Source organism: Lupinus angustifolius, chromosome LG09 (genome assembly GCF_001865875.1).
Source record: "Lupinus angustifolius cultivar Tanjil chromosome LG09, LupAngTanjil_v1.0, whole genome shotgun sequence".
In the NCBI taxonomy this organism is placed as follows: Eukaryota; Viridiplantae; Streptophyta; class Magnoliopsida; order Fabales; family Fabaceae; genus Lupinus; species Lupinus angustifolius.
In genome coordinates, this window is record NC_032017.1 from 3,209,687 (window position 1) to 3,281,775 (window position 72,089).

A 72,089-nucleotide genomic window follows, 5' to 3' on the forward strand; every position below is an offset into this window, starting at 1 on the left:
TTTAATGCTTCCTTTGGTTGGGAGAAGAAAATAAGAAGAAAGAAATGTGTGAGAAATAAAGTAAAAAGAGAAAAAGACATGAGAAAAATATGAGAAATATAGTGAACTTTAGTATTGTTTAGTTGTATTGAAAAAGAAGAGAAATAAGTGATTTTTCTCCCACAGTCTTCACATGATAAAGATTTGTTGTCTCAAATTATGTTTCAAGTCATGCCGATAATCAATGAAAATATTTTATGTCAATTATAAAAATTAAATGTTCATTATTTTTTATTTTTTGTTTCAATATTATTGGTTCAGAACATGGTTTAAGACATTGTTTGAGACAATAAATCTAAATTTTTTTCCCCACCCATTTTCTCCTCACTTGGGAGGAGAAAGAGATTATGTGGGACTCTCTCCTTTTTTCTCTCCCCCCTCAAACTCTCTTCTAAACCAAATGAGAGAAATATGACATTTCTCCTTAACTCATCTCCCCCCACTCTCTTTCTATCTTTCCAAATGAAAGCTAAGTGTGAGGTGAATAAGATATTTCCTTACGCCATGAGATAATTTATCTTCTTAAATCTATCGAATATTTGACATGTGTCTTATCTACATTTTCTCTACAAGTTTTCAGTTTATAATATAATAAAAAAAGACTTGTCAAACACATAATGAATTTAAGGAGATAAATTATTTTTTAGTATAAGAAAATATTTTATTCTCTTTAGTATAGAGGAGTGATCCACTTACTCAAAGAGTAAGTTTTTAAAATTTACTCCTCATCCTTGCCATAAATTCTAAGGAAATCTAATAGTTTCAGTTAGTGAATAGATCTAAAACATTAGACATCCCTAGAATTTATAGACATGATGATAAATAAATGAATCCCCACTCTTTTAGTAAAAGTTAAATAACATTCTTATGAAGTCCAAGTTGAAACTTATTTATGAGTAATTTATATTTAATTTATTTTTAATATGAACAACATAAAAGACAACAATTCCTTTAAAATTATAAATCTCTAAATCTACCTGCATTAATTTTAAATAATTTGAATTACATGAGAATTTACTTTAACAGAATTTATACAATGCACGGATAAGGATTCATTAACGTGTAAAATAATTAAGTAATTAACAATTTAAATATGATAATTGCATACTCCATATTTTAGTTAAAGCAAACCTTTTTTCTAATGGAAAATTTTGATATGCAAACTATTCAATAAAATCTATCATTCTCTTTTTTATGAAAAAATTATGAAATCACAATTTTTAATAGGATTTAATATGTATGTATTGACATTGTTAATATTTTTTATTATCAGTAATCATCCATAATTTATATGTTAATTATTATTTAATCTGAAATAAAAGTAATACAAATTAATAATAAATAATATGCTGAGAATGTTTTAAACTCTTTTTAATATAGTACTTATACAAAAACATTATTTTAAATTATCATTAAATGTCTCTATGTTTAATATGTATGCATTATCAATGTAATTTTTTTACATTATTTATATTTTATCTAATATTAATTTGTATTATTTTTGTTTAATAATCCATTATAATTAATATATGAATATGAATTATATGTGATAATGTAAAAAATATTTATAACGTGAGTATATAAGATTTAAATCCTAAAAAATATATTCCCAAATAACCAGGTTAAAAATGGAATATGAAAGTAATAAAAAATGACTCGAGCTATGTGGCGTTTTAAATTCCCAATGCCGCGTCTGGTTCGGACAGTTTTCTATTCATTGTCCTTTTTCGTCATTCACATTTTCTCTCTCCTCCTCTGTTTTCTTTTTCACTGTTCTGTTTCTCCCATCATCTGATTCATTCACATTTCACTCTCTTGAAAAGTTTCTCTCTATATATTTTTCTCTGTTCTCAAACTCTGCTAAACCCACTTGTTTCTTCTTCAATCCTTATGAAACGATAGAAGCTGAGAAACAAAGGAACTAAAGCATCACGGAACAGAAAAGCTGAGTTTTTTGGTGCCATTGTAGAGCTTAAAAACACAGCTATTTGGTTTATATAAAGGTTACCACTTCAAACTTCAATACCCATTTTTTGCCTTGTTTTGTTTGTGTCTATCATTCTTCTTCACCAATGAAGTAATGGGTGTTTGATTGTTCTAAATGAGAAAAAAAGTTGTAATTTTTATTATCTTCTAAGGAAAATGTTTTCATTTTTAAACATGTTTGTATCTCTAGTGTTTGTTGAAGAGTAGAGACATGTTATGATGATATTCTTTTGCATTTTTTTCAATGTTTGTTCCTATGCGGTGTTTGGGGTTGTTGGTATTTGGTAGTGATGCTCATGGTTTTGCTTTTTCAGGTGTTATGTTGTTTTCTGTGTTTGGAGAGAAGTCATTTGTTTTCTTCATTTTTATTTAATTTATTATGTGTTTGTAGTTTAAGAGGGCGTTGGTGTAATAGTTCAAGAAGGGCATTGGTGTAGTTTATGAGTTTCAACACTTATTTCGAGAGACAATCATACATCACATACAGTCGTGAAAGTGACTAGTTCATTATGGGTATATATTTAATAAAAAAGTAATTTTCTGATCAATCGGAAAAAATGATACAGTAAGTGACACACATTTTGGGCATAAGATGTGTTCCCGTTCACTATACATCGAGTGAGATATACATTGGTAGCACCATATAAAAGTTTAAGATTTGATACATCTAAAGTCTTGAGTTTGAGCCCTTCTTTTTTAATTTCATACTTTGATGTATTTCCTGACTATGGTTCTTCCTTCCTTCTTTGCTATGGTGTTTTGTTGCAGTGGTGATTGAATTCCACACTTGGAAGATAGCTACAACAACTTACACATTTAATCTCTCACTGTTTTCTTCAGATATACATTTCAGAATGAGAAATTGACAGCTTCTTTCACCATCAATTTTTAGCCATATTTCTTAAGGTCAGATAAAATTAAATATGTGGCATATCATTAGTGGGGTGTGATTTTATTTAATTTACACAATTTAGTTAGTGATTTTTTTTTTGAAGTTTTATTTCAATTTTAAATGTTTTTTAAGCATAATGTTATATGCTTATGAGTTATGAGAGTGTTTTATGGTTAACAAAACTGAAGTCATCACTACTATTGTTATTATTTTAGTCATTGAATGCATAACATTATTTTATATTATACGTGACACACGTTCTTTGTTTTCGTATTTTTCTTCTTTAACTAATACTTTCAAGACATTATGATCCATAAGATTGTCTTATATTATTAAGAAAAGATACTTCTAACATAATTTAGTAATAAACACTATTTCTTTTGCCTCCTAATAAATTAAAGTAGGCCTTTTTATTTTACTTTTATTACACACATTGAGTCATATCTTAGTTTCACCTTAGTTTCTATAACCTTATAGTCTAATTCTCTAACTTATATTAAGAAATGTGATTTTTACCTTTCCCATCAGTTTTCCATAATGCAATGCACTAGGATGCTTCATTTTTGCACTAGTTTCGTTATTCATTTATTGTTTAGCATGTTACCATGATTTTTTACAACAATTTTAACTTTAAATGATGTAGTTAGTATTTGGAAGGGGTTTGGTCTTTGGAAAAGAGTATAATATTTATGCACCGATAATGTAAAAGATTTATACACAATACATTATGCATCACTTATTTGTATTACTGATATCTAAAAGTCAATGATAATAAAATATGAATGGTTTATGGTACATCGATAATATAAAGAATTCTTATACTATCAGTGCATACATCTTTTTATCTTTGCAAAATTGCAATTTCTGTTATATGGGTACATTATTTGACCTTTTAAAGGTAACATGTCGATTTTAAAAGCAATAAAGCAAGAATCTCATCTTATATGTTTTGACTTTTTGATAATAGCCATGTGAATGTTTGTCATAGTGGATGTTGAAATGACATTAGTCTTGGAAATATTTTACCTCACATGAGAATTACTTCATATTAATTTGGGGGTAAAACTGTCCATGAGGGTGAAAAGATGATGGTTTTTACCATTCTGATTGGGAAACATATTTCACACTGAAGTTTTTAATGGATAAATTGTCTCTGTCAAGTACAATCATCACAATGTTTTTTTGCCTATACTATTGTCTATATTTGTAATACAGAACATGCATGATGTTTATTTATGAGCCACAACTTTTTGGATATTGTTTGAACATAATCTAATCTAAGCAAAATTTTCATGTCATTGTAGTAAAGTGAGTATTTCAGTGTCAGGTATCCCACTATGGTATGGGGTCTTATTTAAAACACTATTAGTACCTTTACTATAATGTCAATTCTTTTAGATATCCAATGTGCATAACTAAGGGAATCCTAAGGTTATGAATCAGACCAATGATTTTTTTTTAATTGAAAAAAAAACTAATTTTAGCTTTTTTAGTGGTTATAATGGTTTTCCCACTAAAAGCAATTTTGGTTCAGATTATAAGAAAACAAATTGTGTGATAAAATGAGAATTTTATAGTAATATTCCGGAGTCATAATGTGGTCATATGGTTAGGGTGAAATGTTTAAGGAATAGAGTGATAAGGAGATTGATTGTTCGGAGTTTCATCCATTATAAATACTAATATATTAACATTTGCTTATAAAATTCTTATAATTAGTTTGATTCCTGGAAGGGGTATCTATGCACATGGAAAGGATTAGTTCTTTTCTCAAATGATTGTCATACAAAAGTTGTAGTTTACCTGAATTTATAGTTGGATTTTACCATTCCTAATCATTATTACTTGAATAATTAAGGCTGAAGAAAATATGATTATTTGATTGATGGGCCAGTTTTTCTCCGCTCCTAAAGTAAACTAACAAGGTCTGATACTTGTCAAATCACATAATAAAGCATGCAGAAATGATGACGTTGGTTTTTTCTTCTTCTAGGAAGTGGTTCAGGTCTTAAATTTTATAATAACATGAAAACAACCTCTCAATTTACCTTGATAAGGTTGTGCATATCTACTTTCCTCAGACCTACTAAGTTGAACCTCGTACATTGGGCCACCCTTTTGGAGAAAGCCTGTCTATGTGCTTGATGCTATACATATTTGGTCCTAAGCCCATATTAAAGTTGAAAGTTGTGTTAGGTAGTCGACAAGATGACAACCAACGTAAAACTTTGTCGAATCTATATGATATGACTTAAATTTTGCCTTTTCATATATTATATAAAACAATATCTTTCTTTAAGAATGTTATGTAGACATTGTTAAGGAGGTTTCATCAAGATTCTTGGTCCAAATTGCTAATTGAGACAGGATAATGCCTAGTATTATATGGATAAACTACAACTTTGAACTTTTTAAGGATTCTTTAAATCTTGCCCTTAAGTTTCTATTCTTTTGTTTCCTATATGCTTTGTAACAACATATCTTTGACACTTTTTAAAGCAAGCAAATTTTATAGAGAAGAACAAAAAGAAAAAATCCCTCCTCTATCGAAGGCTTTGATACATGTGTTACAGCATTTTGCTAGTGTTTCTTTAATGGGTTTTTACATGATCTTTATAACATTATTATCTTTGTGCATCCTTTGAAATATTACCATTTGAGTGCATTTCACAATTCTCATCTTCATTTTTGTAAATATTGATAGATGGAATCAGTGAAGCCATCAGCAGTGACCCCGAGAAAGAAGTTGGCTCGTGGATTCACCAAGGTTCTTCATCTTAGAGCATTGATTGGAATAGCACAAGTTGATGGTTTAAACAATGCTGATGAAAATCTCAAGGATGAAGGAAACATGGACAAGACTACAATAAATTGGACTCTCGACACGAATGATGAAGAGCTTCAGGAAAAAATAGCCACAGAAGCTCTCATTGCTAAGCTCTTCGCAAGTACTTCAACTCTAAAAGCTGCGTATGCTCAGCTACAGTTTGCTCAGGCCCCGTACGATCCTGTTGGAGTCCAAGCTGCCGATCAGGTCATGGTTTCGGAGTTGAAGCACTTGTCTGAGCTAAAGCAATGTTACTTGAAGAAACAATTTGATCCTTCACTGGAGATAGCAATTTTTGCAGCTGAATCAAAGGAGCTGCGAAGTGTTGTGAAGACCTATGAGATTACAGGGAAGAAACTAGAATCGCAGGCACGGCTCAAGGAATCGGAGGCTATGTTTCTTAGGGAAAAGTTGGAGGAAGCTATCAGGCAGAACAAGTCAATTGAGAAGAAATTGAAGCAAAGTGGGCAATTATCTGTGCTTGATAATCTTCATATATCAGGATTAAGTCATAGCCATTTTAGTACTGTTCTTCGGCATGCGATTAGGTCAATCCGAAGCTTTGTGAGGTTGATTGTGCATGAGATGATGTCTGCTAGTTGGGATATTGAGGCTGCAGTTGATGCTATAGAACATGATGTTGTATATTGGATAGAAGATCACAAGTGTTATGCAATTGAGTCCTTTGTTTGCAAGGAAATGTTCGATTCATTCCATTTCCCGAATTTCTCTCTTCCGAACGAGTCTCTTCCGGATAAAAGCAAGCAACAACAGTGGTTCTTTGGGAGGTTCAATGAACTGAGATCCATGAAAGCGATCGAGTTTCTTGCCGAGAAACCAAGATCATCATTCGCAAAATTCTGCAGGGTTAAGTACTTGAAACTTGTTCATTCCAAGATGGAGTCATCATTCTTTGATAACCTTAGCCAAAGAAACATTTTGAGTGCTGGAGGGTTTCCGGGCACCACATTTTTCGCATCATTCGCCGAGATGGCTAAGAGGGTGTGGCTACTACATTGCTTAGCCTTTTCTTTTGAGGCTCATGCTTCAATCTTTCAAGTGGAAAAGGGGTGTAGATTCTCTGATGTGTATATGGAAAGTGTGAATGATGAAATGTTCCTTCACTCAGATCAGACAGTAGAATCAGAACCATATGTTGCTTTCACGGTGGTTCCGGGTTTTAGGATTGGTAAAACTGTTATACAGTGCCAAGTTTACCTCTCACAGCACCAAACCAAGGTTAAAAAGTTTACGTGCTCAAAGTTAAGGTAGTGCTGATTTGGATTAACAGAAAACGCGGCTTTGATGACTTCAGCAAATTTGATTCATTAGATGAAGATCCGACAAGTTAGATTTCAAACTATATTCATCCAAGCTGACATATATTTATCAAATGGCTCGGGTTTGATGAAAAAACATGGTTTTGATTACTTCAGCAAATTCGATCATTAGATGAATATCCCACAGCTTAGATTTCAAACTATATTCATGTAAGCTGACGGGTATTTTATCAAATGGTCGATTTGCTGAAGTCACCAAAATCACCATTTTCGGTCACCTAATCAAATCCGGTTGTAACAGCTGTAGCTGATTAGGCACTGACCCCACAACAAAAGGGATTGAACTAGAATCCATTTTTTTTTCAACTTTTGGTTGAAGGGAAAGGACATAACCGTTGGTATGCATGGCTAAGTGTGTTGTGGTGGGGACTACTAATCTATGGATTGGTTCGATGGTTCACTTTTGTTCATTTGTAATTTTGGCCATTTTGAATAGAAAAGTACGTGGATAGTTGCATTGGGACAAATCCTTTTCTTTAGAATATTTATTTATTAGTCATTTATGTAAGACATATATTAGGCCAGTGACAGAGATTGTCTAGCTGTTATGCATCTTTACCATACATTGCATGATATAATATCTATATAATGATATATGGGTGGGAATTATAATATGTACATAATGATATATGGGTGGGAATTACATATTTGTTTTATATTTGGATAAGAGTTTAATGTCTATATACCGCGTAAATTTTATATGGTTCTAAATGATTGGCAAGGATTTGTTGTCTCAAACAATATCTCATATCATGTCTTAGGTTAATGATATTGAATAAAAATTGAAAAATAAAAATATTTAATTTTTTAATTAACATGTCATTCTTTTTGTTAGTGTGAGACATAGTTTGAGATATCATTTGAGATAGTACATCATTGTCCACTAAGCTTCGAATATAGATCATTGTCCTAAAGTATGTCCCCATTCTCTCTTGGCCTAGAATTTTGATTAAATAATATAAAAATATAGCGTTTTATTTTTAAAATTTTCTTTTTATTTATGTAATAATTTTTAATTGATTTGAACATAGAATGAAAAAAGGCTTTGGAACATGTGACCCATGAGTTTAAACTCATTTTAGAATTTCTGTTCTGCCCCTACTCCACTTTTTGACAACCTACAATAATTTTATTTTAATTTTACTTGTAGCCTTGGATGTCTCTAAATCTTATATGTAATTGTCAGATTATTCTTCATTCCTCATGTGGAATGCTAATAAATACATATATTGCTATTTTGCCCTTATAGATATGAAGATAATTTAATGGACTTGCCTAATTTATAGGGCTAGTCTTCAAATACAATGCATATTAGATGTTGGTGATGGGGCTAGTCATGTCTTTAAAATCATAGAAAGATGCCATCTTTTTTCTGAAAATAATTGTGGGTCAATTCTTTCAAGAGGGTAATATTGATTACATTATCTACTATTAATTTATATTAGGGATGATGAACGACAATTATTGGAAAGGGTAATCACATACCTTAAAAATGATTAGTTTCTTACTTATAGGATAGAGAGATATCATTCGAGCTGGATGAGTTAAAAGGTTACAAGTAACTATTATTTTAAAGTTTTGAGTCTAACTTTTAATAACGAGAATTCCCAGATAATGGGAGACCCATGTAGTGAATGGTTCCAACAATTGCAACATATTTGGACAGTGTCTATCAATTTTACCTTTTACAAATGTTATGTAAAACATATAAAAATGTGACTTATTGTAAAAAGCTGAACCTAGTTGGGTTTGGAGGATTTTAATGTGTTGAATATATATTTTTATAAAATATAAATTAATTCTAAAAATAATGAAAAACGTTTCTTACATGGCATAATCATTACCAAATTTATTTTGGCATATCATTTGCCTGAATTAAATGGAGAATGTTTCTATATTCACTTTATGCACGTTTTCAGATCTTATAATATAAATTAATGAGTACTGATTCCATTTTAATGGTCATTTTTTATTGGTTCAAAGCTTGAACACAAGGTGCCTAATTATTATTTTTGGGTTGGTTATCAAAGCCATTTATTTGGCATTTTATGAAGCTAAAATATAGATATTTTCCATCGGAACTTCTATAAATACGAACAATGTGTACTTTGGCAAGTAGTGAAGGAGGGGTTTATGGGATATAATACTAAATGATTTAATATGTATACATTGATTAGGGGTGTAAAAATTCGGTTCGGTTCGGTTTTTGGTGCATTCTAGTGACCGAACCGATTACAAACATATGGTTCGGTTCTACTCAATTAACCGCAAATTTAACTATAAGAATCGAACCGAACCGAACCGCTCTTGAATGGTTCGGTTCGGTTCGGTTCCACGATTTTTCCATTTACTTTTTTATAAAAAAATCTTGCATCAATTGAAAATTCAAAATGTATTACAAGAGATATTGTTTATCCATAAAAAGATAAACATTACTACTATTATTATAAAAAATTATGAATCATATATAACAATACACTTCATGATTAGTAACATATATATCAATTAGTAAAATATATGATAGTTACATTTATAACCTTATATTTCATAATTAGTAACACATGTAACAATACATGTATAACAATATATGATATATGTTAGTTTCAAACTCAATATCACATAAGTTGGAAAATATGTTCCAAATCATAAGACACTAGGAAACAATTTAGTAACTAATAACATATATAATATTAACTTAATAACAATTTAGTAATATATATAACACTACAGATTTAAGCTAGAAAATTGGTTGAAGAATTTAAACAATAATAAAACATTATTCCCTAATCCCTAGTATATATTTCTTTAATATGCGGCTCGGTTCGGTTCCAACGGTTCCTAAATTTCTAAAACCATAAACCGAACCGAACATAAACGGTTCCTTAAAAAAATAACCGAACCGAACCGCGAAACCGAACCGAACCACATTTTGCGGTTTGGTTCGGTTCGGTTCCATCGGTTTCGCGGTTTAAACCGGAACCGCTTACACCCCTAACATTGATAGTGTAAGTATTTTATATATTGTCAGCAAATCATCCACTATTAATTTATTAACTACCACTGACTCTCAAACAAAACTAGTACAAATAAACTTTACACCGTCAGTGTACAAATTTTAAAAAACTCAATCCTAAAATGGTAGTCACTTAAGGTTCCATATGAGTGTGTTTATGAGTTGAGTTTTGATGGGGAATAAAAAGAAATATAAGACTTTAGAATCATCTGTCTCTCAAACCTTCCATTTTTCTTTCATTCTCCTCCAAAACTCAACTCACAAATATATTTTATCCGAAATTAGATTTGGTATACTCAATACTCTTCAGTTTGAGTGCACAAGTTGGAGAGCGAGTATATCACAATGCAAGCGCAATTAATCATTCATCATCATTCTTAAAGATTAAACTTGTCATAGATTAAGGGACAACAAATTTATTGTTATGTTGAGGTTCACTCTTAAAGAGTACACTAGAAATGTTAATTCAATGAACTTTTACATCATTAAAAAACAATTAGACCAGATAAAATAAATAAAAAATGGCTATGAGTAAAACTAGTGCTATGAATATTCGATGTAAGGACCATTTCAATAAGTATACCAGGGAACAAATCCATGCTAATATGACATGTCGATTAAAATAAGTCAAAAACGTTGTGTATTTACTAGTTTTCTTAAAACGAAATTGTGGCTTTACCTTCAAGTTTTTCAAACAAAAACCTTATCATTATGTAAAACTTTAACTCATTAAAAAACAATTAGACCAAAGAAAATAAATAAAAAATGGCAATGAGTGAAAATAGTGTTATCAATATTGTATGTACCTACCATTTGAATAAGTATACTAGCTAACCAGATCCAAGTTGATATGACATGTGTGCATATCATACCACTCATGCATCATAATTGATTAAAATAAGTAAAAAACTTGTGTAGTTATTGGTTTTTTTAAAACTAAATCTGGTTAATCTTTTACCAAAATGTTGGTATAATATATGTATTTAACTTCAATTATATATAGTTTAATTATTGATCACTTATTTGACCGTTGCACTAATATATTAATATTATGACCAATTTTATATTTAATATCATATTAATAACATCGATTAACAGATAAAACATACCCAAAAAAAAGAGTTATCAATTAGTCCTAATTACATAAATACACTTTTATACCGTGTATCATTTCCTTTTGGACAATATTTCAGATAATTGATAACAAAAAAATTATTTCAGATAATAAATTCACAAATACTTGTACTTTACTCTCTCAAAATATTGGAAAGCTTGATATTCATCAAAATTCACATAAAAGTTGTTTCAATTATGCCCAAACATATTACAAGAGAAGTATCTAGTATATGAATAATAAGTGACTTAGAATTTCATATAGATGTTGGGTTAATTACATATCAAATTAGATATTTGTCATCGTTTTTAATGTGGAATTGATATAATATATCAATATTATACATTTTTTCACTTCCTTGCTCCAAATTCCTTGGATTTCCTTATAAACTATACTCTTCTTCATCAAAAAGCAAATGTACATTTAATTTGACCTAATGATAAAGTGTGTACTATTTTCGTAAGTTCATATCTAACATCATATTATACCTCTACTTTACATTCCATGGTGGCCTAAAAATCTAAGAGCCATCAATGACACTAATTTGGATGGTTCCATCAAATATTTTAGTGTAATGACTAATGAGTTCACATATTTATCCATTTAATTAACTACCTTATTTAAATAAAAATGGAATTCCGTTGCCGGGACTTGAACCCGGGTCTTTCGGGTGAGAGCCGAATATCCTGACCAACTAGACTACAACGGATCTTTGGTGTGTATTACAACCTAAATATTATATATAAAATAGGACCTTTGATCATAGTCATCTAATTGTTTGTAAGACCTATATCTATTGTTCTCACAATTTTTATATAAGAACAATAGGCTATTGTGAGAAATGAGAACACTTAGTATGAATCGCTAGATCTTGATTGAAGATTAAGATTATAAGATACATACACATGATTATCATGTGATCAACAACTAACTTTTAATCATAATCGTTTATATATATACCCAAGAAATGTACCTATATATATAGTGAGCTACTCAAGTGAGAACAATTCTCATATAAAAATTGTGAGAACAATAGATCTGGTTTTACAAACAATCATGGATGATTATGATTAAAAGATAGTTATTGGTCACATGATAGTCAAGTGCATGTATCTTTTAATCTTAAGCATTCAATCAAGATCTAGTGTTTCATACTAAGTGTTTACCATTTCTGACAATAGCACATTGTTCTCATATAAAAATTGTGAGAATAATATAGTTGGGCATTACAAACAATCATGGATGATTATAATTAAAAGTTAGTTATTGGTCACGTGATAGCCATGTGCATGTATCTTTTAATCTTATCCATTCGATCAAGATCTAGTAGTCCATACTAAGTGTTCTCATTTCTCACAATAGCATATTGTTTTCACGTGAGTAGCTCCCTTAAGGAGAGATACTCAAGTGAGAAGAGTTCTCATATAAAAATTGTGAGAACAATAGATGTAGGTCTTACAAACAATCATGGATGCTTATGATTAAAAGTTAGTCACTAGTTACATAATAATCATGTGCATGTATCTTTTAATCTTAATTATTCAATTAATACCTAATAATTTATACTAAGTGTTCTCATTTCTTACAATAGTGAGTGCCTCATTTGGAAACAACAGTTATACATTTAGAAATGAGGATAGTTTTATATAAAGTTGATTTGTATGTCATGATAAAAAGAAACATTTTTTTATTTTGTTTCCATTTATAAATATATATCAAAATATTTATAAAAAAAATCTTTGGCATGTACAACTGATTGAATATAATATATTAAAAATGCAAAAATAAAACATAAGATACTGTGTTTTTCTTAAATTGACAAGTTAAAAATGACAACTTTTTCAAAAGATCCAACAGATATTCGGTATAAAAGAGCATACTACAAAATATATAATTATATCTAAAACAAAATATTTTCGTTTCTACATGATCTCAAAATTACATTAATAAAAATACTTTATGAAAGCTTTAATTATATATTTTAACTCACATCATATAAATCTTATACATTTGATTATATCAGGAGAGTTTATACATTTGATTATATAAGGAGAGATTAATCTCTCAGTTGTTAAGTGAGAGAATACTTTGATAAGACAAAAAATGTGTTGACCTATTAATTTTTGATGATTTCACAATTCATATTATATTAATAAGTCACTTTATTACAAAACTATACTCTAATTCCTTTTATAGGTGTTTAGAAATTTGGTTTTGGAATTTTTTGTGAGAAAAAAATATATGCATTAACAATATACAAATTTTATACACTCTTACTGTATCATTTATCATTCATGTTTTATCATCATTGACTATTTAAAAAAGTAATACAAATAAATGATGGATAATATATTGACTATATATAAATCTTTATACTAACAGTGCAAAGATATTACATTCATTTCTTTACATGATATTTTCAAAATTTTGAGTGAATAATTATTATCATATTTATAAAAATACCTTATTCTTGTCACATGGTTTATATAGCACCAGAAACATCTCTATAAAGTATAAACTCTGAAAGGCTTTTGTATTATTATCAAATATCCAAACTGAAAAGCTTAGTACAATGAACATATCATCCTCAACTCTGTAATTAACATTTACAGTTTATAAAACAAAAAGCATATTGAAAATATAACTTGTATAAAAGTAGTTAACTAAATCAACTAAAATTTGAACAGTAGCTTTAATACTCATCAATTGCACAGCAAACAATCTGAGAGCAATTTTTATCCACAAGTTGAACTCAAATATCGGAACTAGTCTCTTCGCTTGAAGGAGCAAGACTGTTACATCTACCATCCACAAACCTCAATAAATGGGAGCTTCGTGCACTGGACTTGCCGTTTTTTTTTTGAAGTTGAACTTAGTCCTCTTTTCCCCTGTGAATGTCAAGTATATATCTATTTAAGTGCTGACCAAATGTCTTAGTGGAAAATGACTCAACAACATGCCTCCTAGCTTCTTTGCCCATTCTTTCAGAAAATTGTGGATCTTCTAAGAATCTCGTCATTGCTAAAGAAACGTCTTGTGCTGTAGGATTGCAAAGGAAACCTGTTACACCATTCTTGATTGATTCCACAGGGCCACCACTATTGCATGCAATAACAGGTTTATAAGCAGCCATTGCCTCCAAAGGAACAATGCCAAAGTGTTCATCCTGCATCAAACTCTTTCCTTTATTCAAGTTTTACTTTTACCAATTTTCGCGGATCATAGTTTGTAAAGTTTCGCGTACCTTCGGGGTGTAAAGGACGCATAGGGATTCTGAGAGAAGAGCATTCCTTTCAGCTGTAGAGCAAGATACCACGAATCTTATTTTATCAGAGACTCCTTCTTTCTCAGCTAAATCTTTAAGCTCTTCTAAGTATTCCACATTCTCCTTCAATCGTTTATCAAAGCCACCTGGCACAATTTAAGACAATAATTTCATACTACGAACTTAAGATTAGAAACATATTGAAACATAATTTAAGGTTATCTTCGGATAGTGATGTTGCTATGAACCAGCACAAACTTGGACAAGAACAAAGTACTTAGTTCCTTGCAATTAATGACTAGTTCTTATCAGAAAATACTAGTAGATCACATCTAGATGGGATTGGATTCAGTGACTTTGAAATTGGCGACTTCAACAAATTTGAGCAATTGGATGAAGATCAGAATACTTAAATGAAAATTAGATCCAAAACCCAATTCAGAATCTATGCCGTCCGATCATCTTCCAGCCTTGAATTAGTTTAAGTCACCAAAGTCAGTATTTTGAAGCCGCTGAATCCAAATCCCATCTAGACACCTTAGTGAGTGACAAGCATGTTAGTCGTATGTTGACAAGTCCTAAATTCCTTGAACAAGATTTGGCCATTGTTTATTGCTCAAACTTATATACAAAAGGTGAAAAATAATTAATTTGTTCACTGTAATATTGCAAATTATTCCTATTTTAGAGAAGTATTAATAACTTATGGCAGGTGGTGAGCTTGTTGCAACGGTCAGGTTGTTACTTAGTTACCATGAAATCATAGGTTCAAATCCTAGAAATAGCCTATCTGCCTGCGAGGGTAAGGCTGCGTACATCTATCCTCCCCAAACCCTACTAAGTGGGAGCCTCGTGCACTAGGCCATCATTTTTTTAATTAATAACTTATAGTCTAAAACAATATGGAGAATCTAATTCTTTAACTAGATATATTGATCTGCTTCTTCACAATAAGATTTGTAACCTAGTTATAATGATGCACCCACATCTCACACAATGAACTTCCAAGTTTAATTAGCAAATGCAATTTCCATGTCAATTATAGAAATGATCAATGGGAAAACATTTGACAAGTCCCAGTTAAGGCCTCTGATTGAGAAGTTTGCACCACAATGTCACGCTAGACGATTTGCCTCTAAACTGCACCACTGTGCAGAACAACAAAGTCCCTTGACTAGCTGCAACAAACTCAACACATAAAGCTAACTAGCATCTTGGGATGCAAATGATAGAGAAAGAATAAAAAAGTTTTGAAACTCAACAAATAATTAGACAATAAAAGGACGGCACAATACATGAGGCTCCCATCTAGTAGGGTATGTGGAGAGTAGATGTACACAGCCTTATCCTCGCAAGCGAATAGGCTGTTTCTGGGATTTGAACACATGACCTCTAGGTCACAAGGCAAGCAGTCTTACTTTGCACCAAGGCTCATCCTCTAACAAATAAGTAGACACCAACCATAATTTTCTTTTTAGATGACAGTTTATTAGGAAACACAAACACGACATGAGACATAGATATGACACAACACCGAGATATGGAAAAAGAATATAAAATATTATAGAATATGGTTAGGACTTAGGAGTGTCCAAAACTGTCTAATACAGATACGTGTTTTACACGGACACAATGACTATTGTGTAGTGTTTGTGCTTTCTTATTGAAGATAACATTGTACTAAACTCTTGACTCAGACATATATATCAGAACAGATACTTCCATGGCAATTAATTGTGAATGTAACATCACCATAATATCTATCAATTTATCATCAACGATAGAAAAGTCATAAGCAAATAGGTGCTCACCTGCAACAGTCAAAGAAGCATTAGTGATATCTTGATGGTTGAGAACCCCTTCAGGTGAGTGAAGCAAAGCAAAAGCTGAAATTGCTAATTCTATGTTCTTTTTCCTTTCAAAGCGATTAATGGAAAGGAAATTCATACTACAAAAGAAGTAACAATTCAAAAGTATAAGTCACAAGACATTAGATAAATATTGTAAAACAATGTTGCTAATAATAGGGTACTACATGCATAATCTTGTAAAGCATGCTAAAAAAGTAGGAAGCAATAATATATCTTCAAACACGTCACTTACTTAAAAGAACTAGGTTCATTGAACTGATCAACGTTCACAGCGGGGTATAGAGTGGCAGGTCGAATCCCTTTAGCATTCAGATGCTTAAAAGTATTTGCAAAAGTAGATGCAGTGAAGTTGCTGTTAACAAGTATCAAATCAGCCATTCCTGCAAGTCAGAAAAGCTTATAAGATGCATGATTCAATATGTATGCAGGGAAAGAAATCGAGTGAAGCAAAACAAATCAGGGATACAAAGTTCAACCAGTTGTTATTTCTTCCACATAATCTATTGGTTTCCTATACATCCTCCGGAGGAACGTTGAATGTTGAGCTAGTAACAAGTCTGGAAAATGACAATAGAATACAACCTATGGAGAAAACGAAATAAATGAAACAACTACGGAGAATTTAAGATGTCAAAACTTCAATTTACATATGAATTTTATTTACATACCTTTGTTGACTTTTTAAGTTTCAAGATCGGGATAACTACAGAGACCTGATCTGCTAGTACGACATCAAATGTGGGCCACATGAAAAGCACACAGAGAGAAACAAACAAGCACCGAAGGTATGCACACAACGCATGGAGGCGATAGAATATGTGCCGAGGAAGAAAGGAACCATATACAGTAACTGGAAAGTTACCTGAAATAATTACAAGTCAAATTATATCTTAATGGCACTGCAATTTCTTCATAAAGAGAGAAAAACTTGAATAACCTATGTGGATTGAAGTTGGCTGCACTAGGCCAATCACATTATATTAATAAAAAATCAACAATCATGGTTAAATACTAATATGATAATCCTAATGCATTCAACTTAAGTTTATGAAACCAAGAAGGTGTTGATCTAGTCAGTGGTGTAAGGCCTTACTGGATCCGCAAATAGACCAAAAAGTCAAGTGTTCGATTCATGAGAACTACTTGTTAGGATGGACAGTCACACATCTCGAAAGTAATTAGACAGATTAGTTTCATACCCTTAGGATGGAGATACCCTTGGTTATACAAAAAAAACATAAGTTTATGAAAAAATTCACTCAGAATTTAAGATTTACCAGAAACAGTTTCTTCAAAACATCTATTCTTATCATGATGTGCAGTAAAAATATGAACTTTATGACCATGTGATGCAAGCTCAACAGCTGCATCCACAATTAATCTTTCAGCTCCACCTGCAAAACAATGACACGGATATTTACCATAAATCAAGGAGAAAAATGATGCAATACTTTTACACTCTCACTGCATCATTCATGTTTAATTGTCATTAAATATAATTATATAAGTCATATAAATGAATTGTGTACAAATATTTATATCCACAATGCATAGATATTACACTCTAAATAAATCAAGTATTTCACAAAAATGTTATTTTTTTATCTGAATGAAACAGAAATTAGTGGGGATAATGGTTATTACCTATGCCAAGATCAGGGTGAATTATAGCGATGTTTAACTTTGAGCTTGTTCCCTTTGACATTGTGGTTAGTAAAGATTGAAACTTTAAGATGAAAATAACGAAACCCTAGAAACCGTTCGCCGGTGATGATGGCGGAGGATGGAAGCGGCGATAACAGAATCTATGGGTTTTTGATTAAGTGAAACGTTGTCGTTAGGATCTAATTAAATCAAAGTAGAATACAGCAAAACTACGTTAGACTGCCCAAAATGACGTGTTAAATTTGGAGAAACTACTAAGACAAGTTCAATTGAATGTTAAATTAAAGAGAAAACAATCATTAAAATTAGGACATTTATAATATTTTTTGTTTTTATAAATACTTAAAATTAAATAAGATATATGTAATAATTTTAGTGGCTCCAAAATATAACTTATATCCCTAATATGATGTTTTTATCTTTTTATGAGTTGAGTTTTAGAGAATAAATGGGAGGGAATAAAAGACTTTACACTATGTTTGGTTCTATGAAAAAAAGAGGAGGAAGGAAAAGTGGTGGAAAATAATATAGACTTTACACTATATTATTTTCCACCATTTGGTTCAACACTAAAAATGAGGGAATGAAAAATAAGCATGGTCCCACACAAAAAATTTTCCTCCCTATTTTGTGAAGAAAATTAAGAAAGGAGAGAAAAACATCAAAAATTTCAAATTTGTCATTCACCATGAATGAATTTAAAGAACCACAATCTATGTGAAAACATATACAATTTAGTAAAATTCTTTGTTTATATTCATTTTGATGTGAAAAAAATAAATAATAATTGTATATTGTCCGGAATGAAAAGAAAAAAATAAACATAATTACTAACAAATAGACAAATAATAAATAAATTAGAAAAACAAAATGCAAAATATATAGAAGTGAGATTGTTAAAAATATAAAAGTGATTGTAAAAAATTAGTTATACTTTACTTAGATACATTGGTGAGAAGAAGATATAAGATGTTAATAATTTTTATTGAATTTTATAAACATAAATTATTATATTAAACTTAGTAACTTAAAAATATTAATCAATATTATTAAAAATAAATTATTTAGTTATGTAATTTGCAATATTAAAAAATAGTATTTAAAAATTAGATATGTATTGTCATTTTAAATAAATATTTAGTTATATAATGAGAGCACTTATGTCATTTTAAAATACTATATTTAAATATGCATTTTCTTTCCTCTCACTTTTCTTCCATTTTCAATCATACCAAACAATAAAATTATCATCTCATTTTCTACTACTTTTCTTTCCTTTAACTTTCTTTCCTTCCATTTTCTTTCATTCTTTAACCAAACATAGCCTTAGAGTTATCTTACAAATAAATTTCATAGTTATGAAACTTTCATTTTCTCTTTGTTCTCCTCCAAAATCCAACTCATAAACATACTGTACTAGAACTATTGCCCATAATTTGTTGAACATTTTAATATTTTTTTTTTTGAAATCAAATCCTATATTATTATTTTTAAATATTCTGAATTAAGGAGATTCTCTCACAATATGGTTGACATGTAGCATGCAATATTGTTTCACTAAAATTTTAAAGTATTCAATATTTATTAAATTAAAAAAAAACTACTACTCATGTAAGTAAAGCTAAAAATAATTTCAGAGACTTTTAAATACCAAACCTTTTAAATTATTTTTTGATTTACAATAGCTAGTGAGCATCATTGTATTTACAGAAAAGCTAAAGAATCTCCAAAAGAAAAATATATATTTCCTTTGTTGATTATTGCTATAGTTTTTGTTCTTTTTTCGTATTTTTATGTGACTAATTCTACTTCATTTTCATTGGTATGTTGATATTTTAAATAAATTTCGGTTTTCCTTTAGTAGACTATTCATGATAGTAAACAAATAAGATGACAATAGCTTTGCAAAAAAGTGCAATGTTTTGTTACATGTGCACGTGCACAATTTGCTTTTTCCACACATTTCATTGTATTAGAGATTTATATATGTAACAATTACATGGATATTTTGTGTAGAGTTAGTTGAGCACAATACTACACACATATATAGTGTTGTATTCAAGATTGTAGTATTTAGAGTTATTTAAACATTTAAACTCAAAGTATTTGTTGCATTTAGTCTTGGCGTTAATTTAAATGATTAGATAATACATTAATAATATAAATGACAACAAATATAAAATGATAATAGTAAATATTATATAAGATAAGAGACGAAGATATTAACAAAGTGTTGATCTATTAGGGTTCACTTGATCCTCAAAAGAATCAAAATGTTAATGATTTAATTTATAAGAGCGACGTTTATTGGGATGGACAACTATTTACCTAAAAAAGATTAATTTTTTACCTAAAAGAGTGTCATTGATAATAAGAAGAAAAAATAAGAGAGGGAGATAAAATATTACAATAAATATTTCAATGCACATGTTTTATATTGAAATTTTGGTATTTTATTATTTAATATTATGATAACTTTAAGAACTCTAATTCAGATTCACTCGATAAAGGTATTGCTAATTTATTTTCACTTGTGATAAAGTTATTCAAATAAAATCTGAACATCAACAATTTGTTAATTTAGTAATGTAAGATTTAGATCTTTAGATTATGATGACTAAAAAGTTAAAAGTTCAATTCTTAGAATTATCACTTATTAAGAGAGACAATCATAAACCCTAAAAAAGATCTTCTTATAAAAAAAAGATGAAGGAATAGCATTAATATACGCAAAAAAAGAATCCGAATACTTATATATCCACTATTCAGAATATTTAAATTATTATGCATTCATATATAAATAATATTATAATGTAGATTACTAAAATAATATCTTATCGTTTACATTTTGAAAAGAAGATCATGTGAAACAACTTGAACATTAAACCTTTTGTAGTTTAAAATCTAAGGTTTAGTCTATCTCTTTACCAATTATTGATATTGCTTATTATTTATTAATCACGACAATATTTAAATTCTAAAAATAATATTTTATTAAGATAATATCATTTCTATTTTGAGTACACTGCTATATGACTATGTGATATTGGATATTTTGTCTTTCAATTAAAATATTATCATTTTTATTTCATAAACAATATCATTTAATGAATTTTTCAAAAACAATATCTTTTAATGAATTTTTCAAAAACAATATCTCTCTTTCAAGTTTTCACAATTGTACAGACTCTCTTTTAATTAATTATTCAAATTTTGGTAATTCAAAGTCAAATATTTTTTGTTAATTTATTTATCACTAAAGAAGATTGCTCAAAATCCTCTAGCACTTAAAATCCTAACCTCCGATAAACGAATCCTACAAACCGATACAAGTGATCATTTCTGGGGGCAGTCTTGATCGAAGAAGTAAAGGAGATAATATACTATTATGGGCATGCTAGTGGCCAATTCAAGAATGCAGAAAAACATTATCATACTACCTATAAAGAGGTTCTTGCTCTCAAGTACGAGATCCATAAATTTGATTTTTATCTCACAAGTCATACATTTGAAGTACAAATGGACAACTCCTCTTTCCCCAAGATTTTAGAATTCAAAAACAAGATGCCACCTGATCCTCAGATACTCAGGTTGAAAAGTTGGTTTTCTAGATATGATTTTACTATTAAACACATTAAAGGAAACCAAAATTTAGTCCCAGATTTCCTCTCTAGACCAAACAAACTCATCAGCCTCATCACCACTATCAATATTTTTCCACTAATCCTAATGGTCAATCCTTTACCAGAATATGCCTCCACAATCAAAGACCTCCCTCTAGGAGTAGATTTGTCCTTTTCACCTGGAAAACTTAAAGAGTATGCAAAGAATCGCCTTCATTATTTTTTGCATAAAGCTCTTACAGGTTGCAAGGATAGTTTTCAAGAAAATATTTTCCATCCAGAGGTTCCTTTCAATAATTTCATCTCAATCAATCCTCACCGTAGATATATCCTTTCAGAGGATCTACTATGGTACACATGGTGTGCCACTGTTTTGTATGTCACACCCATTTCTTTGCAAACTCAGTCCACATATAGGTTCCTTTGGATTCTGTTAGAATGGTTCTCACCTTTAAGCTGGTGGCGAGCAAGATTGAATGATACTCTAGAAAACGCTAGAGCAAGGAAATATCCTACAAGAGATTTTCAAAAGCTCAGGACCATTTTTATTGTCCATATGCCCTACTCACAACACCTTGCTACTAATCTTCCGTGTTCCAGGAATCAAGCTTATGTCTGGGATACCTTTGACACATACCCGTTGGTGGAAAATTATAGAAAAAACTTGAGAAGCATTTGAGTCAAGTAAATTTTTATGAATATGTGCCAGATAGTTCTATGAACACTTGCATTAGTCATTGTGATAATCTTATTAACCTCCAGACCTCCTGAGGAGCAAAGGGGTAATACAAGTAAATAACTCGTTCTACCAAAGAGTGGGTGAAGCAAGTTCCTCCAGACAAAATGAATTAGGGATCAACCAATCTACAAATACAGACTCAATAATGGAACCGGTGGATCAAGACATGGACCAAGATGCTCAAGACACAAATGCTGAGATAATGGATATACTGCTGGCAGATAAAGTCAATTATGAAGAGACAAAACCCCATGGTGGCACACTATAAAACTCTGAAGAATGACATTACTATAATCTCTCTCCAAGTCAGAATTCAAGATAAGAAGGAATCTTCCCGAAATCATCCAAAGTAAGCATAAAATGTGATATCATATATGACATAGTGTGATGAGTTGTAAAATAAAATAAAATGTAATGTCAGATATATTATCATGTAAGATAATGTGTGATGAGTTGTAAGCTGAGGAATGGTGTGGTGTGATATTGTAAGATAAGGTTTGGTGAGCTGTAAGATTCTTGTGATAGAGATAGAGATCTGCTTCCTTTTATAAATAGGAATGCTTAGACCACATTGTACTCAGAACAAGAACAAAATAAAACTTGTGTTTTATCATATCTATATCTTCCTTCTAAGCTTTCTATCTTTATGAAAGCCAAAACTATAATGTTTATACCATAACCCTCTACAGATATGTTAGTATGCTCTACACTTGCCTCTATGAGGATCCTGTGCATCAGAAAAACATCTGACTTTAGATCCATGCTACGGTCCTGCCTATTATGGTAACATGCTATATAAGAGTAGCCGGACCTTGAGACATATAGAAGCCAACAATTGGCTCACCAAAGTCTCGGTTGGTGAACCTTATAGGTGCGTTATCACTTAATAATTTATTTATCACTTGAGAGTGACATTGTTTAGAGTGACAATCATGAATCTCGAAAGAGATTATTTCCTTACCAAAAAAGGTGAGGAAATACTCTTGGTAATACCAACAAAAATTATCTTATTAATTATATTCTTTTTAATTTTCCAACCCATAAATTATTCTTTAGTATACAAATAAACAAGAAGGCAATGTAGTGTTATTTTAATAATTAAGGATAATAGTTACAATGTAAAATATTGAAACACTCTAAATATAAAAGAGTAACAAGAAATACTCTATAACCAAACATATTTACATCAAGAAAAAAAAGTTGAAATGGTGGTGAGTAACAATTATGCATAGTTGAGAGTAATGTGCTGATTATATATATATATATATATATATATATATATATATTAGAGGATAATATGTATGGTATAAAGATTTATATATGATGAATATATTATTCTATTATTCATTTGTATATTTTTTGAAGAGTCACGCTCGTTGGGAGAGTTAGCCTCACGTACCTGTAGATACATCTTGGCTCGAACATGATTGCCTCAAGTGCGAGGATACCTGTGGGAAACCAAAATTATTTTATCATTAAACATAAATTATGGTTAATTATATAATGACAATATATAAAACTCATAACTAACGTATATATATTTTCCCCTAAATATCTTATTCAATCATAAGCTATCTCCCATATTGAATCGTGAATGTTGTTGGTCATTATGAGTCACTGACCAATCAATTAGAATTCATTTACGAGTTGAGTTTTGGAGGGAAATAAAAAAAAAATACAAAATTTTAAAGCTCTAAAATACATTTGCAAAATTTCTCCTCCATTTTTCTCTTCAAAACTCAAAGACAGAAACTAACCATTTTTACTCTTCTCCATTACATTTGGATTTGTGAATAGTATACCCCTTACAAGAAAACTTACCCAAAATCACATTAGGATATCAGAAGAAAAAAATGATGACAACATCATTTTTAATTAGTATTAACTCTTACAAAAAAATAATACAACTAAATAATAAATAATGTAATAATTATATATAATTTTTTACAAAAATAACACAAGTAAATAATAAATAATGAAATGGTTTGTATAAATTTTTACTGTGCTTATATAATAAATATTGAAGTGTTGACCAATGTCTTGAATAATTTGTACATAAATGTAAGAGTTGAAATATATATACAACCAGCGGAAAAAAAACTTTTCAACTTTCTCTCTCTAAATTTCTCTCTCCTGTAAGATTTCCCATAGAAAAAAACAAGAACCTTTAAACCATAGCCACCCCATGTTTTTAACGAAGGTTTTTCGCTCTCGCAAATTATCCAGATCCTTAAATTCAACCACCCCTTTTGACCCATCACCCGCCGGAGACAGAAACTCCGGCGAGGAACCGCCGCAATGTAACGACTGGTCCACTTTGCTGCCGGAGCTTCTCCGGGAGATTATAAGGCGCGTGGATATCATCGAGGAGCATTGGCCACACCGCCAAAACGTCGTCGCTTGTGCCGGTGTTTGCAAGCGGTGGAGAAACATCACGCGCGAGATTGTGCGTTCCCCTTCTCATAAAGGCACAATTACATTCCCCTCTTGCCTTAAACAGGTACCCATTTCGTAAAAATCGATTTTTTGTTGTTTTTGATTCAAGGGTCTGGCTTGAATTATTGAATATCAACATACATAAGATAAAAGTTCGATTTCTGGAAGGGACAGTTGCGCGACAAACACAAAATAAATTACTACCAAAAAGAATTATTGAATATAAGATAAACCCTTGAAAAACTTGAGTATTTTTTTATTTTTTAAAAACATAATTCGGTCTTTTTTTTAATGTTTTGTTAATCTCTTGAATTTAAATTTGTTTTTAGATGACCACGGATTAGGATTTTGGTTATTTATTGTTTGATTGAATGGGGTTCAATTGGATTATTAGGTATTTAATGTTTTTATTGCTGAATTACATTTTATTCTTGAGGATTTGCAGTGATTTGGGATCTATGTATAAGGCTTAGTGATAGTGGGGTATGTAGTACCTTGAATTAAGATTGCAGTTGTAAATATGGTGATTAAGGTTTCTGGGTGTTATTAATTTGCAGCTTATAACAGTTTATTGATCTACGTGGAGTGGAAAAAGTGTAAGAGTTCGAAATAGTCAACCGTTTTGATTGATTTATGACGGATTTTTCAGATTCGCAAACAGATGGGTAGAGTTTCATCTGATAGAGATATCTCTTGTTTGCATAATGTATATCTAGCTCTATTATCATTGCCTAACTTTTGCTCAAGTGTTAGGTTTTCTCTGCAATGCTTTATGCAAATTACGGAATAAAGGATAGTAATTTGTTGTGACGAGTGCTGTCTTTACTTGTAGTGATTTCATTATAATGTTGATGAGCATTTTGTTCTTATCGTATTTAATAAGATCTTGAATTTAGGAGGCTTCGGGTTGACAATAATGTTATTTTTTGAATGACTTGCAGGCAGGACCACATGACCTTCCCCAGCAATGCTTTATAAAGCGGAACAAGAAAACCTCAACGTTTTACCTCTATCTTTCCCTTACATCATGTAAGTAAATCTTGTATTTGGTAAAAGGCTTGTTTGGCCCGTTACAGAGTTCGATACAAATAAATTATGGCTGGAATTTCCTCTACTTTTCCTGTGGGGTAGTGTGTTGACAATTTCAAAGTCCCATCATTTATATGTATAGCCTAGAAGTGTATGTATGACTTTAGTGGCCTCCTTTTGTGCATCCGAACCAAGACAGCTTGAAGGGCTATGTAGTTTGTCAACATGTAAACAAAAAATATGCCAACTAACTCTCTACCTACCCGGTTGGCCAGACTCGGTCTAAGGTGACTTGCTTTAGTCAACTTATAGTATCTTCCTTGTTCAAATTACTCATATTGAGTAGTTTTATTGCCCAAAATAAGAGAAAGAAAAAAGAGTTTATGTCTTCCAATAATATGTTTTTTTCATGAAAAAAATTAGTGTTTGTCAGTGATAGAAGTGGAAGGTTATATGACTTGTGGTGTACGTTTGGAAGTGTAATCCGGGAAATATGCTTTTATTTATTTCCAATATTTTAAAAAAAGTCCGTCAAGTGCACGAGGATCCCACCTAGCAGGATCTGGGGAGGGTAGATGTATACAGTCTTACCCTCACAAGTGAAGAGGTTGTTTCCACTTTCCAGGATTTACTGTTAACAAATGTTTAGTGGAGCTGAACTTTTGAATAGGGCTGACACTTTAAACTTTCAAAACATCATTAAAATCAGAATATCGTGGGGGTTGTAATAAATCATTGTAATTTGTTGAATGTTTGATGGTAGCGATGGTTAATTTTCAAATGATGATTGTCCAGTGCTTAATTTTCATGAAGTTTCATTACGTGTCATCTTGATGATAGTGTACAATTTGTGATTTTGATTTTGCATTTTCTTTGATGTGGTGTAAATTTATGCCTCGCTTTTCTCCATCTTTCTTCCTCACCCCTCTCCTCTCTTTGCCAGCATTGACAGATAAAGGGAAGTTTCTGTTAGCGGGTAGAAGATATAGGCGTGGTACACACACTGAGTATATAATATCACTTGATGCTGATGACTTATCCCAAGGAAGCAATGCCTATGTTGGAAAGTTAAGGTAAAGCTATCTTTCCTCTATTAGAAAAGCTTCTTCCGCGTTTCTTCGTATTCTTCTTTATTTTTTCCCTTTCATTTGTTGAGTGGTGAGGTCTTGTAAACAACCAATTAAGCTCACAGCTTATTTTGTTATTAAACCAACCTTTAATATCTCTTCTGTGGTTGCTTTGTTAGGAATTATATCTTTGTCAAAGCTCAAGTTTGTAAATGATATTAACTTGTGGTTTGTTTGTCTTACATGAAATGAAGTCAGTTTTGTGTCCTCTAAATGCATCCGAAGCTAAAAAACAATTGAAATTGTAATCTCTCTTGGTCTCATGTAGATGAAAAAGCGCATGATGACAATGTTGGTCAATTTGTGCTGCTCATGTTAGCATTTGTGCTGAAATCTTTTCATATCTTTGAGTTTATCATTCATCTAATTGAACTTTGCTTGTTGTGTCGACCACTTATTGCTGAAATCTCTTCACAGATCGGATTTTCTCGCCGCCTGTGCTGAAATCTTTTCAAATCTTTGAGTTTACCTTTCATCTAATTGAATTTTGCTTGTTGTGTTGACCACTTAATGCTGAATTCTCTTCACAGATCAGATTTTCTCGGCACCAACTTCACAATTTATGACAGCCAGCCTCCCCACAGTGGAGCAAAGCCATCAAGTGGAAGGTCCAGCCGTCGTTTTGACAGCAAGCAGATAAGCCCCGAAGTTCCTGCAGGCAACTTCGAGGTGGGGCAGCTCTCCTACAAATTCAACCTCTTGAAATCAAGAGGGCCAAGGAGGATGGTCTGCACACTGAAGTGTCCCATCTCATCACCATCATCATCGTCCGGAGAAAGTTCAGATATCATATCTCCAGATGGCCATAAGATCCACAGTAGTAGAGAACACGGCCACTCAATCTTGAAGAACAAAGCTCCAAGGTGGCATGAGCATTTGCAGTGCTGGTGCTTGAATTTCCACGGTCGTGTGACCGTGGCATCGGTGAAGAACTTTCAGCTTGTAGCTACTGTGGACCAAAGCAAACCTGGAGGGAAAGGAGATGAGGAAACAGTTCTGCTTCAGTTTGGAAAAGTAGGGGATGATACTTTTACCATGGATTATAGAAAGCCCTTATCTGCTTTTCAGGCATTTGCAATTTGCTTGAGTAGCTTTGGCACTAAACTAGCATGTGAATAATGTAAATTTTGTGGTGTTATGCTGATTTATTCTGTGGATGTTCAAGTGAATATCTATTTTTTAAAATCCTTTTACTTGGCTGGTTATTTTCATGACAAAATTCCGAGCAACAACAATCAAGCTTCAATCCCATTAGATGGGCCACTCATATAAATCGAAACAATGTTATAATGTTTTATCACAAATCAATGACATAATAAAATATTGTTCTTTAAATCTCTACTATCTTTTTGTATATTTTTTCTTGGTCCTTTATTTCTAGATTTTTCATTGAATCTATTTTTCTTGTTCTTCAAACCAACTAGGAGAGGTATAATCTTTTCTTATTCTTATTCACAAATGTCCAAAGTAATTAGGAGTGAATATTTCTCATCTTTCTCCACAATGTATATATTATCAGTCTTATAGTTTTATGCTTGTGGTAATGTTTTCCGTTAAACTTAAGTTTCACCTTTTTATTATATATGGCATTGAAGTACTTTATCATTTCATCAACACCACTGGAGTTATATGGTTTGTTTCTCTCAATTTCTCCATTATGTTGTATGATTAAGTAAAAGTATTTAAATTTGGTGACTTTATGATATCACATGATCTCCAATTTTATTCATGCATTAGAGATTTGTCTGTTTCTTATTAAACTGCATTTCATAACTTCATATTGTTTTATCTTATAAGAAAGTCATGCACTTTTAAAGCTTGTCTTCACATTTCCGGTTCCTATATAATTTCTCTCTTAAGCCTTCAACTAGGACAATATCATTTACTAAAAACAATCATTATCACCAATTTTTGGATATACACACTGAACACATCCAAGACTCAATGTAAACAAGTATGGGGCCCGATGTTGGCCCTTGGTTTAGTCGTATAGCAATGGGTAAATCTTCTAAGATCTTATCTCGTGTTCTCACATCATTCTTGATATAATCATATATATCATTGATTGGTAGAATTTATGAGATCCGAACATCTTTTATTCTCAATATCTCTCTAGGCATCTAATCATACACTTACTTCATATCGATGAAAATAATGTGTAAGTCCCTATAGGTCCTTCAGTATATTTCCATCAATCGATGTAGCAAGTAATACATGTCTCTTATCTCAACTTGTGCTCTATTGTAAAATCTCATATCTTCATAGTATGACTCATAGGCTTAATTTTATATAGTTCACACAATTTTGTATATCTCATTCATTCTTACAAATAGGGATATTAATGTTTCTTCACTTATTTGATATTTTTTTAACCTCACAATTTCATTAAACAACTTTGTGAGTCAACTAATGTCCTACTCTTATAGAACCTTTTATGACTGAATAGATAAATTATTTCATCCAATCATTATTGTCAAACATCCTTTTCAAAACTTCTTACATATTCAACTTCTGAATTCTACGACAAAATGTAAAATTTTGGTCATCCTTTTTATTATTTAATATATCTGAATGTAAAGAACTATGTCGGTAAATGAAATGCTTTATAATAGTTCTTCCATCTTTCCTTTATATCATTGTCAATTACCAAATTTTTTCTATATACATCTTTAAAGCATTTCACTTGGTCCAAATATTTTATGCCCAATTACCTTTTCAACCAAAGAGAGTCCAAAAATAAATTAAAGATGGTTTCTTGGGGGAGTATATGAAAAAAAATGAGTTAATTATCAATTTCTTCCTCCAAATATCACATTGCTATCAATTTAGTCATAGAAAGAAATTTGTCATCATATATTAATTCATCAAATATTATATTTGCCACCAACTTAGTCTTTTAAAGAATTTTGTTACCATACTAATTTCCCAAAGATTAAATTTATTATTAGTTCTTTAAAGTAGTGTTGTTAAAACCATACTGGTTATCAAATCAGTCAGGGTACTAGTATAGTGGTGTAGTGGTTCAATAATTAAACCGCATGCCGGTTAAACCAGACATACCTACTTATATATATATAAACCTATAACACCAAAAATTTCAAATAGGTAGATACTCAAATTTATAATTCATATTCATAATCTACTCAAAACTCACATAAACAAACAACTTTAAGTCTTTAACAAATTCAAAGTCTAAATTAAAAAACATATATCAATCCAAAAATATTACTTAACAATGTAAAATATAAATAAATGACACAAGTTCACAACTCACTCTACAAAACAAATAAATTTGGAGTTTTAACATTTAACACCAAGGAATCAAAGTTTTCTCATATCAAAATTATATTTTTGTACCAAATTCTATACTCTAAGATTACACAAATGTCAGTGACATTACACACGAATGTTAGGAACCAAAAAGTGTAATTTAAATATGCATTGGAAGCATGTGCCTTGAAGTGTTGAAGAAGAGTTGGAAAGATGATCACCTTGTAATGAGTTTTTAGGTTTTAAAGTTTTTTTTAAAAAGAAAATGTATAAACCTACCGGTTTAGTCAAATACTAGTCGGTTCACCAGTTTTGACCGGTTTTAAAAGATTTTAATATTTGGCCGGTTCAACATCTGTACCGTACCAATTAGGGGTCCGATTCACCAGTTTTCCAGTCAAACCGGCTGATACGGTATAGTTTTTACATTATTCCTTTAAAGATTAGATTACAAATAGAGCAACTTGATGACAAATTTAATCTTTAGATGACTAATTTGGTGACATTTTTTTTACAAGATTGTTGGAGTCACTATAATCTTTGAAGGGATAAATTGGCAGACATAGAACATGGTGACAAACTATGTACAAATCTTTGTTGTTGTCTCTAGACATTAAGTCATAGAATCACTATTTTTTAAATTGTTAATTAACGTGTATAAAACAATTTCACATAACCTATACTATAAGATAAAATATAGTACTTTTTTATATCTCAATTGAACCATCATTCCTGCATCAAACATAACATCTATTTTTTAGTTTAAATGAAAATAACACTTCTAAGAAATTGTCAATCCTTTCCCTAAATGAATAGGTGTTTGATTTTAATGTTCAAATATTTACATTAATTATTAAAACAACTGTTAGCTAATTGGTGATACCCACTAAGTTAGTCATCCAATAATCGTGGTGTCACTGATATAGTTTTTCAAAGAAATTGTGGTCAAATTTATATTCAAATTAAATTTATGATCAAGTTAACTAATTCATTAATATTTTAATACATGAATTAACTTAATGACAAATTTAATCTTTGAGACTAATATAGAATCATTTTTCATTAGAAAGTTAAGTTGATATAAATTTATTTGAAGGACTGAATCGATGACAAATGTAATTCTTAAAAGATTAAATTGATGACAAATGTAATTTTTAAAAGATTAAATTGATGACAAATGTAATTTTAAAGGACTAATATGATGAGAAATTATTTTTGAAGGAAAGGTTAACCCGACTGTGATATTTGGATCACTAAATTAACTATTAACTCAAAAACAACAATATTTTCTCTTATTATTGTTTACCCTTTCTATTTTTTTTAAAAAGACAGAACATTTCAGCAATTCTTTTTAATTATTTAACTCTTTCTAATCCAAAGCATAACAAGTTAACTTTTGGTGTACTAAAAATAAAATATATATCGATAGTATAAGAGTTTTTACACTATTATTATTGTATTATTCATTATTTAAATTTAATTATTATTGACTTTTAAATATAAATAAATGAGAAGGTCCACTTACTTCAAGTTTTTTAAACTTACCACGCATCCTCCAGCTATCAAGTTTAGGAAAATCTAATAATTTGAATTAGTGAGAAATTTAAACCATTAAATTTCCCTAAAATTGATGGTTAGGATGAAGAGTAAGTTGAAGTGGATCCTCACTCTATAAATAATACAAATAAACATTTAGACTCAAAATCTTTGACTTTAAAGTGATTATTGTCATCAAAATGAAGAGTGACATATATAAACATTTAGACTCAGTGCAACATAAAGATTGTATCTGATACCATATCTTTATCTCTGATTCATGGTCCCTGTTTAATGTACATAGAACATTTTCCAATATAAACTATGGCACAAATGCAATACACGTAGTATCTGATACTGATCATCAAATTTACAAACACATGTTCTTACTTTAAAAAATATTATTTGATGCTTATGAATGTGAAGATAAAATTGCATGAGATGCTTATGAATGATAATGGATAAGATATAGATCCATAGAGGGCAAAAGACTGCATTGTAAAAAATCCATTTTCAGATTGTTTTTTATAACAGAATTGGATCACACAAGTTTGATAAGACAAAAAGTTTGATTCAGTATTCATAAGACTAAACCAAATTGACTATGTTATGTTTGGATTTATTATAAAAGACAGATTATTTTAAAAATAGATTATGAATTCATTTGTCTAGAATTTAAAAGATTGAAGAAAATAATTGTTTTCATATGTTTAATTTATTGGAGAGAATAGATAATCTCCTCCACGAGGAGTCTTCTCACGTCAATAAAATTATGACATATGTACTATTTTTTTAGTTTTTAGAAATATATTTATAAAAAATGATTAAGTAAGACATATATCATGATTTTAGTGGTTAAATGAGATAACTTATTTTCTCGTACTAGAGGATACTTTATTCTCTTTTATTACTAAGTCGGCCTTTTGAGATATATTTTATTTTCCAATCCAATCAATTTCTTTTGTTTTGGGGGAAAACTAAGAGATAAGAATATAATATTTTAGCATTGTCTGGATAAAGACGAATACATGAACAATATATCATCTACAATTCATTTGTATTATTTATATTTAAAAATTAATGACGATTGACATCTTTAAACTCCTACCATAAGGAGCTTCTAGGAACCATCCTAAACTTTCATCTAACACCAAAGGCAAAGATAATGTCTAATCATGTACTTGAGGCAAAGATAATATCTGAAAAACATTGAAAATATCACTTACATTCCTAGGTTATCAATGTCATCATCTCAATCTCCATGACCTTTCATGCTTATCTGAAAACAGTTCCCTATAATTATATAATACGTTATGACAATCAACAAATCACAAGGACAATCAATAGAGAGCGTGGGGTTGTATTTGCCTAATCCAGTATTCAATCATGATCAATTGTATATAATTATTTCAAGAGTACAAAGCAAACATGGATTGAAGATATTGATACATGACAAGGATAGTAAACAACTGAAGACAACAACAAATGTCATTTATAAAGAAGTTTTCCACATTCTGTAATAGGTATTCTACAACTTATTTTACATTATGTTTCAAATATTCATTTCTAACTAATACATTTTTTTAAATAACAGATTCAATATCATTGTATTATTTGCAACTAAATTCATTCAAATTTCATAACATTTTCATTTTTTTTAACATTACAGATTCAGTAAAATTTCATAGTCTTAACATCTTTACATTAGCAACAGAATATTACAAAGAATGTTTTAGTAGGTAATAGTTAAAGCAAAAAGAATCACCAAAAGGTTAGAGAACAACAATTAGGTACATTATTTTCATTTAACTTATATCACATAATCACTCCACTTTCTTTCTGGCAGAGAGTAACCTCAATTGCAAATCACATTTCATTCACACAAGGTCAAATTTTCAACTTAATGCTTAAAAAATCCCATCTATCATGAGTAATGTACTTTCCTACTAAAATTTGTTGTCTCAAATCTTGTCTCACATAATAATAATAAAATAAAAACAACAATAATAATAAATGATAAATTTCAATTGATATGATATATTTTCATTAGCACAAAACAATATTTGAGATAACAGATCCCTTTTACTTAAAAAGCATGCCTAAAAAACTTCCTAGTACGAAAGTGACACATATCACTTAAAAGGAGTGAATATCATTCACTTAATATAGTCATTCTCTTTCTTGCACCTTAGTTTTAGACCTAATTATTGATTAAAAAACTTTTGTGGTGATAACCAATGATTATAAAATCTGTAAACAATTGAGAAAAATATCATTACTAAAAAAACATAAGTCATAAGTAAAACCACACTTCATATTTGGTATACATAGAAATGATAGAAGTTACACTTCCATCAAACACAACCTTTATAATTTCAAACCATAGTTGAGTAAACAACATAGCAAAGATGATTACAATAGACACAATTCACTGGATTATAATAGATGCTGATTACAACCTTACATGTACTTATGACAATAGTAGATAAGTTCATCTGCAAATCCAATTGCAAGACAGAAACAAACATTATCATTCAAAGTCACATTCTTTACATCCATTTTTCACTTCTTTCCACGCAGTTTCTCACCGAGAGCTCTCTCGAGTTTTCCAATTATTTGTTGATTTGGAATGGCTTTTCCGGATTCATACTCTTGTATGATCTGAGGCTTTTCATTAATCATCTGCACATAAGAAAAAAGTGATGAATATCTTATTGTGTAGAACAATAGAAAAAGAAAAATTGAACCGAAATGATTTCTACGGAGAGACCTGAGCCAGCTGAGCCTGAGTGAGTTTTTTCTCCAGCCTAGCCTGCATGATGGCTTTCTTCAACTCAGTTGGTACCCTTTCATCTGTGAGTGCAGTTAGAAATCATACAATAAGAAATCAAGATGATTGGATTATAAATAAAACGATACCACCATACGAAAAAATCCGCTGAAAAAGACAAGGAATCGGGAGTGGTAGATATTGAATCAGGAAAAAAATTATATCTACAATTCATCCAGCACATGGTACCTGACATGCTCTAAAGATTCTTCGGTTAAAGTATGTGCATGATTTCAAAAAATGAGGTCTTTCTGTAAATATACAGCAAGTAGGAACCCAAATCACACGTGAAGGTTGATTTGGGTTATCATCTATACTTAGCTAACAATAACAAGTAAATGTTTGACTCCTTACTCAGGTTTAGTACAGAAATTTTCACCGAATGTCAGCGATGTGCAATCGAGTCTTAGAAGTTAAATCATTCGAGAAGGACACAAAGTAGAGGGAACAATCAATATGTTTTTCAAGTGGCTAGTTTGATAATGGGATAACAGATACTTAAATCATATGTGAACTGCTTAAGAAAAACATGATAGAGAAGCATGTAACTAAACTTCGCCCATATCTATAGATATAGACGACCATTCCGAGCAAATAAAAAGCCAGCAGTTTCATATAATTACAAGATGCGTAAACAAAAATTATTTGATATAGCAGGTGATAGAGAGATTACAATTTATATAGCAGAAGATTATACTATATATATGAAAGAAAGTATCGATAGAAAGTGTTTTGGTTGGATAGAAATGAGATTAAAAAATACCAGCATCTATAATAGACTTTTTGCTCTAAACAACATCTCTTGACAAAGCTGGAAAATACAGAGAAACGAAACAACCGAGAAGCTTCTTTTTAAAAATTTATCGGCATCGGTACTACAATAAAGAAGGAGCAAGAGAGGGAAAAGATACATAAGGGAAAGAAAACGTTGCACTTACGGTGAAGATTCTCAGTTTCTTCATCCAGCTTCCTTGTGTTCAGAGTAGTGCTACTAGAGGCGGCTCTGTTTGTTCCAGCAGTTGCTGTGGAGAATACGAAATATTAAGGTTAGACTTCCATTTTTACAAACTCATTTTATGAGAAGTATCCATAAATAAACTTGATGATATTTATATATTTTACTCAATGAAATGAAGATATCTAAATGTTCTGGTATATGTATTAGGTATAGTTTGAAGCATCTATAAGATTCATTCATTCCATAAAACTAATGAATTGGTACTCTATATACACTTCAGAATAACTAATTCGACAACAAAGATAACAAATTAGTCTAATAGAAACACAACTAACACAGCAGTTCATTCCGAAACATAAACAACAGAAAATGTTACACCATCATCTATTTTTTCTCCTTCTCTTCCTCTCTCTTTTATACAGTACCAATGGTCAAATTGGCCAATGAGAGTTATCAACAGCGAAAATCACTCATACTATATGTGCAAACCAGAAAATATCCACCAACATCAGAGACCGAAAAAGCAAAACATAACAAGAAACAATGATCCATTTAACACAATTCATCAACCTAGGATGCACATGTACAAATAAGGGACACATATATGGCATGATACAGATATATTGATACAGAAAATATTCATAAAATAACTGAAATATTTATAGCCCAAAAGTATCAAAGTTATATTCACCATCAGCATGGCAAACATTTTGAATCATCAGTGCTGTATAGCCATTAACAAATCCCCACCCACTATGAACATAACAAATAAACACAAATAACTAGAAAAACAAGCCTAAATATTCCACAATCATTAGTCTTAAAAATTTTATATGATTACCCTATCATTCTTTTGCACAAAAAAATATCACTTTTTCTATCCAGTGTCCTAATTTTATCCAATCCTTAACATAAAACGTAAACTTTATCACTTTTTTTTAAGAATCAAAAAACAAATTTTTTTACATTTTTTGACGGTTTCAATCTCAGCGCCAGAACGACGAGCAGCGTTCACAGCCTTCTCATCCTTCTTCGCCGCAGCGGTTGGTGCCTTCTTCCTTATCACCACCGGTTCCCAATCCTGTGATATGGGTCCCACTCCTGCCATTTTCTTCTTCTTCTTCTCTCTCCTCTCTTTCTCTCTCTTCTCTTTCTCTCTATAAGTCTATATATAGCACTGTTGAAGGATGAAGATTGAAGAGGGTAACCGAACCTCTTATACTATAACCGGTTCAGTAGTGATAATATTTTGAACCGGTTCAGCCCATTTGGACCGGGTTTAAATATTTATTTACAGAATTGCCCTTGTGTAAACCCTGGGAAAAAAACATGGGTTTTCGGTAAAACCTCTCCTTTTTGATTAAAATGAAGAAAATTTTGTTCCTTTCTGTGGAAAAAGTGATTCAAGGTAACGCCTTTGTCGATTTTAATTGCCAAAATTTGATTTTTATTTTTAAATTGATTTGAGTTTGTGGGTTTTAATGTGAAGAGAGGTGAGAAGAAAAGTGGGGTTGAGGAACAATGTCCAAGTCTTGCAAGGGCTTGGCCTTGGAGCTAGTCAAGTGTCTCAGTGAATCTGATTGTGTTAAGGTTAGTTTTAATGACTTTTGATACAATATTGCATTGCTTTCCAGTATAACCAACTATACAGGAAAGTGTCAGTTCCTTTTGGATGCGTGACTGTCTCTCCAATAAGTGTCAGTTCATGATAATCGAACTTTTGACCTTTTGTTCTATCTGTGGATCCAATGAGATCTTATACCACCAGACCAATATATATAATATTGCATTGTTGAATTTGAAAGACTTTATTATTTTGCTTTTCTTTTTCAATTTTTTTTGTAAATGTTTAAATTTGAGTGTTGTGATGATGAATGGAACGTGTATGTGTTGGAGAATAGGTTGAGAATAGATCCATTAGGGATTGTGCTGGAGAGAAGAGTCCATCAATACCCAGTGACTGTGTGGGACTGAGGGAAACCTATTTCAATTGCAAAAGAGGCCAGGCAAGTCTTCTTTTACCTTTTCACTTCATCATTCTTCCTTTTATATGATTTTGAGATGCATATCATTGCCATTCTTTCTTTTTGGTAATTGGTAAAGTTATCTTCCATGTAGATGTTTTGCTACTAGCATATTTTCTTTTAAGCCTTAAACATTTTTGCATTGTTAATTTGTTATCATTTCATATATTGAGTTTATTTTAGGTGGAAATATATCATTACAACGCATAGATAAGATAGTATTACGGTTCATGGTTCAAATGTCTAGTCTTGGGCGCGAAGAGTGTGAGGAACAATGCCGTTGCCCAAGTCATTATTATAAAGGGGTGTTTTCCCATATATCCATCTGAAATGGGACATAGCACATCCTTCACGCCCAAGACTAGACATTTGGACCATGAAGTTTGCTAGACAAGACATCTATGGTTTAGGTTCCGGTACCATATTAGAATAATTAGACCAAATTCTACCGAAAATCCAATTCAAGAGGAGAAGGTTTTCCAAGTGATTATAAATGGTTCTTTGCCTATATATCCTTCCATTGTATGTGGGACATAACAATTATAGCTGAACTAAATTCTTGGGTTGCTTATTTGCAAACTGAAGTGCCTCAAAATAATTCTCTCAAAGGATGAAATAATAATACTAAACTTGGGTCCAGAAGGTATGTTTTATTCTTTGTTACAAAGTACAGGAAGATAAGATGGTATGTTTTATTCTTTGTTTCAAGGAAATTTTCGGCAATCCTCTTTAAAAATAGTTGTCATGTTCATGGTTATGTTCCCTCGAGTTAGAGAGTTTTGAGCAGTTGTGACTTACTAGTCTGGGTAAGTGATGAAATGTTTTGATGGTTAAGCTGTTAAAGACAGTTATATTATATGATTTGCCTTGTGCTTTTTAATCTGTAGCGATAATCTCTGTGCAAGTTTAGATTTAAACTGAAACCAGAAGTAGGGGGCATTGGTCTCTTGCCCCATTTCAGATAAGTCATTGAAATTTATAAAACATGTTCTGTATGATCCTATTCCTACCTGAAGATTTTAACTTAGGTAAGCATGTTCATTGTTGCATCTGAAGATCAAACTTGGTTAGCATATAAACTGGCAATCAGGTATTATGGTAATCCGAGATTGAATTCAAACAGTTTAGTTTTCAAGGATAAGGTTGTGTATGTTAGTAGTAATGCCCATATTCAACAGCCATCAAGCACATTTTTTTATGAAGCCCTCCATGGCCTGTATTTTAGGAAGTTCATTTGCAATAAGTCACCAACTCCTTACCTCGAATTGTGCGGCGTCCATTATTGCCATCTTGTTATAGAGTTGTGTATTTGGATTAAGATTGCTTTATCTACAAAACACCTTATATTTGAAATTTAAGCGATACAAAGCATTTAATAAATGGTCAAATTACTCTCCGAGTCCTCAAATGTGCATTTCATATCTCAAATGAGTATCTGATGTAAGTGATATGTCATCATTGAGGGACTAGTTTGAGATGAAACGCATATTCGGGGACCTTGGAGTAATTTTCGATATTCAAGGACTACTATGACCAACTCTGTATCTTTCAGAGACTAATTTGATCATTTACTCACAATCAATCCTAGGATGAGTAGGCTGAAAGAACCAATTGTAGAATCATGTGTATAATTGGTAAAGAAAATGCTGAACAGATTTATATTAGTAATTTCATCAATATTTGTAAGCTTCAGTATAGATTATATGATATTAAAATTAAGCAACGGATTTTTCACCTTTCTTATCAGGTTGACATGAGAGCTCGGATTCGCGGAAACAAGGGCTATTTAGAGTTGCATATATTGATCTGGACCATTGAATATCTTAATGCTCCTATACTTGGAAAATTCTGCAGTTTAATTGTCCAATTATTTTGCTGCTTTCAATTTTTGAGCTCAAGATGAAATCCACACAAGTGAATGATGAGGGTGAATCACAAAAATGTGCAACCTTATAAGTTGTTTGATTTGATGGGATTCTAAGCTACACATATTCACATGATAGCAAGGTTTTTTGCTTTGTTTTAGAGAATATTTAGTATTAACATACTAGTGTTTGTACTTTGTACATTCACCTTCATTCTTGAGGGACAGTTTCTTTTTCATCTTTGATGTTTTCCAAATGCTTTGGCCCATAGGAGGATCTAGAAATAGAAAAATTCCAATCCAATAAATAAACATTATGATATGTGATGTAATTTCAAGGGAGGTCTTGTTCATCACACTCGATATAATTTGCTCTTGTGGTGTAAGGTCCCGCTAGATACACAGGATGACCTAAAGCTCAAGAGTTCGGTTCCTGAGAGCGATACTTGTTAGGAGAAAATACACAATAATATACAACAACACACAACTCTCACAACACAAATACACAAACTCTCACAACACAAATACACAATAATATACAACAACACGCAACTCTTATACAATTTCCAAAAGCTCTTAAACTTATTCTGAGGTTATTTCTCTATACTCTTTGCAACTTGCACTCAAACTTTCAAAGTCATTTTCTGAAGTTGCTTAGAAGTGTTTTAAAATTTTCCAAAGAGCATCATTACTTGGTATACATAAGAGTTGATTGGATTTCAAGTTATACTACTTTCATACTTATAAAGGCAATCTGCCATTGTTGTACATTCTTCAATATTGTTGCAGAATACTTTCATTCACGGGGTGTGTAAAGAAAGGGATTAGAATCACTTGGAAAGGTGTTTTCCAAGAGTGAATAAGAATTAAGGAGTGTGTAAGGTACATAGAAATCTCAGGGTGAGATATTTTAATTACAACTCATAATTCTTAGTGAAGAAATCTCTTGTGCTGCAAGAGTACTGGACGTAGCCTTCGGTGGACTAGAAGTTGAACCAATATAAAAATCATTGTGTATTCTCTTGTCCCTTATCTCTTTCATTTTTTCTTGATTATTTTTCTGCATATATTTTCCGCTGCACGTTAACTCTTGATTTTGCAGAAAAAGTAGTCATAATTTTAAGTCAACTAATTCACTCCCCTTTTAGTTGCAACCTCGTTCTTACATTAATCATCTCTAAATTAAGTGTAACTTTGACAATACGAGTAAAGTAAATGCATATTATTTACTTGATTGAGTTTTTCGTCTTATGTTAACTATTATGGTTTTTGTACTACAAAAATACCATTTTCAGCAATGAATACAACTAAACAAAATTACATAATAAGACAGAAGATGAATTTCTTGTTGGCAACATAATAATTTATATTGAAAAGGAAATAACTGAAAATTTTACTTCTAATTTAATTGTCAATAAATTTAAGACACTTTAAATGAATTACATTGTTCTTTAACGTCAATAACTGTTGATTATTGTTATTTAGAATGTTATTCTAAAACTTTGAAGCAATTATACATATTTCTTTATTTTTTATTACTCAATTGATCTTAATTGTAAATTATAATTAAATATTATTCTCATCCTAAACTTTACATCAATATGTGTGAATGTCTATTCAAACCTAAATTAGTAAATTACCATACTCAAATCTTACCCTTACCCTTATGCATGTTAAAGAAATTACATCAGCTTAAAACAAAAAGAAACATGTCTTGCACTTATGTGTGATCTTGATCACGTGTGCACGGGGAAGGTCATATATATGTGCACGTGTGCAAAATCACGTAAAAATGTCACAAATCATTCTGTGTTTGTTACATTGATCTGATGAAGTCTTCTTTCATTTTTATGTTTTCTTTTGACAACAAGTAAAGATATTTATTGTTATAATGTGTGAAGTGTTGCATTAAATTAAAATGCAAATAAAGTATAAATTATGTTTGACTAGTCTAATTTCCTGAATTTATCCATGATAATAATAGCATATGATATTTCCTTTTCAAAACAGCATAACAAATTATGAAAATTTTGCTCCTAACCTAACGTTTTTCTCTCTCATTATTATGCATACAAAGTCAACACAATTTAAGAGGAGGAAAATTAAGAGCTAATTTTTCTCCACCTACATAGCAAATCCCATATTCACCACACAAATCAAATGACCAAACCTTCACCCTACACTATAAATATGTTGCATCCAAATGGGTAAGTCACATCACATTGGAAATAAGTAAATAAAACAATTACTTACCCAAGTAATAAAAAAATAAATAAAATGGGAAAGTCATTTGCAGTTGTTGCCCTTGTTTTTGCTTTTTGCATCTCAAATGCCTTGGCTCGCAAGGCACTCCCTGCTGATGCAGAAGGTTTCGGTGGAATCAAAGGATCTTCAAGAGACAAGTTCTTTGTTGAAGGAAAGGTTTATTGTGATCCTTGTCAATTCGAATTTGAATCCAGGCTTAGCAGACCTTTGTCAGGTAAATCAATCACATTCTCTCTATACTATTAAGGATATTTGCTAATTATTTTTTAGGTGAAGAACTAATTATGTTTCGGTGTATGTGATTGCCCCGTCCAAGAAATGGTTCTTCCAGTCATCGAATCATTGATCCGTTGGTTATAATAAAGTGTGCTACAAATGTTTTTATCAAAAATCAATCTTTATGTCAAATGATTTTGTCAAAGTTTATTATATTTTCTCTTTCTCTATTGAAATGATTTTATTTTCATTGAGATTAGTGGTTTTCTCCATACCCATTCCACCATTTAGTCTATTTAGGGCGTTGAGCCTTATAAAAGAAGTCTTGTAATAATAATATAAAAAGTGACGAGCATATCAAACCAGGTCCCATGCATTAGAACGAGTATTATGAACCATGTAACTATCGTTTTCTCGATCTTACATGAAACGAGTGTTCCCGTAATCTTTCGCGACAAAGTTTCTAACAAATTCGCAAATAAATGCAGGTGTGAAGGTGATATTGGAATGCAGGAAGCCAGACAGTGACACAAAAACCTACTCACTAGAGGGAACAGCAGATGCAAATGGCTTCTACACTCTTACCGTAGTAGGTGATCATCAAGATGAAATTTGTGCTGTGACCACAGAAGTGAACACACACAAACATTGCAACTTGCCAATGAAAACAAGTGACTCAGACAGAATTGTTCTAACCAAGCATGATGGTGTTTCATCTTCAATTCGTTTTGTTAATCCCCTTGGCTTCAAGACACACAATATCAATAATGAATGTGCCAAGGTTTATAAGGAGTTGGAATTGGACACCCTTAATAACTAAGTGTGAGAGTGGAATTAAATTAGAGACAATGTGATGTATGGTGGCAACTTAATTATTCTACAATTATTATTGACTTGTACTAAATTTGTAACCATTCTTGTCTTGTCAGTTTGGTTTATGCTATATTAATGAGAATTAATTATGGGTTGTTGCCAACCTTCTTTAACAATGCTCTCATAGAATCATCATTTGTATTAAATTTTTCAACAATTGGATTGTGATGTAAGTTTTACCTTTTCAGCTACTCCTACTCCTCTTCCTTTTCCAGTTCCAGTCAGGATTTGAAATATAATCATGGTTAATAAACTCAAATTAAATAAAAATTAACTAAATCTTAGATAAGATTATTCTTTATCCATCTAAATATATCTAACAATTATTAACATATATCATAGTAGACCAACTTCTTTTCCATTATCATGAACCAAAATGTAACATTTTGTCATAGGTCATCTAATCTGGTAGCGCTTATATAAAATGGCATGTTGGGAAACAAATTCTACATTCCCTTGTTAAACACTCCTCTCAAAACTAATTGATTTTATATCGATCCTTAACACTAATAAGATTGATGGAATTATAATTAGGACCATTTATCCTACACCACCTACCAATTTCTCCTAAGTTATGTTGTTTCTTTTGTTAACTTTTTGCTTCATTCAAAAAATCATAAAATTATTGCAATGCATGGGTTAAATAAGTAACCTTGATCCCTAATCTAAACCGAAGCTGACACAAATGATACACTTTTAGCCATTGGGCAAATAAACACCTAAGCTTATTTGCCACCATTTATATTTTTAACATTGATTCTACATGAAGCAGAATTGTTAAAGTTTCACGCCGTTTTAAGTTCCAAGGTTTAAATATTGTCTTCAACGATGGGACTATGTTTAGATACAATTGCTATGTTGTATTTATTAAAGACATTATTCTATCAAAATCATATTCACATTTTATTCATCTCTTGGTGAATTAGCACTAGTATATGGTAGTGCCAGCATATCCTAACGACTTTTGAGGACTATTATGTATTTTGAGTAACTTTGCTTTTGCCAAAAATTGTAACTTTTGAATGATTTGTAATTGTTTTGCTTGTTCAAACAAGGGATGTTAAGTTGTTGATAAAAGATTTATTAGGTTGGTTCATTTTTCATGATATAGTTTTTACATTGTTTTATCATGGATATCTATTTGTTCCATCCAAAATCGGTCAACAATAGCCACCCACTAGAAATCAGGCATGTAATCAGATAAGAAAGATTCTGTAAATGTGATTGTTGATTATGTTTAAAAGGTCGACTTAGCTATGAAAAAGGACGACAATAATTAGATATGGTCGAGTTAGTACCTGCAAAAAAAAATCTTCCTATACGTCAAAGATAAGGCTACTTGAGGTACAAGTTTACTTTGTCCACGTGATAAAGTACTATCACCCACGATGAAAATACATATCTTGCAGTGCATACTACTCTCTTTATAAACAGAGTGAATAATTCATAAGCATCTAAATATAGAATATCAATAATATAGTTGATAATTATCCCATTTTTAGATATTTATGGAAAGGCACACTGTATCATCCAAGTAATAAAATCTGGTAAAATACTGGGATATCGTCATCAAGAAGCAAAGTAGATTTACACTAATTCCTATAAGAATAAATTGAGTATATAATTACAATAATGGTTTTATGAAATTTTGTAATTAGTTGTGTAAAATCATAAATTGAACTAAAAATAATTAAAATAGACTGAGATGGAAATGCATCATTCTTTCCCATTGACATCCATGGATTCAATTCCAAGTAACTTGTGAAGTTACTGATTCAGATGCACATTTTATTCACATCAATTTATAGAGTGTAAAATCCTTACATAATCACTCAAATAACAATTCCTTAGATATTTGACCGATTAACTAGCATTAAGTTCCATGTAAAAACAATGCATGCATCATTGTTCATTCCTAGAGCAATGATGTATGAAGGAAGATGATCCAGGTTTGGTATCAAATTTAACTTTCCAATTAAATTTGAATCCAAGAACAAGAAATTATTAGCAAAGTAAATTAATGCATTAAGAATGGGATAAACTTCCCAAAATCAAATAACAATTACAATAGAATCGAATCCAGGAGTACAAAGGTTAGAAGATTACATTTTGAAACCCGCAACAAGATCTATTCATTCATCCTCACCTTTACAGTGCTCGACTCATGAGATTATATAAGGAAATATGAAGTAGAATCGTTTCCACGACTTCTATCCTAATCTCCATTGTGTTTCTCTCTATTTTCGTGCCAAGAATGCTTCAGAAGTGTTTCGATAACTGCAAGTGGTACTCTTGTTGTAATGATCAAACATTTATAATAAGGCATGTCAACTGACGAATCCCTCTTTGGATTGATTCACCAGTCACATGTTTAAAAAACTTTAGAATTATAACATGTTTATCATCACAGGTGTGTACGATCTTCGGCCAAATATTAACTTTCATTTGGACCAGCTAATACTCGCATGAATAATCATACACACTTACATCTAATATTCCTTATGAGTTATATTCATGAGAGAGGTCACTTTGGCGACATCTCACTTCAATTGGCTCACTTGAAATAACAGACAACCTTAATGGACAACCAAATAACAATTAAAACCAATGCACAATGATACCAAAGCCCCATAAACTTTATCGTACTCTCGCTTGGGCGAGGTACTCTCGCTTGAGCGAGGTACTCTCGCTTGAGCGCAATAGAAGCCAATGCTTCTGTTTGGCTCTCGCTTGAGCGAGACATTCTAGCTTGAGCGAGCCTTATGTCGACCGTACACTCGCTTGGGCGAGCTGTCGCTTGGGCGAGGATCTTCTCGCTTAAGCACAATAGAAGCCAATGCTTCTGTTTAGCTCTCGCTTGGGCGAGCCACTCTCGCTCAGTCGAGACACTCTCGCTTGAGCGAGAGCTCTGCGACAGAAGACGAATAGTGCGATTTCTGCATCGCTGTTCTTCGAAAAATCACCCCAATAATCAACAAAACAGCAGAAATACATTGATTCATATCATATTTATATACATTTACATATGGAATAACTCTATCCTAATCGATCCATGGCAAAAATGAAAACACCAAAACCCTAAATCAATTCAGATTTTGGGGAAGAAAAGCAAGAACCCTAATTTCACTCATGAATCAAATTGGGGTGGCTCTGATATCACTCGTTGGAGAATTTCTCCATCCGTAATCCTTAGATTGAATGGTGAAGTCCTTATGGTCATGGCTTTGTTTCGATAACCTAATGTTTATGCCCATACATAAACCAATATGGAATGACCATGACCCAGACCGAAGAAACCCCAAGTGATTTCATGGTGAAGAAGAAGAACATACTTTGTTGAGCCATTTCAGAATCTCGAAGGTACGAGGGTGTGATGATCTTCCAGATGTTAGAGCACCGAAAGGTTTTCCTAATGCTTCTCTAGAGGGAAATGAGAATGCCTTAAGCTTCAGAGAGATTTCCTTATGGTGAGAGTGTGTCTTATGTGAGGAGAGATTCCTTAACCTTATGTTGTGGATGACTTGATAGTGTTTTATCCCTTATGGATAACACTATCCTAATCCACTCTTATTCTCCTCAACCCTACACCTTAAAACCCGTTGCCCTACAAATGGGGACCATAACCCATAAAAGTAACCCCGTAGTTGTTACTACTTTAGTTGCAATAATTCTGATTTAGTCCCTTCATCAAATCAGAAATTGCCTTAAGGTATCTACACTTATATTATTTCATGACACATATGACATTTAGCCACCAAATTAATTACTAAAGATCATTTTATATTTTATCTAATTACATAATGACCATAACACAATTATAGAATTATATTTGTGACCATAAATTGTCAGAAATTCTAACAACTATATCTTTATCTCTTTGTACCAACTTACTAAGTGAATAAAATCATGGCAAGAAATTTTTTTATCATCTATCAAAAAACAGTAAATCCTATTAGTTGACATGATTTTATTGACTTGAGATAGAGATATAGAGAAATAGTGGCATAAAAGATTTTTACTCTAGCGTAATATAGTCTATCTTCAAGAGTTGACTTCATTCCTATACCTATGAAATTATGAAGTGTAAGTGTATGAGTTTAAATTCCCGAAAAATGCACCCCTCTCCTTTCCCGAAAAAGTAATCATTTACCTTTTTTTTAATCTTCTATCTCTTTATTTTAATTTATTATTTACAATTATTTATTTGGGTTCCATTTTTCAATATTAAGCTTAAAACATTAGACACATATAAGCCCTTTTTGTATGCTTTTTGAGTCTTTGATAATTTTCACTTAACTGGCCCACATGATGCCCTAAAAGGGAATGCTGGTAGTTTCGACAGTTAGGACACACCGACACAAAATGTATCACATAAGGCACACAAGACTGGTAGCACATTTGTTGTCCTACTTTTTATACCACTTTATGTATCATTATTTCTAATTAGTTAGAAAAAATTTATTGAAGTTAAAAATGCTATTATTAAATATATTTTTGGTCAATCATTTCTCTTGACATATAAAATGACATAAAAGAGTGTGACAACAGAATCCCACAACAATCCACCCACTTGTAACACTTCTCTACCTTACCCACTTGTCACCCATTATTTTCATCTACAATCCAAAATTGGAAAAATGGTACACATTCTCTTGTGAAAAATCTTAGATTTTTAGTTCATACTCTTAAATCCCCCCTATGGCCCCAACTACTCCAACAGGAGAGTTATATTATATAATCTTTATTGTCACACATTTATCCATTTATCTATATTACTTCTTTTGACATAAACATTAGCCAAAAAAGTTGTCACGTCACGCTCAATAGAAATAATTATTTTTTATTGATGGCAAATGGAATGACATAAAGGAGTGGTATAACATTTTTCAGTTCACTCCATCGACTCCTTATTAAGAGAGGGTCACATGATCAAAGATTATTTAGAAAAAAGCCCAACTAGATTAACGTCTTTTTATTCACCTTTCAATAATGTAACCATAGAAAGTTTATCAAATAAACTTCTTGATTATTTTTTTCATTAACATTTACTTTTACATCAACATAAAACATTATAAATAAATTGTATACAATAGTTGCTTAGCTACCCAATTGTTTCATACAACCCCAATTTACTTTTTATCTCTCCATCAATACAACAGTTACAGAAGACACTAACTCTGTAAAATTCTCATTGAGCTAAGCCTTAATTTATATTTAAATGCTATTATAATTATACACTTTTGAGTCCTTTTATTTTCCACTCTCGTGCTTTTATTCTACCACCTACTTTTAATCTAAGTACGTTATGCACAATCATTGCCCTATCTATTTGACTATAGCAATTAATACTCCATAGCAATTCTAATCTAACCGATAAATTGAAGGAAAAAAATTTCTTAAGAATGAACAAATAAATAAGATTATAGGTAGTAGTAGTATATTGGAATATAAGAGGCTATCAGTGTATTAATTAACATCAAGTAGGATTTTATGTGGTCCACCTCTCATTATATGAGAGAGTGCAAAAAGATAAAGGGTTATGAATTGTATCAACCACCAAAGTCCACTTTCCCTCTGTATCATAACTAAGATTCATTTTTTTTAATAATAATAAAAAGTAAGGAACTAATTTGTTTCAAGGTGCAAGTTACCCCTCTCGACAAATATTATCCGTAAGACTCAAATATTTACCATCTTGACCTATCTAAACATCTAATTAGACCTTACGTTATTATACCAATGCCTTGGTTAATACCTTGCATTTAGGTGCCAAACATAAAAATAAAATGTCACCAAATTAAATGCCATTGTCACTCATTTTCAAATCCCTAGACCAAGTCCGCTTTTCCAACCTCTCAACACTCATCACTTATTTAGTTTTATCACTTTTATTTATGATAATTAACAATGTATCAAACACTAACAAGGTAAAAAACTCTTATACAATGCATAGACTATTTTCCTTCTCAAGTGTAAAATTTGTGTGCAGACAACATTTTATATACTATCACTTTATTCATCATTCATATGTACAATAGAATGATATAGATGATGTGCATCTCCTCTTATGGTGTCCGTGCATACATCATTTTCTTCTATTTACATAGACCAAAATTCTGTACTTATAAAAGGTTACCAAAGTACATAAAAAACATGGAGGATAACAATAAAAAAGCACTGCAGAAAAAATGGGAACTTTTTATTGATCAAATGGTTAAGACATGAAGAAGAAAAAATAATACCAACATACTCATCCTCCTCTGGCTAACTCAATATGTAATAGGTGCTCACACTCATCCTATATCCTTCAAAGCTTCCATTGTTTAGTGTATATATATATATATCATAACATATATACATGTACAAATCCTCCATTCCCTTATGTCTATATTTCTCTATATCTATCTATCTTCAAAGTGATTTAAACGCATAATTGAATCAATTGTATAGAAAAAAAGACTCTTTTTTTGGTTAATTTTCATGTGAAATTAAAGAAACTAGTGATACAAGAATTGCTTACCTAGTGTAAGAAGAAGATAGAAGGGAACATGACAAAGGGAGGTAGGGAGAACATGGAACCAAGGAGCAATGAGGAATGAATGAATAAATAAAAACTCGAAAAGGTACTAGACTATCTATTGGTTCCAATAGCACGGGTATCGGGTGATCGATCATTTTATGGTGGGATTGACAAATCGGAAGAGCTGGAGGGAGTTGTGAGCTTAACCGGAGGTTTTGGCAGCAAGAAGAAGGGGAATGCATAAGACAACAAAGAGAAGCAGTAGAAGTCATAAGTTCTATAAGCTGTAACGCCTCACGGAGTGTTCCAACGTATCACGACTTGGGCATACGATTTCCTTCACTCGACTTCCGTTTTTGTATATCTTGAAGGTTGGCACAATCCTAACATTCTCAGAAGTGGCGATTGTTGGACATTCTTGAATATCGACCTAATCAAAGACGAAATCATAGCATGCATTAGAAAAGATCGTGTCAACTGTGCTACATGTGAATTAAATTAAGTGAAAGGGAGAAAGTAAAAAGCACTTCGATTTTGTGCAAATTGAGCTACCTTGAGGAAGTTAATAGATGGATATTGACCACATAGTGTATCCACAAATGGCGATATTTGCTTGCATTGCAAATTCGATGCAATATTAAAATGGGCAACAGAAACACCTGTAAGAATACGAAAAAGTATAAGGAAACTCGAAATGTAACAGCCGGTTAAATGAGTTGCAGAAAACACCACATTTAACTATTTCAATTACCTGGTAAAGATATTGCAGCTCTAAACTGCTCAAGACCTGAAACTTCTTCCACTTCACCGCCAAATTTCAAATTATGTACTTCTTCCCCGCGAGATTTCTTCAATGCAACTTGTGCATGGAAAAGAGCTTCAGCAACTTCATTGTCATTTGGAAGGTCTCTCCGCAAGACCTCATAATCTTTGACAGCTTCTTCCCACCTATCAAGCTGCATTTCACAGAAACATTAAATATCACTAGCCTTTATGACTAAACTACAGCAGGGCTGACTCGTAACTTGTAAGGGTGTGCGGCAAGAAAGTATATCTTGCGTTCTCACATTTGTATGAGACGTCTTTTGTTTGGAATTTATTGTAAAAATATTACATGATTAAATTATTTGATATTCAAGATTCGTATAGTTAAATTAGGGGCTCAAATCTATCATACAGAAAAAGAAGTTAATTTACCTTGCTGTATGAAGCAGCCCTTCGAAGAAGGGCTTTTGTGTAATTTGGTTGGATAAGTAAAGCTTGATTGGAGTCTTCAATTGATCTTTCCCATTGTCCAAGTTTAAACCAACAAGCAGCTCTATTGCAATATAAAACGGAATTTGAAGGGTCCAGCTTCAAACCTTCACCATACGCTGAGCAAGCTTCAGTGAACCTTTCGGATTTAAAAAGATCATTGCCACGCACTCGAGCTCTTGCAACCATCCTTACATTGTTGAGCAAGACAGCAACTTCAACATTCCTGGAATCAATATGACTGGCCTTCTCTGCTGCTGTAACGGCATTCTCAAACCTGCAATACATCCATCATCCACTTTCACTCTCCAACATAACCCTTTGGCATCATTAGGAATCCTACGAAATTTAATTGTTCATGAACTCACCTTCCGTATTCCATCTCAATCTGAGCTCTGATAAAGTAGGAATAGGCTTCAGAAAGCATCCCAAAAAGTCTTGCTTGTGAAGAGGAATTAGTATTCTGTTCTGATTTGGGAAGATGCGACAAAATTGATTCTGCATCATCAATTTGGTGGAGCTTCAAAAGAGCTTCAGCTCTACACATAAAGAGCTGTAAATTCAATTTCGAACCAGCTCAGACATTTTATACACACTTCCATATCATATTCAATTCAGGCATGACATGAAAATAAAAAATACCTGAGGAGAAGAGTCGGCTCCAGCAGCAATAGCAGCATCAACTTCCCGCAAAACACTTCTCCAATCTCCTATCCTTCTTACGTCTGCGCATTTGCTCATATGCTTTTCCACCATTTGCAACTTCTGCATCTCAGACAGATCCGACTGCAGCCCAAGGTGACATAAATGCTTCCTGGCATTCTCAACTTGTCCTAGCCTGTGACATTACCACTTCTCAAATCAATACCATTCCACATAATGATGAATGCAAACCAAAAAAAAACTTGCACATTAGGAATTTGCAAATAGCAATGCCATCAAAATATCCAATCTAACCGATAACAACTACGCAATCCTATAGAAATAACAAAAAAACTACATTGGATCTTAAATTAAATTAATACAAACAGAATTGGCTGAAAACCCGAACAGATAAGTTCAACCACAACCAACAAATGCACCAACTCACACTTCAATGAAATCACTCTACCAATGTACCATGTCACACTTCAATGAAATCACTTTACCAATCCAACAAATGTATTTAATCCATCTTACAAGGACAAGAAGAATCACCTGTTCCAACATTTGGTGTCTCATTGTGTCCCAATCCAATCAAAAAGTGCCGGCTAATTAAGAAAAAAAATCATAAAAACAGAAAATAATTTGTTTTTTATTACTTGGTGGAATATGATTGGCTTGGGACACGGAGACAGAAATTTTTTGGAACATGTGATCCTTGTTCGAACAAGAACCACTCCACCAAGTCACACTTCAATTATATCAAAAGAAGAGACAAGTGGTAAGGACTAAGGACTCAATTCTCTTAAGCAAGATCTCAAATTTGAGTCTTGTAATGAGAATGGATCCATGTCTTCCCAACTCAGATTAATCAAATACAAAGTAACTTCACACAAAAATAGAAACATGAGTAATATCAATGCTGGCTCACCTGAGGAAAAGAGTTGCCAATCGGCGATGAGCCCTACCATAATTAGGATCCAACATCACAGCCTCCTCACATTCCCTCACTGCCTCCACCAACCTCCCTAAACCCGTCAAAGCCGCTGCCCGGTTGCTCCGATAAGCGGCATTCCTCGGCGACAAGGCAATAGCCTTGTCATACAACCTTAAAGCTTCAACAAAATGTCCCTTCTTATAAAGCTCATTCCCTACTCTCTTCAACTCCTCCGGATCCACACTCTTCACTCCCTCACTCCCTACACCCTTCACATTCTCCAAACCCAAAACCTCTTTCCCACCCCGCATTATGCTTCCATGGCCATAATTCCCGGTACCAGTGCCTAATACATCACTCCTTGACCCCCGATTCGTGGCCATGCCAGTCTTCACGATCCGCCGCGAGGGGCATATGTTCCCGGTGGGAAGCACATTCAATAGCGGCGAATTCACACTCTGACTAGACTGGCCGGAATAAATTAATGGCGCAGCGGTTCCCGAGTCGGATCTTCCATGACCCGGCTTAGAACCGCTGCAGCCACGCGCATTACTCGGAATATTCTCACCGGAAAGTTCACCGGAGTAGTTCGCATTATTAATAGTGGGTTCAGATTCCGATCTTTTAGGAAAGGATCCAGAAGAACTTGAACTAGTACTTGCAACGGGTCCAGACCCGATTCCACGGGTCCGTAACGTTGAAACGGGTGAACCCAGATCGAGTTCTCGAAAATCCGGCTTGTTGAACTCGCCGGAGTTCTCTGAGTCACTGAAACGATTCGCTATGGAATCATTCAACCCTTTTTCCAAATGCGACATTTTTAAGAACCCTTTTGATGAAACAATAAAAGGGTCGCTTCAAAATTCAATTTTTTCGTGAAGCTCTTAGCAATGTCTGTGAATGAAGCTAAGCATAGTAGTAAAAAAATGAAGAGGTGAAGAAAAGAAAAGAAAGAAAAGAAAGAGAAAACGGTATGAGGATCTCGTGATTATAAAAGGAAGAAGTAAAGAATGAATGTGAAGTGTTGGTGGAATTGTTAGAGAGAGAGAAAAGTTAAAGCTTTTAATTTTTTTTGAAGAGAGAGAGAAATGGGAAAGAAAGAAGAAGAGAGGAAAGAAAAAATGAAGATTTTATTTATTTATTTTTCTTCATCCTCTCTCCTTTTACTTCATGAGACAGATTTTACTTCTCTTTTTCCTTCCTTCTCATTTTCTATTCACACTTCATATATACCCAAGTTTGATCTTTCTCTATTATTTCTCACTGATCAATTATCGATACAAAATTAGAAAATATATATCTCCTCCCTAAAAATAGTTACAAATTTTCATATAAATAGGGGAATATGATATGTATATAGATTTGTAAGCATGTTAATCATATAATTGGTTTACCAATAAGTTATTTGGAAGTCATTAGATCTATTTGTATTATGTTAGTCAAAGATAAATATTAGATCAAATGTTCAATTTCTAAAAATATATTTGTACAACAATTATACATTTTAAAGGAATTAAATTTTTACTCATTAATATAGAGGTATCACTGTTTATAAATACAGAATATTTATAATTGGTATAAATATATGTATGATGTCATTTATTTATGTTTGAGATGATTGATGTGCTAATTTTGTAAGAATATATATCATATAATCTGTATTTAGTATTATTTTTTAATTTGGTCTCACACAAATTATTTAATTGTCTAATTCGTCCCTCGTATTTACTAATGTTAGCCATTCGATCGATACTCTATGTTTGTTGACTCATATTCTTATTTTTTCTGATATTAAGTGTATATATAGAGTAGGTATAAATTTCTCAAGTTATGCCTCTAATAATAATTAGTGTGTCATTGAAAGTTTTTTCATGTCACTCAAAGTTGTTCTTCTCAAGTTTGTTGTAGTTACTATTGAGATATTACAAAAAGGTAAAATTAGATAATGAAATTATGTCATTTAAATGGAATTGAATGAAATTATAAATGTTTAATTACCTTAATGTCATCTAGGCATATTTTTGCATTTATATATAATAGATAGAAATAACAAAGTTAGAATATAGAAATTATGTAAGTTCAATTATTTAAACACTCGACATATTTTGCCTTATAGTATTATAGATATATATTCACCGTAATGACTCTTATTTCTTCCTTTTAACAAATACATTATTGGTTGTAAATTAAACTGAAATCCCATGAATTTTACTGAAATTTACACAAATTTTCCCCTCCATTTTTTAACCTATACAAACCATAAACCACTCTAATTATATACATACATTATAGTATAGTAACTAGTCATGCATGAAATATAAGTGTAATTTCTTAAACAAATTATGGTATAATGTGAAGATAAAACTAAATAGTACAAAAGCCAAAGTTTACTCATTGTGTTGGTTAGTTATAATATAGTACTAGCATATCCTTATAGTTATTGATAGATTTTGTAACAAATAAAAAATAATGAATACACATTGAATCTTATACTATTTAGATTTATTGTTGGGATATAATGTATGCCCAAGAACGAATTTGTCACGTTTATAATAATAAATTTATATGTATTATTATCTTAATATCATATTCATTGTTTGTTAAAATAATTAATATTAAATGTCCTTCATTAAAACTAGAGACTTATTATCATAATAGAGATTAAAATAATGAGAAATAAATCTTTTATAATTTTAGGATTATTGAGCTTAGGATATTATCAATCTAGATAGATCAATATATGTGTAATGATCTTTATTAGATAAAGATTAATAGATCTTATTTATTAAATTACACATATAAATGATGTATATAGAGATATGATCATTGAATTAACTCAAAGGAGAATTCCTAATGATTAATATATTACTTTTGAATTGTCAATATGATATTCTTATGAAGAAATATATATTTTACTTAGACTTGAGATTACTATAGTAATTAACAAGTTATTTATTATATTTTGATATCAAACACCTAATGCTTTATGATATTGGTTGAATGATTATTAGGTATAATTAAATCCTTGTAAAATATATTTACTATATAACAAAAAAAGCTCATGCCACATCAGCTAGGGACACGTGTCATATCTCCTACAAAATTTTCCAGCTAAAAGTTCTCTATCTTTTAATATGCAGCCTCACACACAAGATCAAAATATTCATTTATCATTTATTTGAACTCATTAAATAACAATTAATAATAATAATGTAAAAAATAAAGGATTCCATAAAATCACTATCGACCCACTTTTTCATTATCCTTAGTAACAATTTTATAGCATGTTGTAGTACAAAAACTAATCTTGGTATTCATTTTAAATCTGGATGAACGAGGGAGTGACAAAACGGCATTATGCATTTTTCTCTCCATTTGCCTTTTCCTTAGGGTATTTCTTCTTTTCTAACTTTTCTTTCACATTGATTGTTTGCTCCATTTCTATAAGGGAATATGGCTCGTGAGAAGAATTTTGAGAAGTAGAAAAGTGACTCTAAGGTAAAACCTTTCTCTCCCCAAACCTAATCATTTTTAATTCATTTTATTTTTATTTTTGCGTAATATCATGTCGTTTTTTCTTCCAATTCTTTATCAATTTTGTTATAAAGGATTGTTGCTTAATCATCATAAACCAAAATTTGATGCCTTCAATTTTTTTACTATATAACTAAAAAAGCTTATGGCACATCAGCCAGGGACACGTGTCAGCATAAGCTCCTGCCACATCAACTAAGGACACGTGTCTTTCCTACAAAAATTTCCCGCTAAAAATTCTCTATCTTTTAATGTGCAGCCTTACACACAAGATCAAAATATTCCTTTATCATTTATTTGTACATAATAACTCATTAAATAATAATTAATAATAATAATGTAAAAAACAAAGGACTCCATTAAATCACTATCGACACATTTTTTCATTATCATTAGTAACAATTTCATAGCATGTTGTTGTAGTACAAAAAACTCATCTTGGTATTCATTTTAAATTTGGATGAACGAGGGAGTGACAAAACGACATTATGCATTTTTCTCTCCATTTGCCCTTTCCTTAGAGTATTTCTTCTTTTTTAACTTTTCTTTCACATAGATTGTTTGCTCCATTTCTCTAAGGGAAGATGATTCGTGAGAAGAATCTCGAGAAGCAAAAAGACGACTCTAAGGTAAAACCTTTCTCTCCCCAAACCTATTCATTTTCAATTCATTTTTTTTATTTCTGCGTAATATCTTGTCGTTTTTTTTCTTCCAATTTTTTATCGATTTTGTTATAAAGGATCGTTGCTTAATCATCATAAACCAAAATTTGACGCCTTCAGTTTTTTATATAAAAAAGACAATAAATAATCGAAAATAAAGGACAAAAAATTGCCCAATGTGATTTTAATAATTTTATCTGACATGCGCATGAAGCTAGTTGGATGCAAACAAAAAATCAATGTACATCTAGGTAATATGGTGTTTACATTTGGTTACGCGTGTGACTTCCTATACTTTTTGTGTTTCTACTACTTTTAATTTTTGAACACATAAATTGTATGAGATAGATGGTGATCATTCATATAATAGGAAGTTTGTTTGCCTTGTGACCTCTATGGGATGGTTGATGATGCCTTTAGCGTCATGTACTCGACTGCTTTTTAATATATAAATTAAATTGGACGAAGAGTTTATACTACTATAGTATTACACAAAACAGTGAAGTTTATAGTGAAGTTGTTTTAACTGTTCAACTTTTAGATTATTGGATTCTTATATCTTATGAGTTACTCCTTTCCTTTTTTGTGAGTGATGACAAGAGACAATAATATGGTGTTATTCTTTTTTTTTATTAATTGTTGGGAGTATAATTTTGTAAGTATAAATGAGTGTATTCAATTTTTGTAGACCATTGATTATTTCTAGGACCATTAAGCATAAAGATGAAAAATAATCGCTTGGCCATACAAGAACCAGATTGTCTCTATGGCAATCATATTTGTGGTGCTATGTAGATTTTTTACATTAGTAAAATCTTTTGTTCTAAAAAGATCATATTTGCCTTCATTAACAGCCACAAGTCTCACAAGTCTCTAAAAGGATCCTCTATAGCTTTTTTGTAGGTTAAATCAATGAGTTTTCCTAAGTACATTATGGAATTAGAGGACTATACTCCATACACAAATTGAAGGGTAATGTTGTAAGAGCATATATGCATCACTTGCATGTTCAACTTGTCATGTTATATGTTATGTTATGTCATGGAAATGGTTACTTTAACTTAGTTTTATTATTTTTTTTAGTAATGTTTTCAAGTTATATGACAATCAAATTACTTAATCTTATGCAGGATGTTGAATATTATAATAAATTTGAAGATCCAACTTATGAAAAAAATGATATGTTGGATCTAGCTTGTGTTTAGTGGTCTCCTCAATTTCTTTGCATTCTAATTTTGTTTGTTGTGTAGATCATATATGGGTTGTGAAGTGATCACCAAACCTGAACTTGATGGAATCCTTTAGCTATTCTTGCTTTCTCTTGGAACTTTGTTGTTGATGATTATGTGCCTAATCAATGTTTAGTTGGAACTTTGCCACTTTAGAAAAGCCCAAAATGCATAATAAAATTTTAATTGTTTATCCGAGAAAAGATTAGTTTTTTTATAATTTTGATTGCGTTGGATCATTTAAAATCTGCAAGTATTTTAGTTTTTTGCATTTTTTATTTGTGGTGTAATGAATTAATGATCATTGATATTAGTTGTGCTGTTATTATGTTTGTAGTTTATGTTGGTAGTGATATTATAATATTGCTTCCATATAACTATCACAAGAAACAACCAAAAAAATCCTCATTACTAACCAATGGAAAGTGCACGAAGAAGTGTTCTTTAATTATGCGAATGTACGGGTCACATGTGTGTTCTTAATAATATGTATGCACAAGTAACTTGTGTGTTTTTAACCATGTGAGTGTATCAGTAACATATGTATTTTTAACCATGTCAATGCATATATAATATGTATGTTCTTAATCATACGCAAAAAAAATATTGTCTCATACTAATGCACGGGTAAATTGCTAGTTAATGATTAATCAAGAAAAAATTCATTAACTCATGGTAATGAATTTGAGCTCTATAAAAATAAAGACCTTGGCAAAGGGGAATTGAATGAATGAAGAAATGAGTTTCTTAAGTCATTTACTACGAGTTAACTTATTAGAATTTGACAATTATACCATATTCTAGAGTTAACATAGAGTTGTAAAGATTGAAGGAAATATTATATTAATCTTATAATGGTTCTAAAGTAAAAGATATTAGTTCATTTCTATCCGGTCGTTAAGGAGCGTTGCTAGATGTCAACCTACGTGGTCACACACTAACGAGTGTTATGATTTTTGTTGGACAATAAAATGTTATTGATTAAATAATTTAATTTTGTATATTTATTTTTAAGTGGAATATTATTGTATTTTTTGCTATCACAAAAATACAAATAATATTATTCAAAGGTTTAAAACTAATAGTCAGTTTTGAAAACCAAGAACAAAATATTTTACTAAATTGATGAGTTGTTAATTGACACTAAATGGATTGAAGAAAGTTTTGGTTTTATATTTTATAAAACAAAACCTCACGTAACTAAGTGAGAATGAAGTTACATAGGCAATATACAAAGAAAAGAAAAATTGTTTTTATTTCAATCCTCATTTTGTTTTTGTTTGAAATATTATAATTTTATTTTGAGTTGAATTTTTCCTCCATGGATCAAGTGTTGATACAACAAGGATTAGTCTCAATGTGGATACGCGTGTATGACCTTCATACTTTTGAAGGATAATTTTTTGAAAGTCATTGCAGTCTTCTGAGGTATTTTTACAAACATTTTTTGTTTACTTATTATAGTGTATGCATATTTTAACACAAATAAATCAATTATTTTCCAATGAACACACTTACTAAACTTTCCATTGGTATTAGAGCAAATTTTTGTGTTTTAATTTATGTTGCAATGTTAATTGATTTTTTTAAAACTGATTAAATTATTTAGGCAATGATGACTTGAATGTTTTGGGTTGTGAATACTTTTTTATTATTTCATCACATGGTGATTGCATGAAATTAACAATAATTCTTAAAATTATTAAAACCCTTAAACTTTATTGAGTGTAAAATGCAAATTGGTGGACTGTGAATTTTTTATTCAATGTGTCGAATTTTCTTAATTTTTATTCACACACTGATTATTTTGTTGATTTGATCACATAGTTATTGGCTTGTATTCATCACATAACTTGAATGTGTTGGATTGTGTAGAGTTTTATGAAAAGAAAAATAAACAATCCTATGTAAAAGTTTGTATTCAGCAAATACATATAATGAATTATGTTCTTAATATTTTTAAATATTGCATCTACAAGAATGTAGAGATCAATATGTGTCGTTGTTAATATATAATAATTATATATGAATGTGTTTAATCATATAATTAGAATATTGTGACATGTTGAATATATTGACTTTTGTTGTTTGCAGTTTTAATTCACTTAGTGATTGAGTTTTAATTCATAGTGAGTGAATTGTTTTTATTAACATGTTGATTGTCACATTAATAAAAAAACTAAACCTAGGTGAGTTGGTTATACGAGTTAGAAACATATGAATAAATGTTTACGATAATATATTGGTTTACAATATATGATTTGATAGTTATTAATTAATAATGATTATTTAGTGTACTAATATATAAATTAGATTTATATATAATAGTTACAAATTCCAGAATATAAATATTTGTATATATATTAATCATATGTTTCATGTGATGAGATGTGATGGACAAAATTATTTTAATGTTCTTAAAATTATTTTGTATAAGATATATTTTTTAAGAGTGCGTTAATTATTTAATTTCAAGAGACGATCTGACTACTAGAGGACTTGTAGTTAAGAGGATTAACATGATATGTCATACCAATCAATCAATAAAATTAATTTTATCACTAATCGCCTAGACTACCTAGGGAGTGTAAAGATTAATTCAATTATAGTTATAGAAACGACTTGACAAACATGTAGCTATTTGTTATTTATTATTTTGAATAAAATTGTAAGTGATACATGTGTCTTCAAATGTGCATTAGAAATGATTTGACAACCCAGTATTTGTTCACAATTTTTAAGCCATTTATTTTATATTTCCACTAGAATAAATTTTTATTTTTTAAATTGTTATTGTAGTAAGTGAGAGTATTTTATTTGTGATATATCTCTTTACATTAATATGTTCTAACATATTTGTTTAACTGTGTGTAGATATCTCGACATGTCTTCTTTATCATTATGATCGATACTTGCAAATGGAGAGTTGGTTATAAACAACTTTCATGATTGGTACCAAACTCTGAGAATTGTTCTCATGCACGAGAAGTTTATTGATATGATCGATAAGCCTCCAATGTCTGAACCAAGCAATAATGATGATGCTGAGACAATCAATGCTTATAAGAAGTACTTAGAGGATCTTATGAGTACAAAACATCTCATTTTAGCATCAATGAGTTCTGAACTCTAGAGGCAACATGAGGACATGGACTCAACTGACATTATTGCACATCTTAAAAATATGTATGGTGCACAAAGTAGGATAGCTAGATACCAGTTGTCTAAGACTCTATTTAGGTTCATGTTCAATGTGAATGCTCAGGTAGGACCTCATGTTCTGAAGATGATTAGTCTTATGGAACAACTTGAGAAGTTGGGCTGCAAACTTGGGAAAGAATTATCCCAATATTTGATTCTACAATCCCTTCCTGACTCGTTCTCACCATTCATTGTTAATTTTAACATGAATAAGATGGATTATGACATGCATGAGATGATGAATATGTTAATTGACTATCAGAATCAGATTGACTCTGGAAAGAACCAAGGATCTGTCTTGGTAGTTGGAAAGTCCAACAAGAAAAAAGGCAAATGAAACAATAAGTCGAGAAAGAAGCATTTCAACCCTAAAGGTGGTGTGACCAAACCTAGGGATAAGAAATATGGTGTTGACCAAACCAATGTTGAATGTTTCTTCTATAAGGAGAAGGAACATTGGAAGAGGAAGTGTCGCAAAAATCTTGATTCTTTCAAAGAAAAGAAACAAGGTGAGACATTAATGAAAACTGTTTTCCTGATTTCCTTAACTGTTACAAATTCTTCAATATGAGTATTAGATACTAGTGTTTAACAACATAGATTGCATGATAATGAGATATTTGGAATCTACATCAACTGTGATCAAACCCTGATTGAACTTCAAAATATATATATATATATATATATATATATATATTTTGTAAAGATTTATATACAGTAAATATATAATATAGCCTTTATTTGTTTACTTTTTTAATCAATAATTAAATATGAATAATAAATGATGTAGTAAGAGTCCATATATAAACCTTCTAACATTAACAATTAAACATAAAAAAACATACCAATAAATTCTATTCGTAGCTATCTGAATTTTTTTAAGCATGTGATGGCAAGTTTGATTCGCTATATGTATGGAAACTATGTTTTGTTTGGGGTGAAACACACTTTTTATTTATTTATCTCAAAATGGGTTAGTTTTTATCTAAATTAGTAAGTTATCCGTGCATTTGCACGGACAGTATTTTTCCCCTCATGATTAATAACACTATTACATGTGCATTTATGATTAAGAATATGTATGTTGCTCGTGCATTCGCATGGTTAAAAACATATATGTTACCAGTGCATTCATATTGTTAAAAATTATTAATTATATATAAAATCATACAGTCAGATCATACGGTTCGACTGCTTAAATCAGATAAACTTAATACGAGACCTCTTCTGGTTTAACGTCTTGCTCGACTTTCCCAACATTGTTTTTTACACATACATAACATGGTATAGTTAGTAGTATCCTATTAATAAAAAAAACATCAGTAAATTTATAATTTCATTATTATTTGATTCTAAAATAAGATTAATATAAAAATAAATATTATTATTTGACTTTAAAATAACTACAAAACAATATGTTATGATTCATATTATTATTATTTTAAGAGTAAATTACACTGACACCCATAAGTTTTAGCGAAATTACACAAACCACTCCTCAATTTTTTACACATACACAAAACTTCCTAATTTTTATACTTTATTACACGGACCACCCTGCATGAGAAATAAGTGCAATCTTTTAAATAAAAAATGTGATAAATGTAATTAAGTTAAACAAAACATGATATATTGTGAAGACAAGACCAAATAATATATGAGTCGATACCTCTTTATTATTTTTGGTTCTTCACGATATAGTATAAAAACAATTTAAACAATATATCTTTAGAATTGTTGATGCATTTTGTAATAAAAATAATAGAGATACATTAATTTGTTTATTATTTGAATTTTTTCTTATAGTATATGATGTTTTGTTTAACTTAATTGCATTTATCACATTTTTTATTTAGAAAATTAAATTTATTTCTCATGTAGGTGTAAAAAAGTGAGAGGTGGTTTGTGTAATTTTACTAAAACTCAGGGGGTTTCAGTGTAATTAGCTCTTATTTTAATATTGCTATAGTAACATTATATTTTAATATTGCATAGGTAATCATACTCCTTTTATTTTAAAATAAATCACATACATTATAGAGTTAATTTGTTGTATCATCATCTTATTATATTTGATCGTTTAACTTAATTGATTAATTGTGTATAATGTCATTTTTGTAAAGATCCATAAAATTTGAGTTTTTATATTTATCTATGACATTAAAAATATAATTAGTTATTTATCAATATAATTATAATTGTGCATTAAATTTCTAATGTTAAATAATTGTTTAATATGCTCAATTAATCATGCACGTTATGTGATTCAATAAATCAGAATAAATTACAAATTAATGAATCCAAATATAAACAAATTATCAAAAATTATGTAAAATATTAATGAGTATATATTACTCAATTAATATTTCATAATTTCATTAATTATAATACTGCAAATTTATATTTCATTTTTCTAACTGATCCATAAATTCAAACAACAAATTAAATATTAATATTCCGAAAATTTATTATTTACGATTTGACAAATTTATATCATTAATAAACATTGCTTAAAATTAGGAAATTATAAATAATTTAATCAAAATATATTTAAGTTGTGAGGGTGAATTGCTCTTTAATATGTGTCATCCTCTCTCGAGCTCCGACACGTGTACTCAATTGAAGTCGCACATACTCTCGTGGTACGATTATAAGTCAAATCTTTTACTTGGATCTTTCTATCCAACCGCTTCGTAGCAACCCAAGGTGAATTCCAGAAACCCCCGAGAATCCTAATACTACTCTCGTGAATTAGGATTCTAGTTTGAATAACTGAATGGTCGGATAGTTGGGTTCACCTCTCAGTCATTCCCCAATGTATGTAAGCAGTGTAATTTGTTGGGGAGACAACTCACACGAATAAAACTCAGTTTAATGATTCAAATCACAACACTCAATGAAATAGAAGTAAGAACAAATATTTATTGAATGTAAAAGGGCATAGCCCCAATCCTAAAAACAAAGGGAATTACTCATTCATGATGTAGAAGAGAATCCCAAATTCTAAATTAGAGAATTGTAATGTAAAAATAATCCTTGAGGGAGAACCCTTATTTATCCTAATTAAAAATATTGGGCTAACCCAACAAAACAAATCTAAAAAATAGGAATATAATATAACGTCTATGACTTCTTTTGGTCCTTCAATTGTTCTTCGCATAGCTTCAGCAGTGAATTCAATCTTCTTCCATCCAATCTCTACTATTTTTTGCTTTAATCCATCCAAATTGCACAACATAGCTAAAAACATCCGCTCAACCCAAACAAAGAGAAATAAAAGCTAAAAACAATCCTAAAATCCTAATTATGTCCTAAAATGCAATGCAAATGTAGTATAATTTCACACTTATCAAATAACTTCTTGGTACAATGTGAATTTAATAAGCATATGGCATTTTGTTAGTGCTGATCTTATTTATGGAGGAAAATAATTGTTGCTACTCCAAAACAGCAATATAAGGTAGAGAACGCTGTTTAACATTCGAAGTTGTTTTATGGTGAGAAAAAACATTTTTCAAGTTGTTGGATTAAAGATTATATGATATTGAGATATTTGTTATCTATATGAAACACACCCTTTACATAAACCTTCTAACATTAAGAATTAAACATAAAAGTGTATCAATAAATTCTATTATAGTTTTTTTGTACTATCAATAATATTTATTCACCCTTTGGATAAGGAATTAATCCATTTCGGGATGTGTGACTGTCAATCTCAATAAGTATCGCTCCTAAGAATCGAACTCTTAACATTTTGATCATCCTAGGATCTAGCTGCCCCTGCACCACTATACCAACAACACCTTGTTGGTTTAATGTAATTTTGAAACCTTTAAAGTTTGTTTTGGTAGTTAGATTTTGGAGGGAAAAAATAGAAAGGAAGAATATTACTAGTGTATTTCATGACTCTCAAGTCTTCCATTTCCTTCCAAATACCAACTCTTAAACTAAGCCTTACACAAACCCTATTATAGTTTGTAGATATCTGAATTTGTTTTATGCATATGATGGGAAGTTTGATTCTTACTATGGAAAGTATGTTTTGTTTGGGAGGTGAAACACAATTTTTATTTATTTATCCAAAAATGGGTTAGTTTTTATCTAAATAAAACTTTACTAGAATGAATTTAGAAGTAATACATTTACTACTGGTTAATTGAAAATGCAATTTACTTAAGGACTAGGTTAACGAGCTGAAAAATGTAATAAAACATTGAAAATTTAAATCTATTACTTCTCAATGTATTAAATAGGCAAAAAGTTACTTTGTAAGAATATTCCTTTAAATTGATTAATTTTTTCTAGCAGAATATTCTATTTAAACTACGAATATTCTAACAAAATTTGCTAAAAATTGTCTAAACACCAACTAAGCAACTAAATAAATTTGAGAAATCAAAATGAAACAAAAAAAAAGTCAAGGGATCAAAATAAGAAAAACAATTTAGCTAAGGAATGCAAATAGTAGTATTGTCTATGAAATAGTTAATTATTTAATTAAATTATAACGTATGCCACTATTATCCACCCTAAAATTTCTTTTTTGTACTACCAAATATATTTTCTTATCTTTTTTGGGTATGAAATTAATCTCTTTTGAAGTTTGTGATTGACTTTCTCAATAAGTATCATTCTCATAAATTAAATATTTGAAGATCTAGTGAAACCTTATATCATTAGATTTTTGTTAATTGATTCCAACCTTTAACGACTATTTTAAAAGTCTGTCATTTTTCCAAGTTCATATTTCCCCCTTGTCCTCTTTCTTTATTACTCTAACAAACTGGACAATTTTCTTTTTATTCTTGTCTAATCATTTGGATTCTAACTATATTAACTTCCTAACAGTGTCTGAGATGAATTTTCTCTTTCTTTATTATCTCCACACTTTAAACTCATTAATGGTATTTAATAGCTATGATAAAATTCTACATTGCAAAAATCTCATGCCAATGAGTATAATTTATTTTTCAATAAATATTATAATTTCTGTTTTTTTGTTGTACTATCAAAGTATATTTTTACATTTTTGGGTAAGGAACTAATCTCTTTTGGGTGTGTTTATGTCCCTCCTAACAAGTGTTACTCCTAGGCAATGAACCTTGACCTTTTGATCATTATGAAGATCTAGTAGGATCTTACACAAGCATACAGACGTCTTGTTTATATTACTTTAAAATCATATATATCTATATTATATTATTTTATAATTCATTTAGTAATTGAACTAAAATAATAAATTTATGATATACATGTATATTGTTTATATAATAATTACTTTTATTTAAATTCATCATTATTAAGAATATAATTAAATTTGAAAAATTTATTGGATTCCATGAATAACCTATAATATATGCCTATGTTTGAGGAACATAATTATTATTACATTATAAAGCTAAAACTCATATAAGGAACTTACACATAACTTTGTGCTATGTCCATTTTAACCTTGACAATTGTATTTACATTTATATTCATCCATCATTTTACCCTTCCAACTTCCCTACATGAAAAGCATTTGGTTTTCTACATCTATTGTGGAAATTCATTTACTCACCCTTTTAAATTATATTGCCTTTTTCAAATTATTGAACTCGAAAATAATTCTAAGGCTTGAAAAGAATAGTTAGATAGCGTCCATGTCATAAAAGTGGGATATAGAAAGAGTTAGATTTTGACATATATGAAAATTCGTCTTCCCTATGACTTTTGATTATTTAGAGCTCCTTTTTTTCCATACACAATAAACAAAATCAACACTTATATGTGAGTTTTACTTCAATTTTCTATTGGTCACTTTTATTTATTTGATTTTGCAGTGAAAAAACAAACGGCTATCGATCAAGAAATTCATAATTTTGAAGGGTTGTCAAAATATTATCACGTCAAACATTGTTATCTTATTTATTCTTTTTGAGAATATAATTTTTTTATAAGAACTTTTAGCATATAAATTGGAGTGTAGTATCTATAATCTTGTAATTAAATATTTATATACATTCAATATATTATCTATTATTCATTTTGATTATTTTTTCTAAAAAACTAATGATTATTGAATATAAATTGTGTATAATATAGTGACAATATAAAAAATTCTTACAATATAAAAATTTTTGTCTATGAATTATCGATTCAATCACAAAAAACATGAATGGGGTTGGTAGAAATGGAGTCACTAGTAGTGTTTAATGTGATTTTATAACTCTTGAATTTCTTAATAAAGATTTGCTGCTTCTAGAAATTCCTTGAATTTCACAAAAGCACGAAAATCTTTAATTAGATTTTAAGAGCCAGATAAGTTTCTAACCAACTCTTCAATGTCATTGAAAAAAAATATAATTTCCAGCTTCAATCTTCTCATTATCATGACAAAATAACAGTCCAAATTAAATACAAGGCTTGAAATCAAGGTAGAATGTCACATGGTCACCTTGAATTTCAAAAAATTATATATCATCATACTAAATCTTTATATTAATTTTCTTACCTACAAAAAAGTGATATATGTCATAATATGATACTTTATTTATAAATGATTAATTCACAAGTAATATATATCATTTTCTTATAATTAGGAGAATTAGTAAGAAAATATAATAACATGATATACTATTTCTTTGCTAAATCAAAGGTGATAGTGTTAAATTTCCCACAAATTAATGCATAAGCCACGAGTTGAAAGTCAATTTAAGTGTAATTATGCACCAAAATCCAAAACACCTGCAAATAAAGTCACACCCTATACAGAATTTCATGCATCGTTCCCACTTCCTCCTAATATTGTTTCTGAATGATTATTAAGCGACCATAGTCTCAACTTTCAAAGAGTAATAGTACGGAGTAATAATTGTTTTCTAACATTTTGTCCTAAAATTTATCGTAATACTAATTACAAAAAAGTATTTAACTCACCTACTTTAATAAAGATTAGATAAACTATAATAAATGATCAATATATGCTGTATTAAAATAACGTGTCATTTCATGTGGATTTTTCTTTGATTTGTTGGAAAATATATATTTAAAATTAAAATTTGATAATAAAACATTTTCTAAGAAAAATGACACAGGAAGTGACACACTTTCCAAATATATTCGTTGAAAATTCAACCAATCAAATTAGTTGAAAATGTACTTCTTTCAAATTTTTCTACCAAAATTACTTGAAAATTCAAACGTCCTTTACTTTATCCTGCATATACAGGAGAAATTCGTTTACACCCTTTAAGTTAAACTAGTTATACTAAATCTCAGTCATTTATTTTCTTAAATCTAAGGACAATAAGAACGAAACTTAAAATTCATATAAGATTCCTCATTTTTTTCTCTCATCACCTATTATATGGTTCATTAAATTTAAAAAAAAATAAATGATTAAAATTAAATATAACTAATATAACTTAATTTAGATATAAATGAATAATTCCTTTTATATATATTGATGTTAAAGTAATCTTGTTGTATTAAATGAGGCTATTTATTACTATGTGTCCTTTGACAAGGACCAAAGACAGTTTAAAAAGTGGAAAGAAAAGAACCATCTTTCTTGAAGAGTACACAACAAAATAGAGGATATGATATTCTAGGCAAGGTTCATTGTACTATATAAGAAATTAAAGCATCCACTAGGTTATTGTACCATTATTAATAAAACTCCCTTGCTTTTGCTCAAAGTAAACAAGTAATAAACCACTTTTGGATTCATTAAACAAAGCTAGAGAGCAAGGCATTTTGTTAATTTTTTCATGCTATCACCTCTAACTATATTATATCAAAGAGTTAGCAAAAGAAATGGTTAACAAAAGTGTTCACTTTCTTCTCTCTTCTATGATATATGTATAATAAACTAACATTTAGGAGACCAAAACACTACCATTATTGGATTGACACGTCCAAAATTTGGTGACATGTGGAGTCAAAACTTTAGATAAGCATTAGGGGATGAAGATCATCTCTAATACTGGACGATGATTATGACATGTGACAAAAAATCATTGACACTCATAAAAAATTTATGTTATTCTTCAATAAAAAAATTTAAAAAAATAACAATCCTCTCAATATTTCAATAGTGGAGATGGTTGAACTTTGGGATGATGGGGTGTTCTTGACAAAATTTATAACAATTGGTACCATAAGATTTTGACAATTTTGTTAGAGCATGCACATGTTCCTTAACCTGAAGTTCACTAAGTTAAGCTATAAAACTAAGGGAAATGTTAACGAATGCATTATATACTAATTCAATGGTTAAATATTTAAAAATTGAAAACATTGATAAGAAAATAGGGCGATTCTTCTATATATATCAATGTTGTAAAATCCGAGTCGGACGTCAAACCGGAAGATGTTCTATATTAGGCTTAATTGGTTTAAATGGTTAAACTGTCCGGTCTAACTGGATGATTCCATACATAAAATTAATATTTTTTATCAATAAATATATAATTATATATAAATGTAAAACTTTATATAATTAATAATTATGCATAATTATATTAAGTAATATCTCTTCATCTTTTTTGGATCGTAGTAAAACAAAATATTAATAGTGTTCCATTTTTTTATTATTTTTAAGTGAAACGTCTGGTTTACTTCCCTAGTTAGTTCGGTTTAATCGAGTTTAACACGGTCGACTAGAATTTTCCCGGTTCAAAATGGTCAATCTCTAATTTGGTAAAGACTGCAAACCAAAGCCATTTTCAAGTCCATTCAGTGATCAGACCGTCCGATCTAATCCGGTTCTCACAACATTGATATATATATATATATATATATATATGCACTCTTTGGAATTTTCCCTCTTTAATACCATTGATTATCAATTAAAACAATTGATGGTTGATATTGAAATATGTAAAAATGCAATAACAACTTTGTACTTGATAACTTAACCACCCCATTCCACCCCCTCGTTCTCCAATGATCATTGCTAGCACTTCCATTGATCCACCATCTTAGAATCTCCTCCTACCCATGTCCTCCCTTCTTTGGTGTCTGCCCCCTTCTCCACAATCATTGTCGCAAATGTATGGCTCTCTAATTGTTGCTCCAATCTTTTCCTTAATGACGACTATCTCAAACTATTATTAGACTTGACCTCTCAATCACAATAGACATTGATTTCATTGTTGTTAAAATATCTCAAATTGGCTCCTTTGACCAGTCTAGTCACGAATTGGGTCTGAACCGCTCATATGATCAGTCATAAATCAAAATCGACATGAATCAATTCGACTGAGTTGATTTAAGCATAACAAAGGCCACTCGACTAGTTGGACTTGGCAAGTTCAGTCAATCTTTTAAAAAATATTAAAATGATATCACTTTGAGAGAAAAACTCTAGTGACTTTAACTTATTTATACTCATTCTTGAAATAATTGGAGTTATGTTGTTATTTGTTAGCTTATGTTGTAATATACTACGTTTTTAATTAAGTTTTAAACTTATTTGTGTAAGTTTATTATGATTAAAATATAAAACTTATGTTGTTTGATGATGTTTTGACTTACTTGTGACATTTTGTTGTATTAAAACTTTCTTTGATGATTGTTTGATTATATATACTTGTCTGAAAACAATGTTTTTTTTATTTTGGAGTATAAAAATTATTATATAATCTTATGTAGCATTTTGATTTTTTATGTAAATCCTCAATTGTGACACTAATTCAAAAATATGACCCACAACCTTAAGCAATTCAATAATCATTCCATGTTTAATAACACTTATCGATCCAACCCAACAATTATATTTAATTGTCCTTATTACATAAGTATTGAAAAGAAATTAAATAAAGGACACCTTAAAAAAAATTAACCCAAAAACAACACATTTATAACGTTTCTTAAGGAACCGATCTTCTTGTAATGAAACAAATAAATAAGAACAAAAACATCATTACAAAATTTTCAATTCACATTTTCTATAACTACATCTAGTACACATTAATATTGCCCTAAAACAAAAGTCTATAAATCCTAAGATGACCCTCTAAATGGTTCATCCCAACCACTCCTCCCACCAAATTATAAGGCTCTCTTTGATTCATGATATTGTAATGGTCAAAAGTGACCCACAATTATGTCTGAATGAAACACAACAATTATGATCTTGCCCTTTTAGGCAAGGTAGATATTCCTATATAACCACTTGCTTTTATTGTCGATATAGATATTAAAGCCTCATATATTCATCACGTGAAAGGTGGATGAGAACATTTATATGCATATTCACTTAAACTTCATATAGTAGTGGAATAGTGAAAAAAGAAAAAAAATCCAAATAACTAAATGACACTTTTCTTTTGATCCCATGTCTTAGATGTAAATGGGATCTTAGATCATGGATCATAGTGTCAAGACATCTATTCTATAACAAATAGTGTACTAGTGTGAAAGTTTTGATCACTTTGATCCTAATCACCATGTGTATATACTTGTTTAAGTTGTTTAAGCCATGTAAATTTCTTGAAAACTAATAAGGAAAAAACATAGAGAAAAAATGTATGTATTGATAATGTATGAGTTCTATACAATGTTATTACATTATTCACCATTCATCTTTAATCATTATTGACTATTAAAAAGTAATATAAATAAATAATAGATGATATATTGACTGCGATAAATATTTACGCTGACCTTATACAGATATTACATTTAAACCTATAGGCATCACCATATGATAATATAATAAAATGAGTGGATTAATGTTGAATTGTAAGATAAGATGTTTAGGAGTTTTTCTTGGTCTTGGGGGCATTGGTTTTGTGTCAACACAAGTATATAGGACACATACCAATTATTATTGTGAAAGGTTTGGGTGACCTTTTATGTGTCTGCTGAAAAAAGGTCCATTTACATAGGATTCTTGGATGGGAAAAACAATGTTGCTGATTAGTTTTGTTCAAGGAAGGTCTTTGTTGTCATGTTTTGTTATGGGTTCGGTCATTTATTCATTGTTTTTATCCTAAACTAGATTTTGTTTACATGTTTTGAGTTTATGTATCTGTTAATTTTTTTTTGTAGGAGAATGAAGGGAAAAAGAAGGTTTAAGAATTATTTTATAATTATATTTCATGACTCTCAAACTTTTCTCTTCCTCCAAAAACCATTTCGCAAACAGACTATATGTCACTGCTATTGTTCTCTTTGAGATGCTATATATGCTTTATATTTATTTCGAGTTAAAATATTAGAGTAAAAAAGGCATTTCAATGTATAGAATGTGTTAGGGGCACATCTATCATTGATCCATTGTTATATGGAATTAGTGTAGCTCACTTCTGTCTCTTTA

The 72,089-nt window shown here is 30.7% G+C and overlaps 7 protein-coding genes and 1 non-coding gene across 11 annotated transcripts in view; 4 read left to right on the top strand and 4 right to left on the bottom strand.

The window, feature by feature from the left end:
- The window catches only part of LOC109357267 (alpha-1,3/1,6-mannosyltransferase ALG2-like), an 18,504-nt gene extending 278 nt beyond the window's left edge, over positions 1 to 18,226 (bottom strand). Inside the window, exons 1-8 of one of the 2 annotated variants that reach the window (XR_002108842.1) lie at positions 17,992 to 18,226; positions 17,625 to 17,741; positions 17,016 to 17,209; positions 16,824 to 16,929; positions 16,580 to 16,727; positions 16,288 to 16,424; positions 14,456 to 14,622; positions 13,885 to 14,377 (exon numbers count right to left, since the gene is read on the bottom strand). Coding sequence is in view for 1 of the 2 variants with exons in the window: in XM_019601096.1 (XP_019456641.1) it covers positions 14,084 to 14,377; positions 14,456 to 14,622; positions 16,288 to 16,424; positions 16,580 to 16,727; positions 16,824 to 16,929; positions 17,016 to 17,209; positions 17,625 to 17,741; positions 17,992 to 18,052 (1,224 nt within the window). In the remaining variant the exon portion in view is untranslated. Of the gene's footprint in view, positions 1 to 13,723; positions 14,378 to 14,455; positions 14,623 to 16,287; positions 16,425 to 16,579; positions 16,728 to 16,823; positions 16,930 to 17,015; positions 17,210 to 17,624; positions 17,742 to 17,991 lie in introns of those variants that run through there. The other variant, XM_019601096.1, reaches the window with a different exon arrangement.
- On the top strand, positions 1,868 to 7,342 carry LOC109357266 (IRK-interacting protein-like). Its single transcript, XM_019601095.1, has 3 exons — positions 1,868 to 2,042; positions 2,794 to 2,931; positions 5,622 to 7,342. The coding sequence occupies exon 3, from the start codon at positions 5,622 to 5,624 to the stop codon at positions 7,014 to 7,016; it is 1,395 nt and encodes a 464-aa protein (XP_019456640.1). The 5' UTR covers positions 1,868 to 2,042; positions 2,794 to 2,931; the 3' UTR covers positions 7,017 to 7,342.
- TRNAE-CUC lies at positions 11,848 to 11,920 on the bottom strand. The gene has a single exon. It is a non-coding gene; the product is annotated as a tRNA-Glu (tRNA).
- On the top strand, positions 24,476 to 28,167 carry LOC109357268 (tubby-like F-box protein 7). The gene is made up of 4 exons (XM_019601097.1): positions 24,476 to 24,874; positions 25,752 to 25,839; positions 26,783 to 26,912; positions 27,497 to 28,167. Exons 1-4 carry the CDS (start codon positions 24,560 to 24,562, stop codon positions 28,083 to 28,085), a joined length of 1,122 nt encoding a protein of 373 aa, XP_019456642.1. The 5' UTR covers positions 24,476 to 24,559; the 3' UTR covers positions 28,086 to 28,167.
- LOC109357468 (multiprotein-bridging factor 1b-like) lies at positions 34,101 to 36,758 on the bottom strand. Of its 2 annotated transcripts, XM_019601448.1 has the most exons (5): positions 36,527 to 36,758; positions 35,541 to 35,624; positions 34,543 to 34,625; positions 34,303 to 34,454; positions 34,101 to 34,233 (listed from the first exon to the last, which is right to left on the bottom strand). In XM_019601448.1, exons 1-4 carry the CDS (start codon positions 36,666 to 36,668, stop codon positions 34,335 to 34,337), a joined length of 429 nt encoding a protein of 142 aa, XP_019456993.1. In that variant the 5' UTR covers positions 36,669 to 36,758; the 3' UTR covers positions 34,101 to 34,233; positions 34,303 to 34,334. The 2 variants fall into 2 exon arrangements, with proteins under 2 accessions (XP_019456993.1, XP_019456992.1); XM_019601447.1 differs by having other exon boundaries at positions 34,101 to 34,454.
- Positions 36,858 to 39,776, top strand: LOC109357469 (cytochrome c oxidase assembly factor 5). Of its 2 annotated transcripts, XM_019601450.1 has the most exons (5): positions 36,859 to 36,968; positions 37,050 to 37,150; positions 37,462 to 37,566; positions 39,332 to 39,439; positions 39,500 to 39,775. In XM_019601450.1, exons 2-5 carry the CDS (start codon positions 37,082 to 37,084, stop codon positions 39,500 to 39,502), a joined length of 285 nt encoding a protein of 94 aa, XP_019456995.1. In that variant the 5' UTR covers positions 36,859 to 36,968; positions 37,050 to 37,081; the 3' UTR covers positions 39,503 to 39,775. The 2 variants fall into 2 exon arrangements, with proteins under 2 accessions (XP_019456994.1, XP_019456995.1); XM_019601449.1 differs by having other exon boundaries at positions 36,858 to 36,968; positions 39,332 to 39,776.
- Positions 41,626 to 42,840, top strand: LOC109357401 (olee1-like protein). Its single transcript, XM_019601348.1, has 2 exons — positions 41,626 to 41,927; positions 42,418 to 42,840. The coding sequence occupies exons 1-2, from the start codon at positions 41,726 to 41,728 to the stop codon at positions 42,747 to 42,749; spliced, it is 534 nt and encodes a 177-aa protein (XP_019456893.1). The 5' UTR covers positions 41,626 to 41,725; the 3' UTR covers positions 42,750 to 42,840.
- On the bottom strand, positions 49,447 to 53,258 carry LOC109357400 (TPR repeat-containing thioredoxin TTL1-like). The gene is made up of 7 exons (XM_019601346.1): positions 52,150 to 53,258; positions 51,219 to 51,414; positions 50,945 to 51,129; positions 50,520 to 50,853; positions 50,074 to 50,278; positions 49,875 to 49,981; positions 49,447 to 49,752 (listed from the first exon to the last, which is right to left on the bottom strand). The coding sequence occupies exons 1-7, from the start codon at positions 52,971 to 52,973 to the stop codon at positions 49,600 to 49,602; spliced, it is 2,004 nt and encodes a 667-aa protein (XP_019456891.1). The 5' UTR covers positions 52,974 to 53,258; the 3' UTR covers positions 49,447 to 49,599.

What these genes read in the sequence shown, in the direction of transcription:
- LOC109357266 (XM_019601095.1), top strand. Translation starts at nt 5,622, where the DNA reads ATGGAATCAGTGAAGCCATCAGCAGTGACCCCGAGAAAGAAGTTGGCT.
- LOC109357268 (XM_019601097.1), top strand. Translation starts at nt 24,560, where the DNA reads ATGTTTTTAACGAAGGTTTTTCGCTCTCGCAAATTATCCAGATCCTTA. An exon ending in TCCCCTCTTGCCTTAAACAG is followed by an intron (nt 24,875 to 25,751) that starts GTACCCATTTCG and finishes AATGACTTGCAG; the next exon opens with GCAGGACCACATGACCTTCC. An exon ending in GCCTATGTTGGAAAGTTAAG is followed by an intron (nt 26,913 to 27,496) that starts GTAAAGCTATCT and finishes TTCTCTTCACAG; the next exon opens with ATCAGATTTTCTCGGCACCA.
- LOC109357468 (XM_019601448.1), bottom strand. Translation starts at nt 36,668, where the DNA reads ATGGCAGGAGTGGGACCCATATCACAGGATTGGGAACCGGTGGTGATA. An exon ending in GATTGAAACCGTCAAAAAAT is followed by an intron (nt 35,625 to 36,526) that starts GTAAAAAAATTT and finishes TATTCTCCACAG; the next exon opens with CAACTGCTGGAACAAACAGA. An exon ending in CTCAGGCTCAGCTGGCTCAG is followed by an intron (nt 34,455 to 34,542) that starts GTCTCTCCGTAG and finishes TCTTATGTGCAG; the next exon opens with ATGATTAATGAAAAGCCTCA.
- LOC109357469 (XM_019601449.1), top strand. Translation starts at nt 37,082, where the DNA reads ATGTCCAAGTCTTGCAAGGGCTTGGCCTTGGAGCTAGTCAAGTGTCTC. An exon ending in GTGAATCTGATTGTGTTAAG is followed by an intron (nt 37,151 to 37,461) that starts GTTAGTTTTAAT and finishes GTTGGAGAATAG; the next exon opens with GTTGAGAATAGATCCATTAG. An exon ending in TCAATTGCAAAAGAGGCCAG is followed by an intron (nt 37,567 to 39,331) that starts GCAAGTCTTCTT and finishes CTTTCTTATCAG; the next exon opens with GTTGACATGAGAGCTCGGAT.
- LOC109357401 (XM_019601348.1), top strand. Translation starts at nt 41,726, where the DNA reads ATGGGAAAGTCATTTGCAGTTGTTGCCCTTGTTTTTGCTTTTTGCATC. An exon ending in GCTTAGCAGACCTTTGTCAG is followed by an intron (nt 41,928 to 42,417) that starts GTAAATCAATCA and finishes AAATAAATGCAG; the next exon opens with GTGTGAAGGTGATATTGGAA.
- LOC109357400 (XM_019601346.1), bottom strand. Translation starts at nt 52,973, where the DNA reads ATGTCGCATTTGGAAAAAGGGTTGAATGATTCCATAGCGAATCGTTTC. An exon ending in TTGGCAACTCTTTTCCTCAG is followed by an intron (nt 51,415 to 52,149) that starts GTGAGCCAGCAT and finishes GTAATGTCACAG; the next exon opens with GCTAGGACAAGTTGAGAATG. An exon ending in ATTGAGATGGAATACGGAAG is followed by an intron (nt 50,854 to 50,944) that starts GTGAGTTCATGA and finishes GATGTATTGCAG; the next exon opens with GTTTGAGAATGCCGTTACAG.